General features: G+C 53.9%; 23 protein-coding genes across 23 annotated transcripts in view; 9 read left to right on the forward strand and 14 right to left on the reverse strand.

Annotated features, from left to right (window-relative positions):
- Positions 1-612: 612 nt before the first annotated feature.
- On the reverse strand, positions 613-1,638 carry Z520_12169 (uncharacterized protein; the record flags this gene model as incomplete). Its single annotated transcript, XM_016782656.1, has 1 exon — positions 613-1,638. The coding sequence occupies one exon, from the start codon at positions 1,636-1,638 to the stop codon at positions 613-615; it is 1,026 nt and encodes a 341-aa protein (XP_016626208.1).
- Positions 1,639-1,962: 324 nt separating this feature from the next.
- Z520_12170 (uncharacterized protein) lies at positions 1,963-3,489 on the reverse strand (the record flags this gene model as incomplete). Its single annotated transcript, XM_016782657.1, has 2 exons — positions 1,963-3,051; positions 3,121-3,489. 2 exons carry the CDS (start codon positions 3,487-3,489, stop codon positions 1,963-1,965), a joined length of 1,458 nt encoding a protein of 485 aa, XP_016626209.1.
- Positions 3,490-3,902: 413 nt separating this feature from the next.
- Positions 3,903-4,262, reverse strand: Z520_12171 (uncharacterized protein; the record flags this gene model as incomplete). Its single annotated transcript, XM_016782658.1, has 2 exons — positions 3,903-3,974; positions 4,053-4,262. The coding sequence occupies 2 exons, from the start codon at positions 4,260-4,262 to the stop codon at positions 3,903-3,905; spliced, it is 282 nt and encodes a 93-aa protein (XP_016626210.1).
- Positions 4,263-6,619: 2,357 nt separating this feature from the next.
- On the reverse strand, positions 6,620-7,453 carry Z520_12172 (uncharacterized protein; the record flags this gene model as incomplete). The annotated part of the gene is made up of 1 exon (XM_016782659.1): positions 6,620-7,453. One exon carries the CDS (start codon positions 7,451-7,453, stop codon positions 6,620-6,622), a length of 834 nt encoding a protein of 277 aa, XP_016626211.1.
- A 3,541-nt stretch (positions 7,454-10,994) lies between these two features.
- Z520_12173 (uncharacterized protein) lies at positions 10,995-11,895 on the reverse strand (the record flags this gene model as incomplete). The annotated part of the gene is made up of 2 exons (XM_016782660.1): positions 10,995-11,432; positions 11,521-11,895. 2 exons carry the CDS (start codon positions 11,893-11,895, stop codon positions 10,995-10,997), a joined length of 813 nt encoding a protein of 270 aa, XP_016626212.1.
- A 3,689-nt stretch (positions 11,896-15,584) lies between these two features.
- Z520_12174 (uncharacterized protein) lies at positions 15,585-15,959 on the forward strand (the record flags this gene model as incomplete). The annotated part of the gene is made up of 1 exon (XM_016782661.1): positions 15,585-15,959. One exon carries the CDS (start codon positions 15,585-15,587, stop codon positions 15,957-15,959), a length of 375 nt encoding a protein of 124 aa, XP_016626213.1.
- A 53-nt stretch (positions 15,960-16,012) lies between these two features.
- Positions 16,013-17,023, reverse strand: Z520_12175 (uncharacterized protein; the record flags this gene model as incomplete). Its single annotated transcript, XM_016782662.1, has 1 exon — positions 16,013-17,023. The coding sequence occupies one exon, from the start codon at positions 17,021-17,023 to the stop codon at positions 16,013-16,015; it is 1,011 nt and encodes a 336-aa protein (XP_016626214.1).
- A 3,902-nt stretch (positions 17,024-20,925) lies between these two features.
- Z520_12176 (uncharacterized protein) lies at positions 20,926-22,555 on the forward strand (the record flags this gene model as incomplete). The annotated part of the gene is made up of 3 exons (XM_016782663.1): positions 20,926-21,806; positions 21,875-21,988; positions 22,057-22,555. The coding sequence occupies 3 exons, from the start codon at positions 20,926-20,928 to the stop codon at positions 22,553-22,555; spliced, it is 1,494 nt and encodes a 497-aa protein (XP_016626215.1).
- A 1,876-nt stretch (positions 22,556-24,431) lies between these two features.
- Z520_12177 (uncharacterized protein) lies at positions 24,432-25,098 on the reverse strand (the record flags this gene model as incomplete). The annotated part of the gene is made up of 2 exons (XM_016782664.1): positions 24,432-24,935; positions 25,021-25,098. The coding sequence occupies 2 exons, from the start codon at positions 25,096-25,098 to the stop codon at positions 24,432-24,434; spliced, it is 582 nt and encodes a 193-aa protein (XP_016626216.1).
- A 4,193-nt stretch (positions 25,099-29,291) lies between these two features.
- On the forward strand, positions 29,292-29,593 carry Z520_12178 (uncharacterized protein; the record flags this gene model as incomplete). The annotated part of the gene is made up of 2 exons (XM_016782665.1): positions 29,292-29,391; positions 29,430-29,593. 2 exons carry the CDS (start codon positions 29,292-29,294, stop codon positions 29,591-29,593), a joined length of 264 nt encoding a protein of 87 aa, XP_016626217.1.
- A 434-nt stretch (positions 29,594-30,027) lies between these two features.
- Z520_12179 (uncharacterized protein) lies at positions 30,028-32,045 on the forward strand (the record flags this gene model as incomplete). Its single annotated transcript, XM_016782666.1, has 5 exons — positions 30,028-30,194; positions 30,281-30,561; positions 30,636-30,768; positions 30,839-31,034; positions 31,245-32,045. The coding sequence occupies 5 exons, from the start codon at positions 30,028-30,030 to the stop codon at positions 32,043-32,045; spliced, it is 1,578 nt and encodes a 525-aa protein (XP_016626218.1).
- A 1,420-nt stretch (positions 32,046-33,465) lies between these two features.
- On the reverse strand, positions 33,466-34,668 carry Z520_12180 (uncharacterized protein; the record flags this gene model as incomplete). The annotated part of the gene is made up of 4 exons (XM_016782667.1): positions 33,466-33,915; positions 34,002-34,098; positions 34,194-34,371; positions 34,497-34,668. 4 exons carry the CDS (start codon positions 34,666-34,668, stop codon positions 33,466-33,468), a joined length of 897 nt encoding a protein of 298 aa, XP_016626219.1.
- An 896-nt stretch (positions 34,669-35,564) lies between these two features.
- Z520_12181 (uncharacterized protein) lies at positions 35,565-37,870 on the reverse strand (the record flags this gene model as incomplete). Its single annotated transcript, XM_016782668.1, has 3 exons — positions 35,565-35,956; positions 36,005-37,778; positions 37,829-37,870. The coding sequence occupies 3 exons, from the start codon at positions 37,868-37,870 to the stop codon at positions 35,565-35,567; spliced, it is 2,208 nt and encodes a 735-aa protein (XP_016626220.1).
- A 766-nt stretch (positions 37,871-38,636) lies between these two features.
- On the forward strand, positions 38,637-40,325 carry Z520_12182 (uncharacterized protein; the record flags this gene model as incomplete). The annotated part of the gene is made up of 4 exons (XM_016782669.1): positions 38,637-38,938; positions 38,987-39,484; positions 39,540-39,777; positions 39,831-40,325. The coding sequence occupies 4 exons, from the start codon at positions 38,637-38,639 to the stop codon at positions 40,323-40,325; spliced, it is 1,533 nt and encodes a 510-aa protein (XP_016626221.1).
- A 378-nt stretch (positions 40,326-40,703) lies between these two features.
- Positions 40,704-41,410, reverse strand: Z520_12183 (uncharacterized protein; the record flags this gene model as incomplete). The annotated part of the gene is made up of 2 exons (XM_016782670.1): positions 40,704-40,814; positions 40,937-41,410. 2 exons carry the CDS (start codon positions 41,408-41,410, stop codon positions 40,704-40,706), a joined length of 585 nt encoding a protein of 194 aa, XP_016626222.1.
- A 1,329-nt stretch (positions 41,411-42,739) lies between these two features.
- Z520_12184 (uncharacterized protein) lies at positions 42,740-43,845 on the reverse strand (the record flags this gene model as incomplete). The annotated part of the gene is made up of 2 exons (XM_016782671.1): positions 42,740-43,042; positions 43,090-43,845. 2 exons carry the CDS (start codon positions 43,843-43,845, stop codon positions 42,740-42,742), a joined length of 1,059 nt encoding a protein of 352 aa, XP_016626223.1.
- Positions 43,846-44,300: 455 nt separating this feature from the next.
- On the forward strand, positions 44,301-45,110 carry Z520_12185 (uncharacterized protein; the record flags this gene model as incomplete). Its single annotated transcript, XM_016782672.1, has 2 exons — positions 44,301-44,617; positions 44,663-45,110. The coding sequence occupies 2 exons, from the start codon at positions 44,301-44,303 to the stop codon at positions 45,108-45,110; spliced, it is 765 nt and encodes a 254-aa protein (XP_016626224.1).
- A 1,130-nt stretch (positions 45,111-46,240) lies between these two features.
- On the reverse strand, positions 46,241-46,801 carry Z520_12186 (uncharacterized protein; the record flags this gene model as incomplete). Its single annotated transcript, XM_016782673.1, has 1 exon — positions 46,241-46,801. The coding sequence occupies one exon, from the start codon at positions 46,799-46,801 to the stop codon at positions 46,241-46,243; it is 561 nt and encodes a 186-aa protein (XP_016626225.1).
- Positions 46,802-49,695: 2,894 nt separating this feature from the next.
- Z520_12187 (uncharacterized protein) lies at positions 49,696-50,568 on the forward strand (the record flags this gene model as incomplete). The annotated part of the gene is made up of 1 exon (XM_016782674.1): positions 49,696-50,568. The coding sequence occupies one exon, from the start codon at positions 49,696-49,698 to the stop codon at positions 50,566-50,568; it is 873 nt and encodes a 290-aa protein (XP_016626226.1).
- Positions 50,569-51,632: 1,064 nt separating this feature from the next.
- Z520_12188 (uncharacterized protein) lies at positions 51,633-54,473 on the reverse strand (the record flags this gene model as incomplete). The annotated part of the gene is made up of 1 exon (XM_016782675.1): positions 51,633-54,473. The coding sequence occupies one exon, from the start codon at positions 54,471-54,473 to the stop codon at positions 51,633-51,635; it is 2,841 nt and encodes a 946-aa protein (XP_016626227.1).
- An 868-nt stretch (positions 54,474-55,341) lies between these two features.
- Positions 55,342-56,551, reverse strand: Z520_12189 (uncharacterized protein; the record flags this gene model as incomplete). Its single annotated transcript, XM_016782676.1, has 3 exons — positions 55,342-55,468; positions 55,549-56,335; positions 56,434-56,551. 3 exons carry the CDS (start codon positions 56,549-56,551, stop codon positions 55,342-55,344), a joined length of 1,032 nt encoding a protein of 343 aa, XP_016626228.1.
- Positions 56,552-60,949: 4,398 nt separating this feature from the next.
- Z520_12190 (uncharacterized protein) lies at positions 60,950-62,289 on the forward strand (the record flags this gene model as incomplete). Its single annotated transcript, XM_016782677.1, has 3 exons — positions 60,950-61,188; positions 61,244-62,168; positions 62,233-62,289. The coding sequence occupies 3 exons, from the start codon at positions 60,950-60,952 to the stop codon at positions 62,287-62,289; spliced, it is 1,221 nt and encodes a 406-aa protein (XP_016626229.1).
- Positions 62,290-65,330: 3,041 nt separating this feature from the next.
- Positions 65,331-66,276, forward strand: part of Z520_12191 (uncharacterized protein) — a gene marked incomplete at both ends in the record, with an annotated part of 1,092 nt that continues 146 nt past the window's right edge. Inside the window, one exon of the mRNA XM_016782678.1 lies at positions 65,331-66,276. This exon is cut by the window's right edge and continues 146 nt beyond it. Within this exon, the coding sequence (XP_016626230.1) occupies positions 65,331-66,276 (946 nt within the window).

Raw genomic sequence — 66,276 nt, forward strand, 5'->3', positions numbered from 1 at the left:
CCCAAAAACGTCAAAATATCGACGCCAAAGAAAAAAAGGGGCGCCCAACGGACCGACGGGGGAGATATCGAGTACTTAATCTAATTGAAGTGACATTTTGTAGATAGATTAAAGTGGGTGGTACATGTCCATCATAGCTACCTAGTCGGTGCCTAGGTACCTGGGTACTGCAGTATACTGTAAAGCTAATGGGTGGAAAAATTGGTGGGATGGATCGGGGGGGTTTTTTGGCTAGGGGGTGCTGTAGCTTGATACCTATGGGTAGGCACCTAGCTAGGTCTTATGATTGGGGGTGAGTGGGTAAGTGCGCCTAGAAAGCGGTACTGATCCGTGCCCTTACGCACAGGTTATAGGTGTCTAGGTAAACAACGTGCAACCCAGGTAAAGGAACTGGGTATGGAAAGCGCTGAGAGTGCCGACACCCCCTATTTACACTGCCTTAGGTAGGCTAGGCTCCTTCTAGGGCAGCCGTCAGGGCCCCAGGCTTGAAATTAGGCGCCCCTCGCCCCCTAAGATTCATGAATCATGGGGAACTTTAGGCGTAGTACTGAAAGATTAAGAAAGGGGAGGTATTAACACCTTCCACAAAAGCTACCTAGGCAAGCTAACAAATCAACTCCCAGGCTGGTCGACCCGATACAGCAGCTCGGCCACATTGAACCAGCCTTCGTATTCGATCTCGTCCCTCGTCTCGTCCAGGTCGTAATGATAGTGTCCGCCCTTTGTGGTCTCTCTATCCCCATTCCCACCCGCGGCGACACCTTCGGGAGAGACAGTGAAGCAGTGGGTGTGTTCCATGCGCAGGGCCAACCCCCCGTCGTGGCCCGAGTGCAACACGCTCAGGCACACCAAGGGCGGCTCCTCGGCCGCAAAGGACATGTCAAAGTACCGCAGCCACCTGTCGACGTCGGCCCGCGAGGTGAAGGGCTGGGTCGGGAAATCCGGCATGACGTGCAGCTTGGCCGTGCCCTTGTTGATCAGAAACACCCCGCCCAGCGAGATCAGTTTGTCCCCAAAGGCGGCCTGCAGAGCGTGCTGGATGGTCGCCGTGAAGTTGAGCGGACCGCTGCGCGACCGCGCGGTGACGTGCAGACACTCGCAGGGCACGCCGTCGGAGCAGAACAGATTGCACATGAATGCGAAACCCGTGCTCTCTTGCGGGATCGGGGCGCAGCACACCGTGTCTGCGGCGGTGATCTTCGCATAGTGCGTGCGGTTGCGGACTGAGTCGGCGGCCCCTCCACCCTGGCCGGCGGCGGTCCCATACGCAAAGTTGGGCATGAGCTCCGAGTTTTGGCCCAGCACATAAAAGGGCCCAGCGCCCGCGCCGAGCAAGAAGCCTGTCGAAGGGGACATGTCGACCTGCCGAGCGATGGCGGCCAGGTCATACTTCTTGGTCAAGTTCGGCGATGGAGCGAGGTTCGGTGGCCCGCCCACGTCGACGATGCGAGTAGAGCCGCCAAGTCCCGGTCCCGCCAGGTGATAAGGCGCAGCTGTCAAGTCCGGAGGAGTGGCCATTGAACAGGAGGAGACAGCGAAGTTGGAGGAGAGACCCGAAGCGATGGCCTCAGCGAGAGACGCCAGCGAAGGCGGCGACAGCGCAACCTTCTTTACCTGCCATGGATTGTGCGAAGCCATTCCGGCAGATGTCGTTGCTTGCAGCGGAGAAACCTGTAGTGGACGCAAGCAGCCTACCTGATCAGTTGCAGAGATGTGTATCTTCTTCCAGAGTCAGAGGGAGACAGAGATGCGGCAACGCCTCACTGCTCTGAGCAAGTCTGGCAGTTGACCTCGGATGAAAATGGAACAACAATCTTCCGGCGCGCAATATACAAGGCAAGATGTGAAATACACCCGTCGACGCCATCGACAACAACATCAACACGATCACGGTATTCAGAGCAACTGCCATCACTAGTCACGGCAAATGGCCCCGAAGATACGGCAACAGTAGCCTCCACATCAACGTGATACCTCGACACTGACTGTGGGGTCCATCGAAGGCATTGCCGTAGGGATGGTCAGTGGGCTGTCTGGACAGTACAGAGACCGCAGCTGCTCCAACTCCGAGACGACTCGATGCAGCCCTCGATAGCGGCAGGAGAAGATGGCTCGTTCCAACGACACGTAACAGCCGTTGTGTTTGGACCCTGTCTTGGTGGCCTTGATGATGCACTGGTTCGCACGCCGGGAAAATCTCTGTCCAGATTCATGATAGATTTGGGTAATGTTGACGTCCAAGGCAGGCACCATGACCGAAATCCTTCCTTCGGAAACGCGCACATATTTGGCGCGAGAGGACCTTGGCTCTGAGATCTTTGGACCTGTTGGTCCACGCTGTCCGGGATTGTCCTCTTCTCCTGTACCGCTGCGTCGACGAGCCCAAGTACGAGGGCGCCTAGGCCGGAGTGTCATTGAGAAGGGAGGAAGCGCATCTGCGCGTGCACGCCGAGTCCTTGAAGGAGTCGGGGCACAGGACCTGCTAGCCTCTCGTGCCATTTGGCAAGGAGAAACCGCCGGCGTGCGTGCACGCCCAGGCCCTGGAGTTTGTGGGATGTCTTCTGCTGCCGCCGTGGCTGTGCTTGGAGTTTGTGGGATGTCTTCTGCCGCCGCCGTGGCTGTCCTTGGAGTTTGTAGGATGTTTTCTGCTGCAGCCGTGGCTGTCCTGGCAGTCGTCGTCTCCTGACTGGCTTCTTCAGGAATATCCGACAGATCCACTTCAGCGTCTGACATGTCTTCATGTTTCACCTGTGTGACGGGAACATCGTCCTGCTCTTGGCTTCGCTTGCGAATGACAGGAGCATCAGGGGAAGGACTCGGCATTGACTCGACCGCCAAAGAAAGGGCGGCATCCTCACCAGGGGAAGGACTCGGAATTGGCTCGACCGCCAAAGAAGAGGCATCATCCTCATGGGAAGGAGATCTTTTCAGAACTCCAACTTCCCCTGTGCGACAATTTGGGTCCCTGTGCGGCTTCCACCTGTACCCAGGGAGAGGGAACAACATCCGCGGCCGCCGTTGCTCGAGAGCATTGTGCTTGTCTCGCAAGATCTAGGAAGGCTATCAGCACATATCAATGGGTCAGCACTCACTGCCACCCCCAAATACTGGATTGCATACCGTTCTCTCTGCCTCGACGTCACGGTGAAAACGAGCAAAGGAAGCATCTTCGCACTCTCGACGTTCTCGGACCTCGTAGGGACAAGTTCGACCACGACGCACAAGCACGGCGTCGTCCTCGGCCCGCTGCTGCACCAGCTCTCTGAACTGGCGGGCACCTCTTTCCTCGACAACATTCAGGACCTGGATGCGAAAATCAGTCTCATATTGCGACCCAGGCTCGCCCCCTCGCGGAGGCAGCCGAGGTGGCACTGCAAGGCCACCGCGTGGTATAGGGTTGGTTGAGGACTCGTCGTGTGTAGGCACGAGGCTTTCCAAGAAATCCGTCATCCAGGAATCTGGCAAGCTGCTCTGATATGACATGGACATTGTTTCAACCGAGACTTCAAGGGGAAGATAAAATAACGTGGCAGGAAACGATAGACGGCTGTCCAACCCTCAGAGCAGGACGGTAGATATGATCTGCGATGTGCTAGATCTTGGAAGGATTCGATTAGGTTTATAAGGCAGGTCGCATGGGCTGAAGGCTTCTCAGCGATATAAAGGTTCGGATCTGGGGAGATGGGTTGGGGCCACTGGGGGTTTCTTCAGACAAATATGGCGCGGAATCAATGGAACAGGTGAAGATGACAGCATAACAGCACGGCCGCAGCAAGTGTCGGCCAATTCTTTATCTCTCTTGAGAGTCCATGGTGCTGTCATGCTCTTGGAGGGGCTGTATAGCTCCCTCACTCCAGCCTTGACGCCAGGATCGGTCCCTGACATGGCTTCCCGATCACCTCCTAGTCCCGAAACTCATCTTTCAGATAGTCTGCACAATAGCCGATCTCTTTTCCCCCTCCACTGCGAGCGGCCTGCCACTTCAGTCCAGTTAGAACACATCTCTCCATATCGAATGCCGTTGGTGGCTTACGTTTTCACCCTTTCTAGACCATTTTGAAAATGGTGTCTTTTTCTTGTGCGGCCCGTGGTGACCGTAGATACTGGATGAGGTGCTCGACGCGGAAGTAAACCCAGATTAGCGGCAAGCAGGCTCCGCCGATCAGTCCAACGAAGGGACCCAGAATGATGATCAGAATAGCGGCGACCTTCTCGTAAGCCCAGGAGACTCGGCTCCGCTGGTGCAAGATCTCGTCCTCCATGATGGAGTCGCCTTGGCTAGATTCCGGAGTCATGGGGCCTGTGTAAAAGTCGAGTCACTGAAAGCCCATGTGCTAGATATGTTCACCCCACTGTGTTTGGACTTTGGAGCACTGTGAGGCAGTGAAATGAGGTCGGAGCTGGATCTTGGTCGACGTGGAACTCCGCAACTATTGGGTTCTTACGACGTCCTCGTATTGCACAACCCTTTGGTCGAACTAGTTGATCTCGATGGACCGGAGTGCGCAAAATCTTCCCATATCCCCCGTGCAATCGGCGAGGTCGGGATCTCTTGACGCCTTCAAACTGCAGAAGCTCGTCTTGTACTAATTTATTGGACCATTTTCTCCAGCGCGGGGTTTGATCTGTCAGTGGCGCTTGGCTTGGCCTTCAAGAGGCAGGTGGCTACCATGAGCGTGGACCTTATTGGTACTGCCGCTGGTTTGCTGTGCGAGTTGCTCGTACAGGTAGCCCAACTCGACTTCCGGTCTTGGGAAGACCTGGTCATGGCGGTTTGTTGAGTAGCAAGGGGCCGAGAGGGCCCTTTTGGCGTGACCAGGGTTCTTGGATTGATCGGACAGATTGACCTGCCAACTTTTCTTCGCATGTGCCTCTTCTCTGCTCAACAAGGCCAAGCTTCAGAGCGCCCACGGCATCTTCTGGTGGGCTGGATGCAGTATTTTCTGTCGATTGTGGTAGAGTTTGCCTTTGACGTGCACGGCTCTTTGCCTGATAGGCCGAAAGTCCTAGCAAGCAGCTGGTCCCTGCCCTTTGTCGGGGCTCTATCCTTCGCTATTGAGCGCCACGCCTAGAGGCCAAGTGGAAGACATGAGCTGAGGCTGCAGCAGAGGCTGCAGCAGTGGACAGCGTCTCGCAGAGCCGTGGGTCTTGATGACACTTGAAAATGGTCAACTGAGTCGTAGCTCATGCGTGCTCGCATTTTCTCGCATTTCCCAGGCAGCTGAGAGCTGCCGCCATCCTGGTGTAACCTGAAGCGTCAACTGTTTTTGAACTCCGACATTCCACCCCGGCTGGAACAAGGGTGATTTGGCCAATAGCCTCACTCAGCCTTAGCCAGTCGACATTTCAAGCGCCCCGGCTCCATTGTTCATGGCATGTCGCCCTTCACCAATCAGATATCCGTGCCTATGCCTGGCGGTGGAGTTCCAGCAGCCAAAAATGACAAGTCAGGTGTGAGCATCGCAAGGGTCGAGTGTCTAGCGAATGCCCTTGGGCGAGAATCAATGCCCATTGGATCATCGGGACATTCATTGGCAAGACCGTGCCGCAATTCCTCCACAGCTCCCGCTCAAGGCGGACGGACTGACACTCAGGCCGCTCGACCACTGTCTATGCTATTGTTCAGCAGCCGGACAGAAAATACGCAACAGCGTTTCCCCTTTCGTTTTCCTCATATGGAGAGAGCCAATTGTGTGCCGGTAGACGGCGAACCGAGGAAAGCAACTTAGGATACTGGAGCTAGTATCAGTCATTACGCAATCTCCTAGACCGCAACTTACTCGAAAATAGACCGCAGCCACCAGGTGGCAGACGGAACAAAGAAGTCTATCCAGGGGATAGCAATCCGAGAAAATACGGAGACGACATCTCCTTTGTGCTCGAAGTCGGTAGCGCCAGTGCACCAGAGCAGAGCGAAGCGAAGCAACGGCGACATTGTGTGGGGGAGGGAATGGTCATTCGCACGCTATTGAAGCTGCCTTGCTGTACTCCAACTTGACCGACCTTGTGGCGTGGCTTAGAAACCATCCTGGAACAAAAGCAAAAGGAATATGCTTCGTTGATGCAGAATACAATGTCCCGGAGGCGGCGGAGTCCTCACTCCGTCTTGCAGCCTGATACTGACAGGTGGACATATCTCTACGCATTTGCTTCCTGGCCAATTCTCCAGCAAGCATCCTGGGTCGAACATCCACTTGAAGCAGGAGGCGGTTCCGTAGAGAGACAGAACACGAAGTGTTGAGGTCCCCGCATCAACTCTGGCTAATGACCAGCCTATCCGCTGGATGGATCCTCTGTTGACATCAGCGAAGTGCCATAGACCCGAGAGTCATGCAATCACCAGGAGCAGATGTATGCAGAGGCATCCTGGCCACGGCTGAACCTGCCGTGTTTCGTCCTGTTAACCGCTGGTTCCGTTCGGACAGCTGAAGATCTCTGCCATTCTAAGGATTGGCAGACTGGCAGACAGACAGGAGAACAGCTGCATGCTGTTTAGTAGCTCGCTGTCGATGGGAGAAGTACACAATTTGCGATTAATCCAGGCCTATCAAAGACCCCTTTCCGATGGCCTCTCGGTAGGCTGTGCAAGTCGTGCTTCTGCCCAAGGCTGCTCTGGCGGTCAATTCGGCTGCAACCCCTGCCTCTCCAGCCAAGTGTCCATCCATTCCTCGTTCCAGTTGTGGTCACACGCGTAATCAATCATCTCCCCACAGGGGCGACTAGCTTCTGCCTCCTGGAACCAGATGTGCTTGTTGAACTCTTGGAACGAATGGTAGAACTCGGTTGAATCTTCCGTCTCTTTGTTGAGCCTGTAAAGCTGGAAGATTTCCATTGCTGGGACACCGTCGTCATCCATGCTCATTCGAACATTCATGATTTTCCCCGGTACAATCGTGGTAGGATCACTGTCTGAGGCGCGTTGACCCTTTTGGCGTACCGAAACTCTGCGCCAGATCTCGGACTTGTCTGCTATCTCGCTTCGGTGGAAGAGTACCAGAAAGAACCGGCTCACTTGAATCTCTTGGCCGAGTCTGCCGGTCTGGATTTTCAGGAGGGTTGCAGGGTGGTGCAGGCGATGGAGGTCCATTTGAAAGAGGGTTTTGACCAGAATCTGTAAGCCTGGCAGTTTGGACAAGTGACAGACTGAGTCTCTCACAGCAGAGAGCACACTTGCGAACGGCCAGATACGGCTCCGATCCTTCTGATCGCCAGAGTGGTGCAGCTCCAGGTCTTCGTTGACTCTGTCATCGTTGGCATTTACCACCAGGCAGTGTAGGACCGAGATGAAGAAAGTCAGTTGTGGATGTTCAGAGGAAGGGTAGAAGGCGACAGTGTTAGTAGGAGTCCAACCCTCAATTTGGAGGACTTGAAAGGCCGTAGCCGGTGTAGCTGGTGTGGTTGACCTCGCTTCTGTGCCTGGGCGAGGAATACTTTCGGAGTGCGAGGCTTCCATGGCGTCGGGGGTCATTCAGGCTTAATGGCAGGAGTTTCCGTGGCGGTGACTGCTTTGTTGCAACCGAGCGATGTTAAGGTGAGGCAATTCAGATAGATCTTCCTGTGGTAAACGAAGAGCAGGTTGATGAGGTGGAAAGGCAATGCTGATGACACAGGTCCTTTGGGAGGATGTGGTTTTAGAGAACGGCGAGGTCGATCCGAAAGGCAAGGATGCCAGAGAAGTGGAGAGAGGTAACCGATAGCCAGTAGACGCTGGTGGATGCTCTGTGTAGAGGAGTGATAAGGGATGAGTGATGCAAGATGAGACGTGCAACTTTGAAGATGTGAGACGTGAGTTGCGCATGCCAGGGAACGCAAGTCATTTGTCACCACTGGCCTGATGGGAGCAATCCATACTAGAACAAGCAGGAATCAACCAGGCAAAGCAAGGAGAGCAGAGGAGACAGAGATGAGAGGGAAGACATGGGAAGACAGGGGAAGACAGGGGAAGACAGGGGAAGACAGCCAGATGGTGGGGATGATGGCTTCATTGAACTCAACTGCGGTCGCAGGAAGGTGACTGCGCTGGCTGCGCTGGCCGTCGACCTGGCTGCGACTGCGATGGTCGCTGGGTCACCAACCTCATCACCCTCAACATCTCACCACCTCACCACCTCACCGTCCTCATCTCCTTGACCTCGGCGGCCGCATCTTTACCATGCTGGCTACTTACCCTGCTTACCTACCTTGACACCCGTGTCCATCACCCTTGCAAGTGCTTCCAGGGGTCAACTCAGCCTTGCGGGACCAGCGAGACACAAGGCTCCAGGCTGAAAGGGGTCAGGACTCGGTGTCACACAAGCCATGTCTTCTGGATACCTGTATGTGCTTTGCCCGTAAGATATGGTACAACAGTGACGCAGTGGTAGATGTAGTCTGCACTACAATTAAACGTCTTGGTCGGCTGCTCCCATGTATGAGATGAGGTCTTGGTAGGCAGAGAGCACCTCCAGCACGGGCTCCATGACTCGAAAGCTCCTTAGGTACCTACCTAGGTAGGTACCTAGGTAGTTAGAGGGCTCTGCACCAGCCTAACAACAATTGACACCCCAGCTGTAAACCTTGCGATGACCACTTCTACCTAGTTGGCCCGGTGGCTTCCGTTGGGCCATTAGGCGGCGGCCGAAACTTCATCTTCGGGGCACCTGGGCAGTGAAAGCCAAATCACAACAAATAAAATGGGGCCTGGGGGCTCATGAGAAGCAACGGAGCATGCCCCGGCCCAGTACGATAGGTAGTTAATCAATTGAATATCCATCCAGTAAACTTCGTGATGGCATCTCTGCATCCGGATTTGCATTGACACCTCGCATGCTGCAAGCCTCCGCCTCACTTTGGAGCACCTACAAAGTGAGAATTTCCCCTTCTTTTCTTCGAAGTTCGAGGCGACTGGCGGGGACTGGCATGGAGTGCATGAGACGAAGCAGAGCAAGCACAGTAAGCACAGCAAGCAAGCTGCCTGGTAGCCAGTTAAGTCAGTGAGGCACCTTGGGCAGCTACTATGCCTATGTATTATTATTTGACTTGGACTCCAGGGGGAGCTTTGCCTACCTAGGTACCTAAGGTAGTTTCCTTAGTTTGTTGGCTCGCTGCGGCAAAGCCGGGAAGTCTGAGTTGATCAACCCTGGGGTGGTCAGAGTGTACCTAGCGAGCTAGGTAGGTAAGAGTTACAGTGGGAGAGAACGGAGTCGAGGGGGCGGCTGCCTGCGCATTTCCAGTTGGCGTGGGGCCTATGCCCACCTGCACTTTTCACTCCGAGTCCCTCCCTGCGCTGCTTCCTGCCTGCCGCCTGCGCCAACAAATCCCCACCACCACCACCATCTTTGCTTAACCCAACCACCTAGTACATTACCTCCCGTCCTGCGTACGAACAAAAAGACCCAAATTACCAGGCCAAGTCCATTGCCATCGACGCCTCCTCCTTCTACCCTGCGTATGCCTGGACACGAGACTCTCTCCCCCCTCACCACAACTACCGGACATGGGTCTCAACTTGCCAAAGCACCGTCCTGACACTGAGGTAAGTGGCGCTCAAGCAGGAGGTTGGGCTGAGAGCTTCATTGGCCCTGCTGCGCGGGGGGCTAGCTTGCTCGACTCGAAGCTGGTTATGGTGGGAAAGCTGGACTGGAAGCATACCCAAACGACACAGGTTAAGCCAGTCAGGACGCCATCGTTGAAGAGGAGGATGGTGATGGTGAAGCGGACTTGACAACAGCCACCTTGTCTCGTCAAGGTTTTTCATTCGCAAACCACTAATCGCTTTCAACTTTGCATGACGCGGTTCTCACGCCAGGCAAGGGGGCCAGCAGGCAGAGGAAGCTATGAGCCAGTGAGCAGCATCAAGTGACTTGTCAATTCCCTCCCGCTTCACCCCTTCGACCGGCCTTGACCTCCTATTTTCTGCAAACCGGATTGACTAGTTGGGCGGCAGCGCACCAGCCTCGTATTCATGCAGTCGCGTACATTTGCCAACGGAAAGGGCGGGACAATCAGGCCACTGTCGCCCGCCAAACCACGTCGCGACCATGAGCCATGTATGTGAGTTCTACCGTGCCTCTCCATCTGGGGAATGTGATCCATGCTCACATATGGCATCAGCACCGTATCCTTGATTGACGGCCGCATCAATGTTGAACGAATTGAGACCATCGGTTGCATGAGACGTCCCAAAGGTAACCATATCAGCCGCGTGGGTGTGCGGACATCCGAAAACTACGACAAGGTTGAACGATAAAGGTACATACCTAGGTACCTCCGGAAGTACCAGACACCTACCGAGTCACCGAGCAATCCTGGGAACCTCGATACCCAGAATATCACGATTCCTCCCGGGGGAACGAGGGAAGAACAACTCTGAGTTCCACATCCACGTTGACTTTCGCCTTTGATCGCTCGATCGCTCGATTTGCTCGATTTGCTCGATCTTGGTCGATTGCTAACCAGCCCACCCCTACTCGCGCTACACTGTGATGCAACTCACGACTCGACCCAATGCATAGCTAGGTAGCTAGCGACCTATCCAGAGCCCCCGGAGCTAGTCCAGACGGCTTTCGTCATGACTGGTAGCCACCTGCCATCAGCAATGCCCGGTCTAGCATCCGGCGCTACGACGGACATTCATCATCACGAGAGGACAGGAGAGGAAGGCGGAGTACCTCGTAGAGAGCTGCAATACACCTGGTCAACTGCTTTCCAAGTTGCGTTGCGAAGCTGAGGCAAAAGACTCTTGCCGGCCAAAAGACGAACTTTTCACGAGGCCAAAATCAGCCTGTGGCTCAAGTTACATACATGAAGGACACATTGTACCGGGCAGACAAAGCCAACAACCAACATCAACCGAGAAAGCCCGGTTCTATACCATATGTTGATGGCCTAACATCCCTCAAAATGGTGAAAAGACATATAAAAACCCGAAAGTCAAGCACACCTCCACCAGCTTAAAGTCATTCCATGTCAAAGCTGCCGCCTCCCCGCCCCATTTTCTCATAGATCAATGCCTCCTAAGCCATCTCCATATTACCTTTCATCAGATACATGCATTTCTCCATTTTGGCCAGTAGGAAGGATAAGTCGTCACGGTACGAGACCCAGATCCGAAGCCTATTGTCGACGTCTCGTTCCACCCGTAGAGCATTCAGGAACACGTCGGTTTTGCGATGGAGCCCGATGACTTCGTACACGTCGTCAATGTTTGCGTCTTGGACGTACTCGTCGCCCTTGGCCGCTTCCATGACGCGCTGGTGGAGGTACTCGGAAGCCGTGCCTGTCATGGACGCGGCCAGGGCGCCATGGACGGCGTCCAATTGTCGTGACCACGAATCCAACAACCTACCCGGCGGCAATTCGTCCGGGAGAGTGGCGGGATAAAGCCACAGCAGGAGACTGAGCGAGTCGTAGGTCTCCCACATCTTTTTCAATAGCTTCATCAGACATGCGGGCTTTTCGAGACAAGGTAAAACTGTAGTGTCAGCAGTGGCGCGACTTTCTGGGGGCTTCGGAAAGAAAAGAAGGGTCTGGTAGCATTACCCCATAGGTGTTGGTGATTTCCTCGTCCTGAAGAGGGTTGATTCCTCGATCTGGCCCAGAAAACTCAACCGCCATGAAGAGCAGGCCGCCCCAGTGGGCAAGTCGCACCGACACGGGTCCATTGCCCGCCAGCTCGGCCGGTCGGTCAAAGTGATGGAAACCCGTATCAGCCGTTCCGCCATTGTGCCAGGTTCTAAAGTCGATACTGACGATGGACCGGGCCGGCACGACCACGACGTGGTTCCGTCGCCGGTCAACGGCGTTTCGACCCGACAAAAGCGCCTGATAGAACTGGTCTGAAAGAAACGACACGTGCAGCATGTGGTCGACCCGGCCTTGAAAGTATGCCTCTGGGCTCGTGGCGACAAAGTCCATGGTTGAAGCGGATGTTTGGCCTGTATGGGGTGTAGGAGACTCTGTTGTCACTGTTGAATTTGAGGGGGATTAGGAACGAACGACGACAAGGGGAGCAAGCCAGATGGAAGAAGACGGGAAGGGGCAGATGAGAGGTACCAAGGAGGAGACAGAGAGGTCACTGCGAGGAAGGAAAGGAGATGTCTGGATCGCTTTGCAAGGAAGAAGGAGAGGAGAAGGACGAGGATGGGATGGGATGAGGGTTAGCGAGAGGTAGAAAGAGGCAGAGAAGGAGGAGGAGGAGGAGGAGGAGATGTAAATACATACCCACCAGCGGTAGCGACGATAGGTCGACCAAGCGGCTGCATCCCTGGCGGCTCTGATCATATCAGTCACATTTCATTCAGTCATTCAACTCACTCGATCATTCATGCATTCATGCATTCTTGCATCCGCGTCTGCACCTCCCACCTCCCACCTCCACCTCCTCGTCCTCGTCCATCGGCATTCTCCTTTGAACCGCAGTAAATCTGCAGATTCCCTGCTTCGGCGAAGCTTGGACCCTCACTAGCCGACAACAGTCTTTACTCAAACTGCCCTGTCGACCCGCCATCATCAACACCTGCAGCACTCTCCGGCTCGCCTGGGTTGGATGTGAGCGTCAATTTGATGCCACCACCGCTCTGCATCCCACAATATCCAAACACATGTCAAGATCTGCACACACGGCAGGGGCAGGGAACAAGGCAAAGGAGACCGCTGGGGGCGGGGCGGAAGAAGGGGAGTGGAGGGGGGAAAGAAACCAACTTTTCTCTCGCAATGGATCAGAAGGGCACTCTCACCCCAAGGAGTACGAGTAACACAACATCCAGAGACTAAATTCCAACCCAGAGGCTAAACGGGCCTCGCGGATCCTGACTGGTGCCCGACCGCCACTTGCACGCATGCCACGGCAGGTGTGGGAAAAGGCAGTAGAAAAGCATCCATCGAGAGGGCGTAGGTGGAAAATGAAAAGGGCCGCCTCTGGATCAAGCCTATCGTGTACCTCGTAGTGTGCCAGACTCCTGCGCCAACGTTGTGTAACCACACCGAAAAACCTCCCCTCTTGGCACCACCGGGGTTGACGTCTTTGACGCCCTGGCAGCCTTTCTCTCAGGCTAGTGAGAAGCCCTCTCCTATTCCGGATGGCCAGAATAAAAGCACCGACAGGTCCATTCGGATTCCGGTCAAATCAAGACCGACAACTTGTCTAGCTGGCGTGCAAGCGACTCTGGGCCTCAAGTTTTCCTGGGCCTCGTGACAAGAGCTCTTTCGACGTTATTCAATCCTGTATTGGTAATCACTGCGCCGCACATGCGTGAGCTGGTCCCGGTCTTCTCTGTCTGTTGCTGCCCCCTCATGCGCCCGCCTTACTGTCCCAAGTGGAATAAGAATCTGCCCGTCGTCCTCACAGTCCAGAGAAGCGAAAACAAGCCTTGGGTAGATGGACATCTGTAATTCGGTTACTTTCGAGGAGCAAAGACGTGAATCCATGATTGTTGGGAACCCTGGTCTTATCGGGGAGACATGTTCGCCTGCTTTTACCAGTGTTGAAGAAAAGCAGCAGAAGCGAGGCAATCGACAGGCTGTTGGCAGGAGATAATTTCCGAATGTGTACGCAGCGCGTGAAGACATAGTAGATCTGAGCACCGGATGAGATGATGGTAACGAGGTAGTGCTTGCTCCATGGGATGGGCCTGCACGGCCGAGGAGGAGTGAACCCACAACATGCATACCATCGCCAGGTACATGATTCGGACCTTTTTATTTGATTTCTTTTTTAGCCCGATCGACGTGGGCGTTCACCCTGTCGTTGCCGTCGCCGGCAAGCAGGTGGCTGTGGTGGATCATTTGTCCCCGTGGAAGATGGCGTAGGACGGCGGATGGATGTTTTACAACCCATTTTCCTTTCAAGTTCTTGCATCGAAAGATTTCCTCGTTTGTATCTGCCATCGTATAGTCAGGTCGGTCGAAATAGTCTGCAAACTGGTCCAGTATTAGACTAGTCACCGTTGGCCTACACCCGAGTAGTAGAGACATACTCCTCGCAGGTGTGACACGTCAGGGCCTCCACGACGGGACAATCTCCGAGGATGTTGTCGAGCTTGCCATCTAGATGTTCAACATCGTGTGCAAGGCTGTAGAGCGGTCACGGACCCGTCTCTTTGTGAACCCGACGGTCATCCTCCGCTAGAGAAGCGAGGGTGGATGTAATTCTGAACAGTGAACCCCAGAAGCCGGCGTAGTCACTGTGCCAATAGAGCACTAGGCGAAGCAAAGCGTTGAGGGGGAGGTTTCAGAGGACTTGCCCATAGGACTGACGATGATGCATTGATGCCACGAAAGAAGACGCACGAGGTATGTTGGTATGGGTGCGGTGATGGTGGTCGTGTCGTTGTTGTCTCTCACCTACCAGCGCTCTCTAGATTGCTCTGATTACAAGGGGCAGCTACGCCCTTAACCAGATTCGAACCACCTGCAGCCACCACCCAGTGATTGATACATCGAGAGGAAGCCACGAGGGAAGACCAGAATCTAGAGGAAACTGCAATCGTCAAAATGGCATAGGCCAACAACGCAAAGGACCGGCGACACTGGTGGCGGCGCGAGCACCAGCAGCGACCATTTTGTGAGGCGGATCGAAATCGGGGCTAAACGTCAGTTGGTGCGGAACGTGGATGCGGGTGGTAGTCAGAGGTCCTGGTCCTTGAGCTTCACGGCCCTAGCTTGGAAGACTTGGTTCAGTGTTGCGGTGGCAGACTTTCTCTCAAGACGATGTTGATGCTGGCTGACCAGCTCCTTCGACGAATAGAACTGCTGCCTTCACTTCATTATCTGCACAAAGACATCATTCCCCGAAACTTCCTTCTGAGGACAGGAGGCCACAGTTTCGATCGACAACCGGTTGCTTGAGCAGCAGGATCAGTCGAAGATCTGTACGGACTCTGCAGGCGAGTTTCCGTGGCGGCAGCTGGCACAAAGCCGGTTGGGTACCAAAGAAGCAGAGGAGAAAATGACGGTCGACGTGTAACGACACAGCGAAATGCAGGAGAGAGAGATTCTTGGTCGGACTGAGCGAAGGAGGGAGGTGCCGGTCCGCCTTCCTGTATAACACAACCGGCTTTCTGAGGGAAATCGGCAAGACGCGAGATTGGACCTTCCAGCAGATGTTGTATCACCCGGGCTTATCCATCCAGCACAATTGCAATCGAACACGGGGTTCAACTGCGGCTGTATTGGAAATGAAGCCTTGCTCGTCGCTTCGGAGTCGCAATCCCAACCGGCTAAAACCTGCCGGGCGACGTAGGATTCCAGGCTGAGGCCGTGCATCCACCAATGATAGACATCCACCTTGCAAGAAGCCTTGGCGGTGTTGTCCATCTCAGCCTGATCATTTATCATCATCAGCCGACTCGCATCGCTTCTGAGCTCTCCCAGCATCTTTTCGTCATCGTCTTTCTCCTCTTGAAGAGCACCCATTCCATCTGAATCTTCATTTGTTTGCGGGTTTTCATCAAATCGTGTTGTCGGCTGGTCCGTTGCTTGTTGCTGCTTGTCACTGCTGCTCGCAATCACATATAATCAACGAGAGTCTCCGAATCAATCCCATCACAACTTCGACTCCTCCCAAGGCCACCCACCTATCCCCAGAAGCCACCCCCTCGCACGAAATGGCCATGATGACAGTGTATGAGGTCCAGTACAAGCGCCTGCCCGCCTTCCACGCAGCCATTTATATACACCGAGACGAGAAAGGCGGCTTCATGTACCACACCGTCGGTTCCCACACGGCGGGCTTTCGGTACGAAGCCTGTAAAAGCGAGCGACCCGAGAAGTCCAGGAGCCTGTATAAGATGTGGCCGAGGGGGAAAGTAGCACCGGAGGACTTGCCTCGAGTCGACTTGGTTTGTCAGAATGTGCCCGTACCTCGCATCCGAAGCATTTCCGGCGTGCGAATTGAGCGAGATTGCCGGCACTGGGTGCATCAAGCGCTTGGTGACTTGCGGACCGCAGGAGTTCTCCAGGAGATGAGCCGGACAAAGTGATGGTGGCGGTTTGAATGAGTCCAAGGACCGGGGGATAATGACAGCGAGGGCAATTACCATCCAATCTCATTTTCCAACATCAGCAGCCAGGCGTACTCGCTTGGATATGGGTCTAAGAATTTGCCTACCCAATGGTGCCAATCGTCCTCAAACCACCCACAGGCCATGATTGCTTGAGAATATTCCCAATAACTCGGATACCAACCTGCGAATTCCCAGTCCAGAAGGACAATCTCCAGTCCGGACTTGGGCTTGGCCCTGACCATGATATTCTTGGGTTGCAGGTCGCCGTGCGTAAGAGTCGGAGGGTGATCGCGGAACACCAGGGGAAGACTCTCCTGATAGAAACTGGCTTTCCCCTCGATGGCCTTTATAGCCTGGCATTTCTTAATGATTGCGTTGTTGAGTTCCATCTCCGTGGCGAAAGGCCCGCCGAGGCCTGGCAATTGATCCCCATGGCCACTCCAGAACAGGCCGTCGCGCAGCGGGATATCGTCGAGACTGCAAAATCCGTTTGGTGATTGAACGGCACGCATTCGACGCAAACATTCCCCGAGCTGGTTCGCAATCAGCTTCTTCTCCGAGGCGGTGAGATTGGGCCATAATGCGTGTAGCGTCTGACCATTCACTCGTTCCATGACGATGAAGTTCTTGCCCCGATCGTGATAGATGGCGTAAACGCGGGGGACTGGCATTCGGGCCCGGCTTTGCACAAACATCATCATTCGCCCTTCTTCAAGGTCAATGCCCTTGCCATACTTGACCACAAAATGAGGGCCCACCGTAACGACCTTTGCGGTGAGGCGCTCTGACAAGACCCCTCGAGATCGTTCAATGTCTTTTGTCGTGGGCAGCCTCGCCGGCAACTCGGTCGCGGAGGCATAGTATGGGATCGATATGGAAAATGGCTGGGCCTGTGTCACCTCAGGCTTGAGTGTGCGTGGGCAACTGGGGCGTCGGAAAAGATGCGAGGACTGCCGGCAGAATTGGAGAAGCAGTGTCGCAGGGAGCAGCACCAGCATCACAATCCGAGAGGCCAGACTTCTCGCTTCCATCATGGCCATCGTGAATCTGCTCGAAACACAGCAACACGGCCCAAAGGCTCATCGACTCCATGTTGATCCGGAGAAGCTCGTACAGGGCCACGAGTCCATGTGACAAGAGGTTGATGCAGGTCCCAATTTCTCGCCGAGTCGCCAATTAGTTGGTGGGGGCCGATCTGGGCAGCCCACGCAACCTTGGAAGTGACACAGTCACCCAGGCCGGTACCGCAGTCTCATCCTCCCGCAGTCTCATCCTTCCGCAGTCTTTCTCCCTTCCCACTCCTCATCGGCCCCCGACGACGTGCCAACCCCGTAATGATCGATGCGCGCCTGCCGTTCGTCTCCAAAGTCCTTATGCAGCTGATGCCTTGACCCATACTCTAACCCGCTACGAGAGAACAGACCGCTCAATGAAAGAATGGCGTCGAACTTGGAGACGTCGAAAAGTCGGTGCGCTGGAGCTGGAAGAGACGAGGCAGCAGCAATGTCTTGCAACAGCTTGCAAGGGCGCTGAAACAATCCATGACCTCTCAACGTCCCCAAATACGTACGAATGAATAGATGGCTCAATGCCCTCACCCCGAACTGTCGATAACAGTCATGGCTAGGCCTACTCAAGAGCAAGATTTGACAAACGGGAATCAACAGAAGAAAGAAAAAGAGAAAAGACATGGAGATCCGGGTTACATCTTACCATAATGTGTCGGCCGCAGCCGCCTTGTCCGGATGCGAAGCACGAGCATATCATGGACGAGTCTGGCAGGACCAAAGGAGACCAGGCTGCCGGTCCTTTTGACAGGAAAGGCGCTTCTGCAAAGGCAGTGGTTGTCTCGCAGATACGATGCCCTCGATACGGTAAGCCAGGCAGATTCGGTCTGTTATGAGCCTACGTTTCCTCGGTATGGTGAAGGGAGATCAAACACATGAGCGGGCACACAAGAGGAGGTGCCGGCCGGACAAAGCGTCCGGTGAGAGATGAGCAGCTTGGTCTTCTTGATTGCATAGCTGTGGCTTTTCAGGTCTTTTTCTCCATTGCTGTCAGCCCAAAATGCGAGATTGCCCTGTTCTCATTGAGTCGACGGCAGGCCGCACCTGTGGCTGGACTGGTCAGGTAAGTGATGAGCACACGAAACATGATTCATTCTGCACTGGACGATGGAATTCTATTGCTAGATTGCGCTGCATCACTTTATGGCATCGAGATTACTCGGTCCCTCGATCAATGTCCAGTTCGTTCTACGAATGATGGCTTAGATGAGCAAGCGAGGATACGCCGCTCAAACCCACCAGCTCAAAAAGTCAAGTCGATATTGTACCATAGCATTGCTGGCAGAATAAATATATCTGAGTGATATCATTTGCATAATATAACTCGATTTGTTGCAGAAGAATCGCAAAGTTCCGCGTCGGGTTGGATGTGGTCACGTTAGCCAGGCACCAGTGGGAGATCAGGCCGGGCAGACAATGAGCCAGCGAGATCGGAGAACAGGCGTGAGATAAGCGAGACGAGCCGAAATAAGCGCATTGGAGGTCATTGCCCATTGTTACCTACGATCACTCCATTCCTGGGTTACCGCGGGTTTGGTAGCGATTTTTGATATAGAGATCACGTGAGCGCAGAATCAACCAAGAGCCAGGAGATCTTATCATCATGTTGGGGAAAAAGAAGGCATCATCAAGAGGCAGAATGGGGTCATCGACACTGGCATATTACAAGGGCTGCGACAACAGGAAGGACATGGTCAGCTGTCACCCTCCCGGCATTTGAGTTGCACTGAGTACCTAAGTAGTACGAGCGATTGGGGGTGGCCCAGCCTGGCTCTTCTCGCCCGGATTTTGTTTGCTTGCGAAGGGCATTCATTGAAGGGATGAGGGAAGAAGAGAGCCAGTGGCGGACAGCTGTCACTCGGCCTGCAGGCCATCACGAAGAGAGCAATCAGCTGAACGAGTAATAATTCGAGTGTCCCAGCTACTCGTAGGCGGTGCTGCAAGCCAAATGTCGGGTAATTCTCTGTGAGTCGATCCGAAGTTGGGCTACCGTAGTACATGGCCCCTCGGAAGGGCAGGCAGAGGGGGAGAGAGGCTAGGGAGCGGGCTAACTGATTGCTAGGCGGTGATGGCCGGGGGTTTGCATGCATAGCGAGGGCTTCCAGGCGTGTTTGCCCTCCGTGCCCCCTGGGTGGCCCCTAGAATGTCACAATGTCCAGGTACCTACCTAGGTAGGAAGGCCTGGAGCAAGGTAGAACACCATGCACTATGCATGATGCATGGATCTTTCCTTCTTCTTCCTTTCTCTCACCAGCATTTTGGCCATCCGCTCTCTACTTTAGGTTCAGGCCACCCTCCAAGCTGAACGCCACAGCTTCTCCTTCCACCCAAGAGCCCTGAATTATTACAATCTCTGACTGTGAGAATCCCATAAGGTTATCGCTGTCAAGTGGCGGTCAGCGTGTGGGCTTCTGGCCCATTGACCCGTCGACAGCCAGGCTGCGCTAAACATCTCCGCGGCACGCCGGTCGTTGACCCTGCTTCCCCAGTGACGCTCGAGGAATATCATCATTGGCTTCTCACCACCATCTTCGGATGCCATTGATTCGTGCTGGCCACCTGTCAACCACCTCAGTCTTCGAAAACTCTACGCTCTGGACGCTGTACCTTTTGGACGGCCCAGACAATCAAGCATGGCTCTCGACTCGATAGGCGGTAGCTGGGCGGTAATATGTCCTTCCAACCAGCAATTCCCTGAACAGATGATGGTTGACAGACACAGTTCACGCAGACTATGGGAATGAGGCTGTCGGGTCTGATCGACTGTTGATCTCGCCCATTGCAACCCGCCTCGCCGCACACGCGGCTCGCTAAATTTGATCCCCTGGTGTAACCTACCTCGTACTCCCCTCCAGCCTGCCATCCGCAACATGCGTGAGCCAACCTCGATTCAAGTTCATCCCATGACAAAAGCCCCCAGACGAGCTGAATGAACCCCATGTGGGCGACATGGGCGCCCAGATCATCCTGGCCCTGGACCTTCGCAACAAGTGAGGCGCACGGACTTCCCACGTTCGACGCTGAAATGGGCCAGATCCCATGTGACTGAGAATGTGATTGTTTTACATCTCGGATTCCACGACCCCACACCTATCATCATTACGCCAGCCAGAGCAAGGAGCACGCTGTGTGCTTGTTTGCTTTCAGAGTTTTCGAACATGTCACATACGCTAACAAGCGCGGGATGGCCCTTGAGAGGGGCCACAAAAAGAAAAGCAGGATCTCGTCCCTGCGTGGAAAGGGAAAGAGTTAAGATCCTTGTTGAGAGATGGGGCTTGTCTGTGCCTATTGTGGTCTTCATTGCAGCCCGGTGAGGAGAAGTCGGCCATCCTGGACAAGTGGTGATGTCAAGGCTGTGCAATGAATGCAGCATTCCGACTCCTGGCAGAAAGGATACCGGGGTGGGGTGTGTGTGTGTGCGTGTGTCTAAGTGTGTAAGTGTGTGCGTGTGTGAAAGCATACGAGATCAAGAGCAGATGCAGCAGCGTCGTCGGTCCCCAAAGACAACAAACGATCAAAGGACCAGGGGCCCCAGCTGCTACTACTTCTACTCACTCACTCACTCACTTGGGCTGTCGGATACTTCTCCCACTGCCAGCCTCCAATTCTTGAACCCTCTCTCAATCCTGTCCATCAATCACCGCCTACTTGCCTCCCTATCTAACCCCCAACCTGCCCACTTGCCTCCTTCCATCTCCAGTCTCCTTTACAATATCAAAGCGCGTTCCTGCTCTTCTAACTGTCTGTCTCGTTCCAGACTGTGGATGAAACCACTTCGTCTGGACCGTCAAAAGTGCGTGATGGATCTCCTTCAATGCCTCTCTCACAGGAGACGGTATCCTATTCGATCGTCCCACTGATCTCTCTAGGGCACCATGGAGACTGATGCACAATCCAGAGACCTGAGCCAGTGCATCCTCGTCATTCTACTGATGTGGATCTTCGCCGACGGCAATGTCTTCGACTTGTCGCACTGGCCGGCTGCCGGAATGACCACTCCTTGGGACGTAAACCGGATCCATACGTTCATAACTACACACTTCATCGGCCGAAACCTGCGCTGGGATGACGTTTCGCAGCAAACTTCTCACCTTCGCCGACTTCTTGAGAATCCCGAGTATGAGAACCGCGATAGCATGACATGGACTTATCGTTTCAATTGGCTGATGAACGCGGCCATTGTCTACGTGGGTGCAATCTCAGGAACCGTCACCAGGGATTTTCTGAAGCCTCGGGCCTTGCCAGTGGAAGCAATGTCCCGATGGCTTTCTCGGCAGTTCGATGCTCCATTTACGGTCCAGGACCTCGAGTACCACCTCATCCACTGGGTCATCATCTTCTCTGGCTGTGCCGGAGAGGCGCAGCACAACCTGAATTACTCGGCTGTCAGGGTGGATTGGACTATGGCCAAGTATCTAATGGTCCCCTTGACTCCCTTGGCGCCAAACATCTCAGGGCAATTCTGTGGCCCATACAGGCGTTTCCACGAAGACGTGGAACAGTGGTATCCGCCTCGTGTGTGGAGGAACCGCATAACCCCCATGTCGCCATACGACACCAAAACAGGCCTCTTATTCAATTTCGATGCAGATACCTACGACTACCGTGTCTCCCGAGAAGTACTGGTGAGGCAATTTGTACCTCTGAGAAACGAGCGACGGGATATGCCGGTAATTGTGTGGTTCGCGGGAGGAGGATGGATGCTGGGGGACATATCAGGAGACAATAACATTCTCAGCCATATTTCGGCTCGTGAGTTTGTTCCCCCTCCATCAGGCATTCATGCGCTGACATCTCTATTGACTGTGGATGTCGGATTTTCAGTGGTGCTTATCGGCGCCAGCAGTTTCCTATTCCGCATGACGACGCTTTGGAGATAGCGAACTCGGTTCGAAACAGAGTGGGAAGAAAAGACGTGGTTCTTGCCGGCGTATCATCGTGAGCCTGATTTGCCCCCTCGGACTTTTTTGAAGTCGACTTCTTTTGCTGATTGATGCACCAACCAGGGGTGGGAACCTGGCCGCTGCCACAGCGTTGGCGTGGTCGGCGCAAGGACACCCTCCTGCGGGGCTGCTCCTCGTCGCTCCCAGCTTAGACAACACATGGGAGTGCGAGGAACGGTGGCGCGAAAACTGGGACGCCCCCTGGCTGACTCCCGAGGCCATGCGATTCTTCCAGAACCGCTGCTTCCAGGGGCCTGGGGACCGGTCCAGGGACAACTGGCGGGCCAGTCCGCTTTACGCCGACCAGCGGACCATCGAATCGACACGGGCCTTCCCGACAAAGGTCGTGGCCATGGCCGGCGACATCCTGTGTCGCGAAAGCATCGACTTTGTGACGCGCTTGGAGGCCGCGAACTGTGGACCCACCCTGAGCGTCTTCCCCTACGGCCACACCGGGTTGTTGATGCAGGGCATCGTGGGCACGGCTTTGCTTGAGGAGATGATGGACTGGATCAAGCAGCGAGCAAACAATGACATGGACATGGACATGGACACGAACTGAAGGCCCTCGGAGGCAGGATATGCAAATTGAAATGTGACGGGTTGAGAACGGTTGGGGGAGGCCAGGAACTGGTGTCTTGAGACCGGTAGGATGGAGGCTGTGTTTAAGAGAGCAAGCTGTCTCATGCCGGAGACTAAGGTCAGGACAGTGATTTGGAAAGCTTTTGTTTTTTGTTTTGTTTTTTAATTTGCTGTTTGTCTCTCCCCACGATAATGACCGACCTATGTAGGGACTTTGCTTTCCAGCCTGGAGAAGAAGACACTACCAGATGGGTCTTTTCGTTGTTGAAGGCCGCTTTCATTCTCCGCTATAATAAGTATACGTAGCAAAAAGCACACATGGATGGACACGGAAACGAAATATTGAGACAGTCACCGTTTCTGGAGACCCTCGCCATTTACTGAGTACCTTTCCCTTCTCTCCAACGCCCTATCGCGTTCGGGTTAATAGGCGACGCAAGGGGAGGAGGTTTCATGGGGATGTACCTCGTATGTATGCCGGAGACGGGGTGTTGTGTACTTGTACACCAATTTTACCTACCTAGGCGGGTCGACAGATACCTAGGTAGGTACCTAATCGACACTCAACAATTTCCCAGCACGAAAAGGCCTTCCTTCCTTCCTTCCTTCCAGGTTTTGCAGGTCCGCAGGGTCCAGCTGGGGATAGAACTGCCGGGGAGGGTGGGGGGGAGGGGGATAGCCTTGATTCTTATGCTGAGTTGGATTTTGTAGGTAGATAGGTACCTAGGTAGGTAGGTGGCGGTGTAGCCTCGGGGGGCTGGCTGGCTGGCGACGGACTTTCAAGTTTCCAGAGGGTCGAATTACCAAGGTACCGAGGACGCAAGATACGAGTTTGTCATGTACGAGGTACCTAACCTACCTAGGCACTTGAAGGAGAAGGATATTTGAAGGTATCTTCCCCCTCGCGATCGACTCAAACGCCCCCTTTGAAGTGGTCGCCTCGCCTCGTCCGCTATTGAGCACTCTTTGTGTCAGACTGCTATTTACACTTCAAAGGTTGCTCGGCACCAAGAGACACAATCGCAGTGGGTATATCGAGTGTTTGTAACGCAGATGGTCTTGATTTCATTTGGCTTTGGTCAGCTAAGCTACATGGAATACTGACACGGATACTGCAGTTGTAATAGTACATGGAGAAAACTATGAAATTTTGGGTCCTTGTACGAGAGAGCGTTTACAATGGGTATTCCGTGCCTATCCTGCCATGTCAAGTCCTACTCCCCGTGTCTCTTCCGTCGTCATCCAACCTGTTCCATCATTCCTAACACTAGGCGATATGACAGGAAAGGAAAGGAGAAAAAGAGAGACTGAAAGGAAAAAGGGTAAGAAAAGCGCCGAAAGCTCCTGGCGCTCCCAGACTATGAAGAAATAACCCGAAATCATGACCAAGCCAAGTGAAAGCCTCGCTGGAGGTGTTGTGGCTGGTCGGTGGTGTGATGTCCATGTTGATGTTCCTGCCCGTGTCTCCTGTGAGCCCATGTTCATTGAGCCGGTTGTGTGAGAATGTGGGCGTCGTCAATGTCGTAACAGTCATACAAGAGGCTTAGCCACCCCCTTCCCTAGCCAGAGAGGAAAAGGAAGGTGGGAAAAAGGAGGAAGAGCAGTAGCAAGCTGCAACCTTCAGCCGTGATGCCTCGATCGTGTTTGGTGCTTTTCTGAATGTTTTTAGTTGTTTCGTTGCTTTTGCTGTTCAAGTGTCATCTCATCTCGTCCCTGCCATCGTCGGGAAGGGTGTGGCTTTTGTGCCATGGTCGTAGTGATACATCATTCGCGTTTCAGTGACAGTGCGAGGAGACGCCTGTTGACTCTCGAGTCAAAAATGGTTCCCTTGCCCAATCCATGTCTCCCGTCCTAGTCTAGTCGTCGTACCAGACCTTGCTCCTGGGCTTCTTGATGCGGTGGACGTACCACTTGGCTCGCACCCACTGGTATACGTTGATCGAGGGCACCTGGATGATCTCGACCTGCTTGGGCTGCTGCACGACGAAGCGGCGAAGCAAGAACTCAAACGGCGTCTGCACCCCCCAGCCATGATGCGGGGAAAAGTGGAAGTACCCGGCGCCCATGTTCTTGGCCAGATCGAGCCCGGTGTCGTACGCCACCGTCTGCCCGTGATAGTCGGTCATGGTGCCGACCAGGGCCACCAGGCGCCGGCGGCTGTTCTGGTACCGCATCACCGAGTGGAAGGTCGCCGAGGACGAGGTGCTGAAGACAAAGATCATGGCATCGAACTCGGGATAGTCCACGGGGTCGTTGCCCGTTTCGATGATGTCGAGTTCGATCAGCTCCGACTCGACTTTGACCCATTTGCCGTAGTGCACCATGTTTTTGTGCTCTTCGAGATATTGCCCGAAGAGATACTGCGATGCCACAACGAACAACACGTCAGTGTGATGATCGCCTCGAACCCGAACTGGATCCCCACCAACCAAGGCGCAGGCTTACCTGATGGATGAGTGTTGTCTTGCCCGCCCCCGGGTCGCCAAACACGCCGACGGTGAACTTCTTTGATTTGCCCGCCATTCTCTCTGTTGGTCCTTGCGGTGATGATAGGATTGAAAGTTTTCGGGGCTCGGACGGAGATCACGTATGGGGGAAATTGCACGAATCTATCTGAGAAAAGAGAAAGAGAAAAAGGAGAGACTGAGGGATGGACATTCGGCCCTCTAAGTAAGGGAAATCACAGCCCACCGATTGCAAACATTCATTCAACCTCCAAGTTCAGGGTGTGCCATGATTGGATCAGTCGGCGGTGTAAGTTTCAATGGAAGGCAGGGAGGTGCATGTAGCAAGATAGATCCCAGGCGTCCAGGATGGAGAGGTAGCTTCCCACCTTTGCATGCATCTAACAAGGGCCTGATGGCGTCCGACCCTGAGACACGCGACAGCTGCCACAAGATGCAGAGACGAGGGGTCGACTACCTCGTACCCTGTTGATCATGCCAGAGATGGCGCCATGGAGGAGGGGTCTACCTCTGCTCAGATCGTACGGTTCACCTCCTTCCGCAAGGGAGATCGGCACCAAAATCTGGGAAAATAGTGGGGTTGGCCTTGTCTTGTGTTTTTGGGGTATAATCTTATAAGCATCTTGCTTTTTCTCCTCAAAGTGCTGGGAAAAGAGTGCACAGTCCGGCTGGTAAAAGCAAGAGGTCGGCCACGGGAAACGTGGGTTCAGAGACGCATGCTCAAACAAGAGCCACCGAAGCCGGGAGATGGGTCCGGAAGGCTTTAGCGGTAGACAGGATTATGCCAGGGAGCCCATCTGGCAGGCTGTGTGCACAGATACTGCAAATCGTTTGGTGACTGGATCTCAACTTCATGTCGGCCCTTCATTGTTCTGCATACGGAGGGCTGAGTCAAAGGGCTCATTGGGGCGCCGCGCCGTCACCCTTGAGGAGCAGGCAGGATATTTTCGAGACATGATCCGGTAGCTTGACAACTGTAGCGGCGAATAGCAGGCAATTGGAGGGAGGAAGGTCATGGGTATGAAAGAGGCGTGCATTTTGGCAGCTCACTTGGAGTGAAAAATCCCCTATTCGTAGGTACGCAGGTCAGGCTGGTCCAATGAGATGGAATAGCAACATAGGGGGGCAGCAAGGGGAAGCCGCATCTGCTCACTAGTAGCCCGGGGAAGCAAACGAAGAACAATTGAGTTGTGACGGGGGGCTGAGTGAAGTCAAGGAGGGAGAGAAAAAAGAGAAAAAGAGAGCGAAGGAGACGGCGAGGACGGATAAGGCGCAGTTTGCGGCCCGCGCCAGCCTTACGACTCCTGCCACGTACACCATTCACATCGATACCAACCTGTGTAAGATAGGTAGCCTCCCCAGCCCATCCCATCCAAGTTCAGCTCCTGGACAGGTTACAAGGCACGCATACATCCATGTAAGTTGTACCCTCGTTACGGCTCTGGAGACAGATGGCCATGGACCAGAACAAGAGAAAAGTGGTTGACAGGTGGTGGTGTCGTCGGTCATGCGAGGGGTTTGCCCTTGGACTCTCTTGGCCATGGAGACGACGGGCTACTACTACTACTACTACTACTACTACTACTACTACTACTACTACTACAACAAGGCCGGCGGGTGGTGCCATGCATAGCTTACGAGCTAGGAAAGACTTGCTGAAGCCTGAAAGCATGGAGTGGTCCATCCCTAGAACAGCAAGCCACCGGATGATCCATCGGGTCATATCCGAAGTTTGACATGTTCGCACTGGCAGCTGGAAGCTGGAAGCTGTTCAACCATCGCCGAAATTTCCACTGTGTCGTGTCGAAGTGTCAGTGTCAGCCAGTGTCGTCTCCATCCCTGGACCATACAGCAAATGTGCAAACAACCTGGCGCTCTCCATGTCTCTCCACGACCCTTTGGAAGATGCCAATGAGCCTTGTCTGAAGCCCCCGTGCATGCCAATGTGTGTCCAGGTGCTCAAGGATCACAGCTCTCTCCTGCCACGTCCTCTTCGGATACCGTCTTTCCCGTCTCAAAGAGAGACTTGATGTGCCCCAAGCGTCTCCTGACGCAGAAGTCCGACTCCGAACTGACAGTCTTTGGCGTGCCAGTAACTGAAGCAAGAACTTCCCGCGCCGAGGCAGGAAGCCTTTTGAACAAAATCGGCGTCTGCCACATCCATGCAGAATGCGATCCAATACACTGTCCACGAACCTGCTTTTCTGGAGCTTTAACTGCCATGGCGAATGCTGATCTCTTCACATCGTGACTTAGCGATTTCCACGCGGGACGAACCCTGAGGGCGATCTATCCCAGGGACCTTAGAGTTGAGGACAGGGCCCTTGAGTTGGGAGCAGGACCCTGACGGGTACATCCAAACAGGCACTAGAGGCTCCAGTGGAGTCAACGCTATTCCAAGGCGAAAGTGAGAATAGGGCGATGTTCAGAGTCATGGCTATTTCGGTCAAAATGCATCCCGCCTCTGAAAAGGTCATCCACCCTACCTGACAGTCTGCGGGATTTATCGACCCCTTCGACGACACGGCAAGACAGGGAGATCGGTCCCGAATGCACCTCTGGCAATTCCCTGCCACTGTTTTCAGGTAAGTGGGAGGGTGAAGTGCAGGTGGCGTCCACAAAGGTGAGCTGGTCGAGTGAAAACACGATGGCAGTGCTTGCCTGCCTGGTTCAATCAGTTCCCCAATATTGTGGCTCTATTATTGCATACGGCCCCCGAAAGTCGACGAGTGACAGCACCACCAAGCAAATAGAGATACCATACACAGCCTCGCAAAATGTCGCCAGAGCAGACGCCAGAGCAGACACGCGTGGATGAGTCGGCTTCATGTGGTTCCCAATATATGGATGCGTGGGGCATGTGCCACTTCCTGTCCTGGAGCCAATTTGGCCAGCGCTGGGCAAGATACCCAAGGGCACAAGGCTCTATCGTATCTCCAGCCGCTCGGGCCCTCGCTCTGGAGGGCGCCAAAAGCACTTCCTCACAGGCACAAACCTCTCCTCCTTCACCTTCCAGCGTGGCCGTCTTTACCAATCCGACTTTGGTAAGCCATGCTTGCACCTTTTGGGGATCGATTTGTGACGGGAACGAGTTCATCACGAAACATCATTCGCTTGCAACTCAGCATTTCCAACTTTGATCGTTTTGCCTGTGCCAGCTCGGCGGAGTCCAACGCGCTTGCTCTGAGTCCGGCCGACTTTTCAATGACCAGCGAGTTCTCGTTATCGACGGCGGTAAGATCGGACGGTTTGCTGATACCGCTGTCTTTCCATGTGGCCAGTTTTGCCCCCAATTCCTCGTGGATATAGCCAACGCAGTGGATTCGTGGTCGGACGCGGTTTCCTCAATGACTGACTTGAGTGGCGCGTTGATGCGTTTGAGCATTTCCAGTGTTGTACGGAATCCTTCCAGCTTTGAACCCCCCATGAGGTCGCCACAGAGAAGGCTAACATCTACACGCTGGCAAGAGCTATTTGCACAGTCAAAGTCTGTGCCGTGCGTGTCTAACAAGAAAAGTAGTCGAGTGGTAATGGAATGAGCCATCGTGTCCATCCGCCGGAAGGACGAATCGAGCACAAGATTACCGCTCGACTTATCCAGTGGCTTTGTATAAAATCAGCGTTTAGCGGTGTAGAATAAGACGAGCTCTGAGATAGTCCCAAAACATTCTATAAGTCTGGTTGTGAGAGATGTTCTGATGTGCCTGCTTGTCCATGAGAACCTGTTAAGACCGGGAGCTGCTCGTCCTCAGACTCATTAGCGGTGCTCTTGAGCACTAAACCCGTTAGCCTTTCGCAAACCCCTATTAGTAGGCTATCACAACTACATATGTACCTAGGTACCTTGTGTAGTTACGAAAAGCGTCTATTTCTTCCCCAGCAAAGGCGCCGAAATCACCCGAAACAGCTGGGTAGATGCAGTTTCAGCTTTCTCCTGCCATCAGACTGCCCCCAGCAGCTCAGTCTTCATAACGGCACACACAAACACTTGTAGGTACCACAGCTGTCGTTTTAGCATCGATGATTTATCTCCTTACCTCCGAAAGTTCTCCAGTATTTCCACTGTGAAGCAGCCTCCGATCATGTGAATGTGGGAGCATTGCTATGGAGCTTGTGACGTTGACCTCCCCGACACTGCAAGATTGCTTCGCCTTGGGCCTGGGCGGCACTTCTGCCCAAATTATATATATACACACGGGAGACGTTGAGAATTTGCTATCCTGATCTGGGACTCGCGGGACTGCAGACATCATGATGCGCTGGCTCGCAGCCGAGCGGATCAAGGCACATATCGGACCCCTCCATGCACGTCTGCGGACCTATTCGACCTTGTTTCTCTTTGCCTGCATTGGTAAGTGCGACTGGCCTTGATCCTTGACTTCGATATAGGTCCTACCGCGGCCTCTGTGAGCTTCACTCCCTACGACACCATAGAGCAAGGACAGAAGTGGGCTGCGGCATTCTCATCTGTGGTCGAAATCACCTCGGAGAAGGGACTTGCGACTTACCTAGTGATCAACACCGTCAAACACATGCAGGAAAAGGATTCATAGGCACTTGCTCCATTCGTTCGCTTGTGAGAATGTCAAGCCCTTGACAATACCAGAAAGCTGATCCTTTCCGTTCTTTCGTTCTACGAATGCATGTGCACAACCAGCCTCCTATTCTTTGTTTGACGGATCACAATCATTGGCTTACGTTTGATATCTTGCATTACAAATGCATATCCATTTCAACGAGTTCTTGGACCAATTGCTATTGGAGACACGTTGCACAGGACGGTCAACTGCGGGCCAACAACATCCTACGGATCTCCAACACATTCTCCACCATGGGAGTGAGTGGTTGGCCTCAATCGACCCATTACTGTCAGGTCAGCAACAAAGCGAGGTACGTACTCTGCCCTAGGATATTAATGTGACAGAGATACTCTATGGACCGCTCCCTTCTCTCCACTTTCTACGACTCCTGGTCCACGAGTACAAAGATGGGTGTTTTCGAAGCCATATGGTTCGGGACGAAATCGTCGCTCTTCCTTCCGCTTGCTTGCTCAGCTTTGTGGATTTGCTATAATGTCGGGCTTGTCGTCTATCGCCTCTATTTCAGCCCTATCGCTCACTTTCCGGGTCCCAAGATCGCGGCGGTGACCTACTGGTAAGAGAGCTGTCGCTTTACATTTCCAATCTGTCTATTTCACAGAGACCAATCCCCCAAGGGTCTTGTCATGACATCCTTCCTAGGTACGAGTTCTACTACGACGTTATTCTAGGCGGGCAGTACACTTTCCGCATCCTTGACCTCCACAAGCAATATGGCCCAGTCGTCCGGATCAACCCGCGAGAACTACACTTCTATCCTCCTCAATTCTACGAAGAGATTTATGCGGGCCCCACCCGGCGACGGGATCGTTGGGAACGCTACACCCAGGGCTTTGGCATGCCTGGTGCTGGGGCAAGCACGAACCCGCACGACCTGCACAAGGCAAGACGAGCAGCCCTGAGTCCCTACTTCAGCATGCAAAGTGAGTTCCTCTTTCCAAACGACCTTGGAGTTCAGCCTTTGTCGGTATGGGTATAGACTGACGGAGACCTGCAGGCGTTCGGAAACTGCAAAGCGTCATCGAGGAGAAGGCGGATCTCTTGATGGCGAGATTCAGAGAGTTTGGCAACATGAGAAAAGAAGACGTAAGGAAACCCTTGAACTTGGAAGTTGCCTTTGCCGCGTATGCGTACGGTAGGTCTCGGGCCTTGGTCCCCCTCCTTATTTCCTGCTCGCAGACGAGGCTGGCACTGATCCAGGTCAGATGTCATTACCGAGTACGCCTTTGCTCGAAGCGAACATCACCTCGAAGCTGAGGACTTTGACCCCTGGATGTTGAAAGCGGCCTCTTCCACAAGCTCACTCGGCCAAATTGCAAAGCAAATGTACTGGCTCTTTTGGTTGGTCCTGAATATTCCGGATTGGATGGCTGAACAACTCGACCCAAATGGTAAGGTTGGCTTCCTTGAACCTGAGGAATCAACGACCCCATTGGTAGTAATACATCCCAACTGACTGAGTGCAGCCGTCCGTTATTTCCAGTTCAAGCGGGTGAGTGGTGGAATGCCATGTTCCTTGCTTGTTTATTTCCCCCTCGGTGTTTGTCTGGCTGTTGAGCCACCACTTTTCCATCAACTGACAAGGATTTTGCTCCGCCTTGGGTAGGGCATCAAAAACCAAATCGAAAACATTCGCAACGGTATCGACACCGCCCACAAGACGGTCTCGCACCCAACGATCTTCCACGAAATACTCGACAGCTCTCTCCCCGCCGCCGAAAAGCGCACTTCCCGCCTCGCAGACGAAGGAGCCACGGTTGTGAGCGCGGGGGCGGTGACCACGGGCTGGACCCTGCCAGTGATCATGTTCTATCTACTGTCCAACCCGACGGTCCTGCAGAAGCTGAAAGAAGAGCTCTACGAAGCAATACCCGATCCAACAAAGCCCACACCACTGCCCGAACTCGAACGCCTGCCTTACCTGACGGGCGTTATCCAAGAAGGGCTGCGACTGAGCTACGGGATCTGCACGCGACTCGAACGGATCGCGCAGGACGAGGCCCTCGTGTTCGACGACGGCGCGAGAACCTGGACGATCCCGCCCGGCACACCGTGCTCGATGACCAGTTACATGGTCCATCGGAACCCGAACATTTTCCCCGCGCCCCACGAATACCGGCCCGAACGGTGGATCGAGAACCCGCGGCTGGACAAGTACCTCGTCAGCTTCTCCAAGGGCAAGATGCAGTGTCTGGGCATCAACCTCGCGTACGCAGAGCTCTACCTCATGGTGGCAAAGCTGTTCCGCGTCTACGGCAGCACGGAGGTGAAGTTTGATGGTGACATGGGCTGTTTGGAGCTGTTTGAGACGACTTTTGACAAGGACATCGACATGCGGGAGGACAGGTTCATCCCCTTGCCGAGCAGGGATACAAAAGGCGTGAGGGTCCTGGTTGAGCTCTACTAGATATAAGAGCACCGAAACCTAGCCCCTTGCGTCAGGGTACTTTTTGGGACGTCAGCGTTCGGTTCCGTCTGTACGAGTTTTGATAGAATCCACCCCGAAAGGAAAACCGTTGTTCAAAATCCAGACCCCAAACGATCCTTCCCTCCTTTCTCCAACCCAGTCCAGAGCCCCCTTTCCTCGCTTCTCATACCTCGTCTCTTGTCCTGGTATGCTCGACGTCCTCTCGAGGAACGTAGCCAGCGAAGCCCCCTCCAGATTCAGGATGTGCCTGCGCAGAGCATTTGAGCCGTGAGGTGTTGGCCCCCAGAGCCTGCTCGCCTGCTCAAAAGCCCCATCCAATCGACAGTGGCTCGGTGTGGTGCAGAACAAGAAAACAGCCTTTCGCAGTCTTTGGATGGTGGAGGGGATCGATCTCTTGCTCGAGCGCGTGAAGGAGAGCCGGATCTCCAAATGATTAGAAGTAGTCTTTTCGAAAAGTCAATTCCACACGCAGGCCCGCGCCCCCTAAAACCGGTGCCTTCGCAGGTCTCACGTCGCCCGGCCTGGTCAAAGTCGGCCTCAAAACTGCGCGTCGCGCGCTCTGCGCTCTTGTTCGTCGAACAACTTGGGGGGCAAGCAAAAAGGTTGGTATCGTCTAACTTGACGTGCTTTGGGAAAACCTGGTCTTCACCTCTTCTCCTGTGCCCTCTCCAAGAAGTCCAGCACTCACGAACGATTGACAGGATCTGTCACCGCAACCACCACTACCCCGGCGAATGTCATCCTCGGGATTGGTGAGCCTGTTGTACGTCCGTCCGGTCAGCTTTGGCGTTGGCGTGCACCCAAGTCACGGCGGAGTCACCCGTTGAGCGTAAACCTCAAGGTTTGGGATGAGGCCGGGCGGTCGCTGTGGTTTGGGTCCGTTGTCACTCACACGGTGTGCAAGAGCGGTTTCTCGTTAGAGCGGCGTTCATTTAGGGAGGCCTGTGTGATGTGGGCGTCTGTCTGTCGGACGGGGAAATGTAAGCAGGTCACGCTAGAATTGAAGCGAGCGAACTCCCTGAAAGACAGCTCGTACCGACCTCAGCACATCCCTCCGGCGAGGCGGGTAGAAGACAAGGCAAGGGTGTGAGAGTGTAGAAAGCAGGAATTTTTTTCAGCGTTGAGAGGAGGTCCAAAGAAGCGGCGCGCATATCGAAAGGAATCGATGAATCGACAAGTGAATAGAAGGGCAAATGAACCAACCGCAGCACTATCTTTCCCTTGCCCTTGCCACCAGCTCAGGATAATATTGACTGCAAAAGAACTGTCAACGATCCAAGCAGAGGCGCAGGCTGCGCCACACAACACTCCTTCCACTGTGGCGAGGTCTCGAGGCCATCCAGGCCGAAATCTTGACCTCCGACAGCCTAAGGTGGAACCAACTCTCAACGGTCCTCCTTCACTTATTCGGGACGACGTACACCTGACCATATTCTTGCCGATATCCATAATCTGGTTGATACGAAGGAGGTCTCTGATATCCCGCTGCTCCCTGGTAGTGCATCCCATATCCCTCCTGCGGGGGCATCTGCTGACTTGCCGGTGCGTACCGTCCTCGTTTGGTGGATCTTTTGCTGCGCAGGACACAGCAACCGATGAATAGAAGGAGGACTAATCCGCAGAAGCCGGCAATGGCCCCGATGAGTATTGCCTTGTGTGCGGAGATCCAAGATACGGTATCATCAACGCCTGCGCCATCGTTGCCCGGGGAGGAGGTCGAGGTCGAGGTCGAGGTCGAGGTCGAGGTCGAGTCCGAAGTTGGGGTAGCAGTGCTTCCGTACCAGTAACTGGAGAAGTATCTGGGTAGATTCTCAATCGTCGCGTTTCCGCCATAGTACGTGAGCATCATCTGTAAATCTGTCGTTAGCTCAGATAGATATCGTCAAGGGCCTCCTTCAACACGAAATCGTCTTTTGATGAGACGGGAGCCCTTACCGTGTCCGTTGTGCCGATGGTATCTGTGCAGCTGAGATACGTGTAGCCCGCTGGACCACCGAAAGTCGCCGTCGCGCAAAGGGAATAGTCTTCATCACTGTGCACACAGTCCAAGTCAGCAACTAATCACCGTGGAAGATGTTCGTGACGTTTCCCAGTAGTACAGGAGCAAGCCGGGATCATGGCACTTACCAAACAGTATTGAGATAGTTCCCTTGACAGGCCATATCACAGCCATTATTCACCATGGAATAAGGCACACAGGAGGTCACCCAGGCGCAATCTGTCGTTGCTGCGTCCGCACAACAGCCGACGGCATGGAGTTCAGGAGACCAAAGGCAGGCTTGGTAGTCGCAGACCAGAGGGGTGTCTAGACAAGCAAACGCGGGAGAGTGATTAGGAGTGTACTGTCCGAATTCTCGACGACGAGCGGCCACGTAATAGAGCTGAGGCATTGCAGTAGGCGGTCAACATTGATGTAATGCATCCACTTACTGAGATCACCATTGACCCATCCACACGTGTTATCCTCGACTGTGTCCGTATCGGACCTTTTGATCAAGTCGCGCTGGTGGGTTAGGATGGGAGCTGAAGTGATGGGACTGACGGGGATAGCTTTCGCCGTCGCCCGCTGACTGGCAGTGACTGAAGCGGTGATTCCGGTCATAGCGGTCCAAGTATCAACTTGCTGTCTATGTGCAGAATCCGAAGACGCAAACAGAACTCAGAACAGAACCTGACAACCAACTTCCACAAAACAGGTGATCTCGGGGGAGACAGAGAGAGGTACAGAGTACTTATTATGGGCGGATGGGCGACAGGCGGCACTGGGCTGCCCTCATAGAAAAGCCATGGTCCGTTCAAAAAGCCCAAAAGAGCAAGAGCACTTGAGTCCGGAAAAAGGACATGCTAGCAAAAGATCAAAAGATCACTCGACCACTGTGTCGGGTCTGCGCCTCGAAAGCAAAAGGTCGCCGGTGCCCGCGACAAACAGTGCCCAAGCTCAACGTGATTGAGCATGTCGCTAAATGGGCAATCTTGGTCCTCTTGGCATTGGGATATGGTCAAAGTTAGAGAGAGCAAATTGCCCTGGTGTATGCCTTGCGCTGGCGAACTTTGCCGTAGCGAGCCTCTTGAATACGAGATGGCAGCATCTTCTGATGGAAATCCCAAGGAAGACGTTGGCGTAGAGCTGAGCGAAGGTTTTGACCAGCCTTGAATACGCCAATCACGGGCCACAAATAGCGAGGCTGGATGGGGGCGAGGCGGCCTGGACGCATCGAGACCCGAGACATTCACGGACAGACCAGGCACAGCGGGATGGACTCACGGCCAGGGAAATGAGCAAGAAGAGGGAGTCAGAGAAGAGAAGAAAAGATAAAGAGGTATGCCGCGTGATTTCTATATCAGAGAGCATCTTTTGTGCGCCCGCTATCAAATAGGCCCAACACAACCAACACGACACGAGTCGACTTGGATAAGGCTGCATTGTCGTGATCCTTCATCCTAACGAGCCGTAAAGACGTCTTCTAATCCCAGAATCTCGCATTTCCCAGCGATCCCCTAGACCTCCTGGATATAGTTGGCGGGAACACTTCTGGTCTCGCCATTCTTCTCCACATCCGCCCACCCATCTCCGGTGCCCATACTGATCAGGATAAATTTCTCCCCCTCCGCCATGTCGAACTCGGCGTCACTCTGCGCAGTGTAAGGATAGAGAGCTTCGACATATTTGACCTTCTTCGCTCCTCGTTTGGGCGCCACTGCTGGACCTTGCTTCTTTTTGCTCCCGCCAGCCAGGTTGGACGATGCCAGGGAGGCACTCGAGTTGGAATATAATGATGGTGGGCGCTCTTGCGCGGGCGTACTCGCCGCAGTGGGCAGTTCTTCCAGGTAAGCTGTGGGCACCAGGCCTTCTTTGCCCAAGCCAGCGTGGACTTTGGTCCAGCCACCGTCTGCTGCTGTTCAGTATGGAAGAGTACAGTTACATGCAGTTTACGTACCGTCAGGTTCCACTATCTTCACTTCCGCGCCCTCTGGAAGAGATATTTCGCCCTCGTCTCTGGCTTCATAGGGGTACAGCATCTTACCTCTGGGTTGACCGCTCCCGTTGGCAGCCAAGTCAGGGCCAGGCGCGCTGACATATGCTGCTGGAGGTGGCGCAACAACCCTGTTTCGTCTCGCCGCAGTGACCGTCGTGGATCCGGAGTTGGAAGTGATAGTCGTTAGTGGAGAGGTGGTGGCTGAATCGTCCATTGCTGACAGCCTCGGAACACCGCCAGACAACGACCTGGTGGCACTAGCCGCGTAGCCAGATGACAGACTGCTCATCGTATCGTGTCTCACCAAGGGAGGAGGAGACGTAGCACCGTTCGAGGCAGGCGGCGGGGCTTCCACTGCCATCAGGGCTGCCGCTTGTCGTTCCGCTTTCAACTTCTTCTTCTCTTCCTTCGTCTGTTCTCCAGGACAGTCCGCAGGCACTTTCATCTGGCACTTGCTGTGACAAGTAAAGCCGCAATCAGTACATATGAAGCCTTTGGCACTCAGGCCCCAGATGCGATCACCACATAGATCACAATTGGTAGGGATTTTGAAGGTCTCGGATTTGAAGTTGTGGCTCTTGCCATACATGCTAAGATCGCCCGCGACTGAGGTGATTATCGACGTCTCCACTTCTGCCGTCAGTCGTTTTCGCTCAACGGCATGCAGCTCCTCCTGCAAGGCGAATTGCGACCGCACTGAATCTACTTCGTCCCGCTTGTCCTTGCGTTCTCGCCGCGCCTGTTTAACATTTTCCAGCTCTCGCCTTTTTTGAGCCGATTCTGCCTTGAGTTGGTTGATGAGCGGCTTGCTCTTCAGCAGGATGTTGCGCAGGAAAACTTTGGAGGCTTCATCGGTCATCATGTGATCCTGATCCAACCACACTGGAGACGGTTCAAAGACCATGTCAGGAGGCTCCTGCCATTGCACAGCATTGTGCCGCACAAACATATTGCTGTCGAGGCTTGGGTTGTTTCGGGGAATCTCGTTTGAGAGACGGGTCATGAGCTCGGTGCTTCTCTTGAGCGTATTGGTCTCGAGGGCCGCGGCGACTAGCCATATCGAGTTCAGTTTCGAGACACGAGTCTCGTTCAGGTCCTGCAAGGAATCGAGCAGTTCCGGGACGTATTCGTGGTAGTAGCATTCCTTCATCTTATTCGCGACACTGATGCCAATCAGGTACGTGTTCTTGACATTGTTCATTTCCATCAATTGTTGGTTGTACGTGCTTTGTGCCTTGCTTTTGTCCATGGACGATTCAGCCTTTTTTCTTCGGTTCTCGACCTCTTGACACACAGCATCGTATCTCTGTTTCAACTTTTTTAGATCGCCATAAGATGAATCTCTCTCTTTGACAAGTTTGGCATTATATTCTGCATGGCTCTTTCTCAACTCCTCAAGTTTCGTAGCGGTATACTCCAGCGGGGTTGCGACTTGACTTATGAGATCTTTGGAGAATTTCGCATGTTCATTCGCTCGTGCCTCAAGCGTAGACAAATGAGTCGTCCATGTTGTGAGAGAGGCGGATTCTAAAGAACCCGGAGTCAGGGCGGGGTTGTCGCCGACGCTCAGGTTGCTGGACTTTCTCGATTTCTTGTCATAGTATTTCTTTGCCAGAGCGGTCAACTTCTGGCTGTATTCCTTCTCTATAGCGGAACGTTCTTGGTAGAATTCTTGGATTTCGGTGAGCCATGTAATGCCCAGGTTGACCCAATTGTCGACCGGCTTGTAGCCGTCCTAGATCAACATCAGCGTAATGTCCAACCAAAGGAGCACAGGGGCCAGACCTTGAGCTCATTGCCGAAGTTGACTGTCGCAACCTGAGCCATTGTGATCGCAGACGAGCAGGCAATCCAGACGGCAACAGCATCATTCCATATCGTCAATCAAGCGTAGATGAAGAGGGTTTGTGGTTCTCCGATTTCTTTTGATCTTAGTGCCGACTGCGGCGCAGCTGGGGATGTTTGCGTACTCGTCTCATGGACAGCCGTGACAGCTCACGCCCAGCGATTGGCGAGGGGCAGTCGATCAATCACCAACGGCCTGAGGCACTGGTGGCACTGGTGGCACGGGTTGTTTGGCGTGACATTGAGCGGCAACGAGTGCGGGTGACTGCCCCCCAAAAGTCCCTGGCTCCAGGTACAACGCACCCATGGCAACCCAAACGTAGGTACAGGCACTAACTGACCCCAGGCACCCAGGCTCAACCCCGCGCCTGCCACCGACCACCTGCCACCACGCGTGCGCCACAACGCTTGTCCAAACGCGCCACAGTTTTAGTGGGATCTGGTCCCTTGGTCACCAATTTTCCATTCCACCACCGCAGCCTGAATCTTTTGAAGAATCATAACATTCTTCCCAGCTGCCTGACCTTTATTCATAATTTCTTACCTTGGCGGTGCAATCTTGCAGACACCGGATACATGCAGCGGTATCTCCGCTTGCATTTTTAGCCAGCGACTTCTTTGTTCACTTCAACCTGACTTCTTCACCTTCACCCTCTGTCGACCTCGCCTTTTCCAGTCTGAAGCAGCCATTGATACACCGAAGCACTCACATCATTAGGAGATCGCGCGTCCTCCTCACCTTGCCACCATGTCTGGAGCACCATCAGGAAGCGGCTCTTTAGAAGACCGCATCTCCAAACCAGAGTCTACCTCATGGGCAGATGAAGTAGCCTCTCCCGCAACCGAGAATCCACCACCAATTGCAAATGTGGAAGCGAAAGAGCCGGAGCCAGCACCACAGGATAACGGACAAGTCGATGGAGCTACAGAACCGTTCGGGGGATCGCAGCTGGAAGAGCCTGATTTCGAGGTGGAGGTCAAATTGGCGGACATGCAGGCAGATCCTAACAACCCCCTCTTCTCGGCCACTTCCTTTGAGCAACTAGGGCTGTAAGTCGCCCTCTTCAAGGTGTCTCTCTGCTCGACTGACCTCATCAGCAACGAAAATATCCTCAAAGGCGTTGTGAGCATGAACTTCCGAAAACCGTCAAAAGTCCAAGAGAAGACTCTTCCCCTCCTCCTTATGAACCCTCCTCAAAATTTGATCGGTCAATCTCAATCTGGGACTGGCAAGACCGCGGCTTTCGTGTTGAACATTCTACACCGTCTCGATCTTAGCAACGAACAGATGCGCAAGACTCCACAGGCACTGGTTTTGGCTCCCAGCAGAGAGCTTGCTCGTCAGATCGAGGGTGTGGTCAAAGTCATGGGGTCTTTCGTGGATGGTCTGATTGTGGCCGCTGCCATTCCTCAAGATGCTGCAAGCCGCTCGCGAAAAATCGAAGCGTCAGTGATCGTCGGAACCCCTGGCACGGTCCAGGACATGATTCGCAAGCGATCCATGGATGTCAAATCAATCAAAGTGCTGGTTCTCGATGAGGCTGACAATATGCTCGATCAACAAGGTCTCGGTGATCAGTGCATTCGTGTCAAGTCGTGAGTAGTGTCATTATTCAGCTTTTGCGTGCCCGATCGATTGACCAGCTTCTAGGATGCTACCCAAAAACCTTCAAGTCGTCTTGTTCTCCGCCACTTTCCCAGACAACGTCGTCCTATATGCCGAAACCTTTGCTCCAGGTGCCAATCAGTTAACTCTTCAGCACAAGGATTTGACGGTCGAGGGTATCAAACAGATCTACCTGGACTGCGACAGTGATGAAGCCAAGTACGAAGTCTTGGTCAGATTCTACGGTCTCATGACGATTGGCTCATCCATCATCTTTGTCAAGGTAAGCCGATGAATTCGATGCAATTTGTCTCAGCCGGCTAACGCAAGACCTAGACTCGAGAAACTGCACACAACATTGAACGACGAATGACTGCCGAAGGCCACAAGGTAGTGTCATTAACCGGAGGCATCGAAGGGGCGCAGCGCGATGTCATCATAGATGCATTCCGCATGGGTCATGCGAAGGTTCTTATCACAACCAACGTCCTCGCTCGTGGTATCGACGTCCAGTCCGTGTCGATGGTTGTCAACTACGATGTCCCGGACAGATTTGTCGGAGGTGGTCGATACGTTGCAGATCCTCAAACATATCTTCATCGTATCGGTCGAACCGGTCGATTTGGACGTGTGGGTGTGGCTGTGACATTCGTCAGCAGTCGACGCGACTGGGAGATGTTGATGGAAATCCAGAAATACTTCAATACGCACATGACCAAGGTCTCGACGGATGATTGGGACGAACTCGAGGAGCAGGTCTCGAGGATTATCAAGAGTTCGAGAGCGGGTTCAAATTTTATGGAGGGGGCGAATATGTCCATGCAATCGTGAAAGGGGACGCCATGATGTTGAGGGATTCTCCTAGCAAGAATGATTCTAGAGAGGAAACGCTCGCGCCGGACGATTTATGAACGACTCGATGGCGGAGATATGAATGCAGCGCAGGAATCTGCTTCGAGATGTGCCTTTGCTGATGTGGGAGAAAGGATTGTGAGGAAATTCAGAATGAGCATATGCCGTTTGCTCAGAGCAATGGAAGGGAAATAGAAATAGTACTTTTAGTCGACGCTAAGATACCCACAAACGAAACTTCAGTAGGGCAGAAAAGGATGAACAAGCGGATAGAGCAAATGAGCCTTCCGAAGACGTACAATTCATTTGCCTTGATCAGCTCTTCCTTTGGAGATGGACTTTTAGATATCCACAGGGTCACCAGTCGCAGGATGATGCCAACAGTGCCGCTACTTTCTCGAGGCCCTCTCGGTCTTGATCATCGAAGCCGTTGAGCTGCGTGCAGTCAATGTCGATTACGCCGACGACCTGGGCCGATGTCAACTGACCGTAGCGTCACCAGAGAAAGAGACAGGAGGATGGGAAGACACGAGACCAAGGGGGCGAAGGCAAACGGTAAAATGGATGGGGTCAGAGAGAGGAAAACTCACCTTCCCAGCACTTCGGATCGGGACGACAATCTCGCTCTTGGTCTCGCCGTCGCAGGCAATATGGCCGGGAAAGGCCTCGACGTCTTTCACCACAAGGCTCTTTCCCGTCCCATCGTCGCCCGTCGCCGCGGTCCCGCATACGCCTTTCCCCAAGGTGATGGTCTGGCATGCGACCTTGCCCATGAAGGGGCCGAGGATCAGCTGTCTCGTCGGCGCCGCTGGATCGAGGACGTAGAATCCCGCCCAATTGACGCCCGCGGCCTCCCGGGACACCGCCGGTGGCAGGGCGTGGTACATGTGCCAGAGCAGCGAGGCCGCGTTGGCCAGATTGCACACCCAGTTGCGCTGGGCCTCGAGCAGGGCCTCGAGCGACGCCACGACCTGCGCGTACGCCGCCGGCTTGGTGGCCATGTCCGGAAAGTGCGAGTACGAGGCGTGAGGCTGCTGGTGCTGCTGGTGCTCTTGCTGGGCCATGGTTCAAATCCACCCCCTTCTCTAACCCAATGGTCCGGTCGATATTAAAAAAGTGGTATTATCGTCGTATAAAAACAATGGCTGTTGTTGTTGTTGTTGTTGTTGATTTGTTTCACTTCCTGCGCTCTCCTTTGATGAACTCTTTTGTTTTCCCTTTCTCCTTGCTCTCTCGCCTCGTTGCCTCTTGAAAAGTGACGTGTCTATGTAGGTAGGTATGCAAGAGCTCGTCCTCGAGGCCGTTCCAAGTCTACCACCTGCAGTGTGACCGACAGGGTTGCCAAGGGAATGTAATAATACTAGTAGGTAAAGACGGCCCCGGCTCATGGTGGTCACGGACTAGCCCATTTTAGGATTTCGGTCGAAAAGCCCTCAGGGCAAGGCTGGTATTAATTATCGCTGTCCCAATGTTCCCGATAGTATATACCTAGGTAGGTAGGTACCTACCCTCGCCACCTGGGTTGTTCAGAGACAGTCCCCCGGACCTAGTAGAATTCACCATGTTCCTCCTCGCATTGAGTCCAAGAATAATCAACCAGAGCCCATTTTCAAGGCAACCCAGATATTTCGCAGCATTGGGGTGGGGATGTTGAGCCGATAGACGTTTCGCATACGCGACGGTCAAACAACACTGTCGTCGTTTGTCCAGATATTCTTCCAAAACTTCTCTCTTTATCGATGCAGTAAACTGTTCCTGTCTTCCCAACGCGTAGGTACCCCGGGTCTTTCACACGATACTGAAAGGAATTTCTGGGTTGTTGAGAGAATGAGGCATGTATAAAGGTTTGAGGGGCATCACGCAAAGAGGAAATGGAAAGCTCCTTGGAATCAAACTTGAACATGAACTTGAACATGAACTTGAACCTGAACTTGAACCTGAACTTGAACTTGAAGGACATGACCAAGGGTAGAGGTTGGCGCGCACGCTTGGTAAGGGCACCTCGGCAGCCTTGGTCCTTCGGTGCAAACGTGAGCGGAATACCAAGGGCCCAATACATGATAATACAAGTATTTATGGTTTTCTTGGGCCTCAAGATTGATATTGTGTCGCTATTTGGACAGGTACTTCATGTGGATGATGCATCAAAGATAAGCCCCTTTTACTTGTGCGCCCTATCGTGAACCAGCAGTTGAGAAGAAGCACCGGATGCTTAGAAGCTTCGGTTCATTCCGAAAGCGCCTCTCAGCCTACATTTTGTCAGGCTGCCAGAACGCTGGCCGGCTTCAGCACAAGTCAGAATGTGGAAAGCTGAACCCCAACCCTTTCGCCACCGCTTAATTGCATTCTGAAGAACTTTCTCTGTAAGAAGAATCATCGAGATCCTCGCGCTGCTAGACACGTTCTTCGTCCTCAACGTAAGCCTTCTCGTCACTGTCTTCAAGTTGCTCCTCAGGTGTCGGTGCTCGACGACGCTTCTTCAGCGGTGGGCTTGGTTCCGGCTTTTTTGATTTGGTGATCTTCGCAACGGCTTCCCCTCTTTCAAGGAACTGGTACAGCTCCTCGCAAGACACGAAGATGTCTCTGTCTATGTCATTGAACTGTCGGCACGTTTCCTGGTCTGCAAAGTCTTCCAGGCAAAGATGTAAACCGGCATTTTGGTCAATATTTGGCGTACCATCATCGTGTCGGAATATCTACCCCATGTCAGCTTCCGTGAAGTAGTAGACTCAGCTAAACTTACCTGGTTCGCTACTACAGCTTCGGCAACCCAAGCTTTGTCATCGTCTGGACCCCGTAATCTAGCCCGCCAGATAGAGAAAGTAGCCCGTTTGCTCCTGCGGTAGTCGAGATCCACTCCAATGAGAACACCGATCTTGAGATCGGAACCGAGAATATATTCGTCTGCGAGGGTTCTCAGATCCTTTCTATTCTGTGAATAAGCCACCTCAATAACGACATTCGGATCTGGCGACTTAGAATGCTGGAAGGCCCCGTCTGGACAGTGGGTCCCATATTCTGGGTCCCGAGATGTTATTGTTACAGATCCCACATCTAGAATATCCTTTGCAAATTCCGCAGCCGACCCAGACCCGTGCGAGAATGTACGTAGATGCTCGGTGATACGTGAAGAAAGGCTGCGTGAGAAATGCTCATGCTCTATCTCAGGCACACGTAAGACGAGCCTCTCGATCGAAGGAAAATAATCAAACCTGTGCTTCGACATCAGCGTGACAACACCGTTGACCTGGTGAACGGATCTGGCATACCGTAGCTTATCATCGTGCAGCAGGTCTGAACTCACCGCAGTCCACACTGTCTTGTCGACCTTGTATATTGCCTGGCCCCGATAACTAGACTTGTGTTCTGCGATTTGTCGAAGAATGTAGCTTTTGTCACACGCCGTCTTCTCGTCTGTAGGAGGAGGGGTGAGAGGAGGACCGTGGAAGCTCGAAGGAGGAGTGATCTCGTCACTACCGCCGTGCGCCGGTACGCTCATCGCTAACCACGGTCGATCTGGCCGACGACGACGACGACGCTGTCGGTAAAGGTTGTTGGTACTCAAGTCACAGGCTCGGCAAGCAACAACGCGACTTCCACCACTTTGAAAGCCAAGACTGCCCGGTTAATTTTCGGCTGTCACCCCGGACGCAATGACGTCATTTCGTTCGTGTCTGCGTGCACGTTCTCACGTGACAGAAATCGGGCACTAGCCTAACGACGTTGAAGTTTTCCCCATCAAATGTGCGCGACTAGGTGAAACACTCCGAAACAAGCATTTAGCGTAATAATAGTACAAGGCTTACAGGCGAGGCTGACGGTCGGAGATGGAGATGGAGGTAGTTACAGGCCAACGGCGTTTCCGGGCCAACTCCACCTTGTTCTCGACACTTCAAAAACTGCTACCAACAATGCCTCATCAATTCTACCGCAGGCCGTTCCGCAGTAACCAAAATGCCATCATCTTCTGGTCCTCTTACGCACGCCACTGCTGCCTACGATCTTGAGGAAGTCCAATTCTTACTCGAATCGGACTCTGTGGATGTAACCCAGACTGAGGTCGCCGCCGACCGGGTCAATGCTATGAGCACGGCAATTGAAAAGAACTATCTGTTGATTGTGGATCTTTTCCTAGCGAAGGGTATCAAACCAACAGGATGGGATATCATCAGTGCCATCAAACGGCGATCGTACGCGTTGCTGGAACTTCTACTGTCGGACGGGTACGATATCAATACATATGTACGGGATGACTGGCCTCCTCCTCTGGCGTAAGACGGCTCTCTGTGGGGTTTTCCAGATCCTAACACACATAGCGACGCATTATTCGATCCGCTCCTCGTTAAATGGCTCATCGACCACGGTGCCAATCCAAATGCTCGATGCAGCTATGATATTACACCATTATCGATTGCAGTCCGGGAAGGGTCAAGACATGTTATTGAGATGTTATTGGAGCTCGGCGCTTCCATCAAATACGGTCAGCCACTGCATTACGCTGTCAGGGCTAATCGGGAGAATGACATCATTGAACTCCTTCTGAGAAAGGGTGCTTCGCCAAATAAGATCATGTTTGAGGATCACCTGGTGTCGTTCCTTCAGTTCCAATGCCTCGGCCTTGGGACACCGCTGCATGAAGCCGCCTCCCAGAAGAACGACGCCTTGATACAACTTCTTCTGAGACACGGAGCGGATTCAAAGATTAGAAATACTCTTGGGGAGTTACCCCACGTCACACGGCTTCCCTTCGATGCTGCTCTCTGAATCACCAAAGACACTATTACAATGGCGCGAAACAGCCATCTGGCGGGTCTGCCATGGACAGATATGGCTACTAGACATGAATGATGCTGGCGTTGGTTCTACAAAGGATGGAACCGATCGAGAGGGCCGCAAGAGATCGTGTGCTAATGCCTTCGCCCACGAGATTCAGAAAACTTGAACCCACGACTGCGTTTCTCACTTTGGCATGAGGCTTAAGGGCTCCCTGACCGCGGACCTTAGTGATGACCAGCCCGTGAGTCAAAACCGGTGTGACGGAGATCAACGATGGTGCATAAGCCTTGGGGCGTGGACCGGTGGTGCATGGTGCATGGTACCTAATGCAGTGTCTTCACACACCAGAAGCATTCGGGGAGAGGGAGGTTGGACATCCAGCCTCAGTGCACCTTCCGTGAGGGTCCAAGGCGCAAGCGGGCGTGCCTTAGGATGGTGTCGCTCTCCTGCCCACAGAGATGTGAATCACACCGCAATTTGTTCCAGGTGATGGGCCCATGCTCGACCAGCATCAGTAAATGCAGGTCTAAGTACATTCCAAACGGCAAGACGATATTTACCCCTCCTGAAACGCACCAAACCCCGAACCAACGGCCGACAGTATTGACTAGCCGACTACAAGCACTCAGTCTCGTTCTACAGCATTACGCCTACGCAGCGCATCAAATCCAGCCGTGGCTACCTCCCTAGTTATGTCGCTCAAAGCTGCCCAGGAAAGGAATCTGAAACGAAAGAGCGAAGAAGAACTAAGGCAGCCAAAAGGGGAGGAGGAGGAGGAGGACCGTGAAGGACAATTTCAGATCGAGGCGATGCTGAGAGAGCTGCGAATTCAACGATCATCCGGCCAGAAGGATTATGTTGTAAAGTCGGTCCGTCGGAGGAGAGGCCCATTTTGTTGTCACTGCCAACAGGAATGTGCAATTAGAGGGAACAAAGACGGAGGCGAATGCACGAACTGCGGTCACGATCGGTGCATCGAATGTTTGGCCGGCAAGCCGACAAAAAAAGGAAAGGGAAAGGGAAAGGGAACGGAACGTCAAGCTAATAATTCCCAACTCTCCTCGCCCGCGGTTTCAGAGAATCTAAGCTGAGCGATGACGACTAGAGAAGTCAAATAGTTAGGATGTGCTTGGTTTCCATTCGCTACTCTCCTGCCCTTGCCTTGGAAGCTGCCGCAAGTCGCATTTAGGCTTCCTCGAGCTTCCGCAGCGGAGGAATCCTCGCATCCAGGCCAGCCGGCTTTCAAAAGGAGACGTATCAACGGTGGCGTAGAGTTCTTGGTGTTGAGAAATGAGGTGTTGAAATGGCGCCCCAGCATTGTCGGGATTTTTGTTGGAAACGGTGTAGTAACCTGCACCAATGCGCTGTGCGAATGCCTCGCCCTCCTCATCATAGACCTTCCTCGGTTCAATGTCAGTTTTCGTCCCGACCAGGACGATGAGGATTCCTCGACGGCTAATCCAGGCCAGAAAGTTTTGCAGCCCCCGGGCGTATGTGAAGGAGACTTTCGACCGAGTGCTGAAGACGAATATTATAGCATCGAAGTTTTCAAACTTGCCAGGGTGAAGCTGAGAACTGCAATCAGTGATGATGAGTTCCAACCGCCCTGAATCGGTGACAATCTCTTTTCGATATGTGGCCTTAACTGTGGCCACATGCCGATCGGGGAAATGGCCCATAACATACTGCGCGCGTATACAGGGGTTACCACGAGTCCCAGCAGCATCGACGGGATTTTACCTGAAGGCACGGGGCTGTTTTCCCTACGGCGGCGTACCCTACCACTGCCACGTTAAGCTTCTGTATCGGCATCGCAGGAGTCACGGGCGGTGAAGAAGTGAGGCGTGAGGAAGGGCGAAAATGGGTTGGGAAGAGCCGGTCTGCTGCGAGGCAACCATATTGAGGACTTTCCGCATTTTTATGCACCTCACCCTGTGTCCGTGTCGCTAAGTTGCTACATGCTTGCCTCAAGAACAGATGCCAGGCTTGATTATTGAAGGTGGTCTCGCGATTCGCGCTCCCCGGTAGAGCGTGTGCGTCGTCGACTTCGGTATTCATCCCTGGTCTAGATCCGTGTGGCGTTGGAAATCGGTAGCTGGGAAAGGGCCGTCCACTTGAAGGGTTACCATGAAAGGGCTCTCGCTTATTTGGTCGACTAACGTCTAGATTAACTATGATTTGAGACTAGTCAAGGAGTGGAGCTTGCTACGACAGGGAGAGCTGCCGAGTACTTCATACACTCTACAGGTCCACACGAGGCCATATAAGTCCACACGAGTCCAGGTAAGTCCACATGAGGCCACACGAGTCTAGATAAGTCCACAGGAGTCCACACTAGTCTACACGAGTCCATACTAGTCCACCCCAGTCCACCCCAGTCCACCCCAGTCCGTTCGAGTCCGTATCAATCTTTTTGAGTCTTTTTCGAGTTCATTTGGCCTATGGACCTATGGACTTGGGTATTTACTGGTTAGCTAAAGTCGTTGGCGAAGGGCGCTAGATCTCTAGCACCCTATAACGTATCGATTGGCTCCGAGAGTGACAGAGATATACTGCTAGGTGTATAATAATAATGTGATGGGTATCGGTATCTAAACTAGGCGATTGCTATGACGACTAGAATTCCCCTGGAATCTCTCCAACGACAAGCTGCAATCCCGAGGTCCGATATGACCTGTCAGCCCATTAATAGGAATAGCCACTTGTCGAGTTCGATGTGCAGACGTGAAGAGAGTTGTTCCAGACAAAGTAACCGCTCAAGCTGCCTCCACGGGATGAACATGGGTTGTACCGGAGTTTTTGAGAAGCGGAAGTCGAGAGTCACTCCTTTTGGCTCTACGACGCACAGATATCGAGTTGACTGATAGTACTCCTCGTGGTCTTTTGATGAGATCAGTACTGGCTTTCTCCAGAACGTCAGCAAAATGTACGAGATATACATCTTTCCCAAAGCTTCCATTGTGTTGGTGGATTGGGAATGTTGTTGATGTTGTAGGAGGCACTGAACCTCCTGTTCTAATAGATTCTGAAGGGCATCATAAGCTTTTGCAGCGGAATTGTCAGCTGTGTAGCTATCTCCCTGCTCCAAAAGATGGTATTGAAGCCCCAAAGAGAGTTGGACGAGTTGATCCGTGATTGGCAGGTACCATTCGGCCAGCTTTTTCAAAGCCTGTGCAGCCGCCAGGTCGATAGTCGTGTCGAATTCCAGGCAGGCAACCTCCCTGACAGCGTTCAATTCTCCAAAAGGCGGTTGAAGATAAAGTATGTTACCCTGTGCGTCCACTTCAGTGTGCACGGGGTCATGGTTGATTGGTGTCGATGTGATGATGGGAATTGAGAGGGAGGTCAGCTCTCTGGTGATACGGCAGGCGGAGGGTCAAAACCTGGAGAGCCAACCATCGACTTGATCGAATAGTATGCCTTTGAGGGCCGAGATTCCCCCTCCATGTTTGTATGAACAGCCCGAGGAGGAATTGTTCCCGGGTGAATGGCCAAGATGTCTCTCACCAGCCGCCACTGTTCTTCATATAATGAAACGCAGGTCCAAGGCTGCGATCCAACAGGGCGGAACGTGTAGTTATATAGCTCTCTGCCTAAGTCAAGGCCGAACACGCCTTACCTTGAGCCTTGCGTCTAACAAGCATGTCTCCAAGCTACGTCTGCAGCCATGATGAGACGGGGATTACCATTTATGGGAGCTGGCTTGCCGCGGCCGCCTTGCACTTGCACAGAAATTCCTCCCAGGAAGGTGCAATCTGACTGAGTGATTGGCTGTAATTCTTACACAAAACCGGTGAGGATTCAATGGACACACACTTGGTTGCCCCGCGTGTGAGTTAGCGCTGGCAGCCATTTCGAATACCTTCATATGCGTTTAATATCCCCGAGAAATATATTCCACCCCTAATTCTTCTTTTGAGTTCACCTTTCGGAAATCGACGTCACGTGCCCATCAACTGGTTTCCCCGCCTACCATGTACGAGGGCGCGCGCCAAAAGTACCTAGGTACCTAGCGAGGAGGTATGCGATGGAGAGTCTTCAGTGTAGGTGCCTCTCGGCGCAACCTGCGGGGTGGAAAAGTCGGTCACATCTGGCTCCGAACCGGAATCGGGCCAACCTTGCGAATGCCCCGCTGATGACTACCTACCTAGGTAGGTAACCTACTCGCTAGGTGTATAGTCAGGCGTCCTGAGTCGACTATAACAGGCTAGTGACTATAGTCTCGACGTGGCTCGCGAAGGAAACAGGCGCTGAAGAGCTTATCACTGCACCCGCAACTCAAGCGTCGATCCCTGTCTGCCACCAATCATACACAAAATGCTGTCCTTGCGGGCCGGATGCCCGGTGTGTGCGACGGGGTATTGGACAGGAGCAGGACAGCCCACGGCCCCGGGCCCGGACCCCTCTTAAAGAGCTCCTCCGGCCTGATCGAAACCCCTCAACCACACCTACACCTCCATTGTGTACCAAAGCGGGCCTGAAAACAAAGAGATAAAGAGGCAGCTCTATCCAGCCCTGCCGCTGTCGCTATCCTTCGTTCCTGGAAAACAGAGAGAGAGAACACCAATCAAACATGTCCTGTCCCGACTGCTTTCGCGGCGCTGTGCACGACCACTCGGAGCCCACGGGCAAGATCGAGACCGTCCATGGGATCACGACCTACGTGGCCGGCGGCAGTGACCCATCACGCTCCAAATCCGCCATCATTTACTTGCCTGACGCCTTCTCCTTGAAGTTGGTCAACAACAAGATCCTGGCCGACAAGTATGCCTCAGTCACGGGATGCAAGGTCTTGATCCCGGACGTCGTCTACAGCGGGGGAATGCCCGTGTCCGTGTTGGACAAGATGGAGTCGGTGATGGGCACTTCGTTGAGCATCACAAACTTCTTGCCCAAGGCGTACACGGTCCTGACGCTCCTCCCCTTGGCCATCCCGTTCATGCTCTGGGGCCACCCCAAGAACCCGTACCCCAACATCCTCAAATACGCGCGCGACGTGCGCGCCGAGCTTCCCCCCGGTGGGAAACTGGGCGTCGCGGGATTCTGCTGGGGCGCCTGGCCCGCCACAAAGCTGTGCACGGAACCCGCCGTCGCGGGCGGCAGTGAGCGTCTCATCGACGCGCAATTCAACGGGCACCCGTCGTACATCATCAAGGAACCACACATGGTCGTGGACGCCGTCAAGGCGTTCAAGACTCCCTATTCCTCCGCGATCGCCGAGAAGGATTTCCAGTTCAACGCCGAGGTCGCGACAAAAACCGAGGCTCAGCTCCGCGAAGCTCTGGGGGGGAGTAAAGGGGACGGTGAGGGCGGGTATAACTACGAGTTCCGCATCTACAAGGGCGCCACGCACGGGTTCTGCGTCAAGGCCCGCGAGGAGGATATGCAGAATTACCACGACGCGGCGAAGCAGGCGACGGATTGGTTCAATAAGTATCTCAACTGAACGTGACTGAGATTTTTCAAAAGTGTGTTGAACAAAAGGGCAGAAGTGGGTGCGGTGAGAGAGGGAGAGACGGACGTGATTCCGGCCCACCGACGAGTGGAACGTCTCTCATGCAGAAGAGGCCCGGGGGATTTGTGCATAGGGTGAACTGTGTCCACAAGAGTCCATCTCGGCGACCAAAGAGGCCCCTCGAATGGAAGAAGCGGACCGAAAGGGGGGAGTTTCTACCTACAGAAACGAGCCTGAGATCGACCACGACACCGGCACTGCAATCGTGATAATTACCGGGGGTGTTGGTTTTCTCATTTATTTGGAATTCCCTCTCCTTCTGCTTGTTTACGCGCTCAAACCACCATGACACACGCTCGCAGGATAAAATGGATGATGGATATTTGAAGAACGCAGCTCGATCAACCCGCACAACACAAAACACAAATAAATATTTTCCAATGTCATGCCTTGTTTTTCTCTCTCTCCCCTGTTCCCTGACCCTTTTTTCTACCCCTGTCCTTTATCTCTGTAATACTTTCGAATCATATCGACACGGGAGCCTCCGTCCCCCATATTATCTTCTTCGTGGTCCCTCGGCCGGCCTTGGGCAGGAACATACATACTACGAGGCTGAAGAGGACGAGTCAACGACAGCGGACGGAATGGGCTACATAATGACACATAGGCATTACCTCGTAGGTGAATACAAACAACCCTGGAAGACGGCGGTCGTTCTCGCGGCTGAGCAGGGAGGTTCAATCAATCAATCAATCAATCGATCGGTGTAAAACCCAGAAGTGGCAGAGGCCGCCGCCCATGCTAGATCCATTGTTTATCCCCAGCCAAAGCCGGCAGACTCATTTTGTTTCTTGCTAGATGACATGTGTTCCTAGATCCATGTATTGGTGTTCTTCTTCCTCGTCATGGTGAATCCAATGCAACATGACCCCTGTCGCCGCACGCGCCGTAGTCTCGTAAAGGCATAATATACACAAACACTCCGTCAAAAGATGTACACCACTCAGCGCCTACCGAATTAGAAATCCTCCTCATGCAAAACTCCAATATATGCTTCATATTCGGGCAGTCTCGCCGGCAATCTGGCCATACCATTTCTCATGACACTTCCAGTCCACCGACCGAACACGGTCGAGGGTATCCACCAGCCGGTTCACCTCCTCCAGGAACTCGGGCATGCCTGCGCGTGCTAGAACTTCGCCCGCACCTGTCGTAGTCCGCACTCTCTCGGCCGTGCTAGCAGCCGAAAGTCGAGCGAAGACATGTTCACGCAGTGTCTTGAGAAGGAAACTCGCAATCTGCTCGCTGAATACGTCCGCGTTGGTTGTCTCGGGGAGCTCGTTCATTGTTTGGTTAAGGCTTGCATCCTGCTGCGCTTGCACAGCTACATCGAGGTTTCTCGTTGCAGCTACGGCGCTAGGCAGAACTCGCCCAACGAAGTTGGCCAGACCTTCTTTGGTCGATTCCGGCATCATGTGGGATGATTCGATCAGGGAGACGACCCTGCTGGCGTCGATTTTCAAGAGATCCAAACCCATCAGCCGTTCTGCATCTTTTGCCCACAGAGACTCCCTGTTGCGCCTGAGTCGGATCTTGGTGGTCAGCAGAATTGCCGAAATGGCCACGAAGTGGAAAACGCGAGCTCTGAGTTTGAGCAGGCGAATATAGTCAAGCTGCAGTGTCTCGGGAATGTCGCGATGGCTCAGATGTGAGTTGCGCAACACCAGGTCGGTCAGACCTCTGGCATACACCACAGACGCGCTCACGGTCTGAGACGCAACGTTCGACTTCGCCTGTGCCCACCAGTCCCTAGTCCTCGCCAGTGTGTGGACACCTTGCTCAAGATCCCTTCCGAACGATGCAATTTCGTGCTCGTGACCGTGTTCCAGCACCGCCTGGCTGGCTAGTCTGAATTGGAAGTTGATGTGATCCAAACTCATCAAATCGATAATATTGATGAGCTCGAAAAGACGGTCGACCGTGTCACTGGTCGAGTTGGCGCCAAAGGCACTCACGATCTCGTCTCGGCCTGGAGAACAGATCTGCGCAATCAAGCCGGCGATGGTCTTAAAAAAGGAGTCGTACGAGAACATGCCGTTCCGACACTGTTGACTGATCAAAGCTGGGTCCAGAAAGCCGTCAATCGTGGCGTAAAGAGGATGTCGTGGACTGATGAGTAACATCAACTTCTCTCGAATGAGGCCTGCCATGGAATGAGTCCACCTTGCCGTAGCCTCTCTGTCTCCGTCCCGTAGGTCAGCACGCATGCTTTTCCGTAAGGAGTCCATCAAGCCTTGACGCGCATCCGTCCAAGGTTGTTGTTGTACCTCAAAACTCCCATTGATCAGTATCTCGTGCGCAATCTCCCGATTGGACGGCAGCAGGGTCATCATTTGCGAGAGACTGTCGGGAAAAGCTGTAACTCTCGCCCCCTGATCCGACCGACCGGTCCGCGGTGTGGCAGGAGGCGTCATCAGAGTTCCCTCTGCCGCATTCGACGCTTCGGCAGCAGGTGTAGAGGCTCGTGGGACTTGTTCCGTTCCCTTCGGTCGCTTCTCTGCCGCTCTTTGCTTGCGAGCCCTTCTGACTGCTGTACGAACTCTCGACAGCGCCTCCTCAGGCCCCGCAAGCCGCTTCAGCCGAGCAAGTAGTTTAACCTGCTCTTGTCGGACCGCGTCAAGATAGTCCTCGGCAACGTGGCCGTGATGATCGTCTTTGGTGGCCTGCAGGATCAGATCCAAGTTGACAAATGAATTGACCATGATGTCCACGAGAACACCCAGATCCCCACTTTTCCACGCGTCGAATGTCGAGGTGAAGTCGTTCAAGGCAAAGGCAAATGCCTCGACCCGAGCCTGCGACAACGTCGGCTGCGGCTGCGGCTGCGGCGTCATCATGGCACCGATACAAGATTCAAAAGTTTCGATCAGCGAGCGGGATTTTGTCATGAGCTCTTGCTCCTGAGGTTGACTTCCACCATGACTGAAAGCTTGTATCGGATGTGTGAGGATCAGATATGCACTCAGGAAAACCCGGACGACGCTCGTGTCTTCTTGGCCATTGTCAAGGACGCCTACGTGTCTGAGCATCGCCGTCGTCGCAGCGGTGGTCCGTTGGTCGGAAATAAATTGGGTCAGTTCTTCGAAGGAGAGCGCCTTGGCTCGCTGCAGGTCGAGTCCCAGAGCCGAGAAGTCGGAGAGGACCTTGCGCGTGTGGTAACGCCGCCAGGATCGCTGAATGACTTTTGCAGCATAGACACGGTTCAGGCGCTTCAACACTGTCGGGGCGACTTTCTTCTCCTCCACCGCCGCCAGTGAAGTTGTCCTAGACCGCCGTGCGCCTTGCTGGTACATGGACCTCCGTCTGTCGGCCTCGGCGTACTTCTCAGCCATCTCTTCCTTGAGCCTGGCCAATTCAGCGGCCTTCTTCTCCTTGGTCTCCTCGGCAATCTTTTTGGCCCGCTTTACTTCTTCCTCGCAGCGGGCTGCGATCTCCGCGAGCAATTTTTCCCGGGCTGCCTGCGCCGCCAAAGCCTTCTCCTCGTTGTATGACGCCCTTTGCGCCGCTTTGGCAGCAGCAGCCCGGAGCCGGACCTGTTCAGCATGGGCAGCGCGATCCGCGAGGCGAGCCTTTCGACTCTCAATAATGGAAGCGCGTCGCAGATGTTGTGCGATATGCGTGCTGCGGGGACCGCCATGACTCGACAACGCGGAGGAATGAGAGTGGATTGACGACAGCGAGCTTCGACGAGACGAGTTGGCAGAGGATTTTCGACGCACCGAGGGTTTGCGGTGGAAACGGGCAGCTACATGGGGCGGAGGTTCGGTATACGACGGTGGTTCATCGGTGCCAAAGTTCATCTCGACATCTTCGGAGGTTGGAGTCGTCGGCTCCATGCTGGGCACGCGACGACCGCTGGTATTGTCCGAGACGAGGTTCAATGAAGAGACCAGCAACGACCCTGAATCGAAATGGTACAAATTGTCAAGGTTGAACAAAAGGCTCAAGGCGTGGTGTAACTCGGGCTGACTCTCAGAGCAGCCGGGAACGTCGTGCGAACAACGCACAACAAAGAAAATCTATACAAGAAGGGAAATGTTCGCAGAAGAGCAGAAGAGCAGAAGAGAGCGTCGGAAGAAGATGACTCAAGACTCAAGGAAATGCTCAAGAGGCGACAAGGTGGGAGGCTGGGAGAGAATGGAGGGGGAACATGGGAAAGTTTGTGCCAGTGTGCCATTTGGGAATGACGAAGCCATGGTTTGTAGTTTGCCGCAGCTGTGGCTAGCAGTGGTACCTACCAGGTACTTAGGTACCTGGTAGGTAGGCTGTACGGAGTACGAGGCGAGGTACCTTGTAGGTACTCGGTAGTAGGCTGCGGGTGGTGCTGGAACCTGCCAGCATCGTCGGCCAGTCGGCATTCTGTGCGGCACGGAGCCACTAGTGGCGCTATGCCTAGAATCCAGGCGCCTGGCTGGCAGTGGCTGCCCATTGTTAGCCCATTGGCCCCTAAGTTCCCCCAGCCTCGCCTCAACAGCACCCCGGAGCTCGGCAAACGACCGCTAAGAGAGAGTTTGAGGAATTGTCCATTGTGCCTTCTCCACCCCTCTGACACCAGTCAAATGTCTACCTCGTCCAGCTGCTATCTTGAAATCGAGCGCACCTTCTCAGATCCAGAGGTAGATTCCTCCTGCTCCCGTCTGAATTCTCGATTTAATTAGATTGTACCCGACTCCGCACGAACCGAGACACTCTCAATCCCTCTCTTTACTCCCTGTTCTTCATCGAATCCAGTATGCCTCGGGCATCGACGAAGTCAAACTCTTCCAGTGTCTCTCTCCACACTTGCTCGATTAGCTGTTTGCCATGCGGGGTGTACAAGACTGGGGCGAATCTAGAGAGAACAATGCCTGCGTCAACAGTCTTTTCCCATGCACATGGGCACGAAAGAGACGGGAAGAGTCATGCACTTACGGCCGGATTTGCCAGTCTGCGAGGTAACACCCATGGGACTCTTTGCCCTTCGAGATTACGGCGTCAAGATACGTCGACGCGCCACGTGCTGTACTTCTGCCTGTCGCCGCACCCAAGAGCCAGGTAACCACCGCTCCGATCCCAGTGACTTGACGCGCAAGCTGGGTTCCTTTGACATAGCCAGGGTCCACCAGGTTCACAACCACGTCGTTGGCCGAGACCTTGTCCTGAAGCTGGTATAGGAACATATGCGCGAGGAGCTTGGAGACGGAATAATTGGTCATGGGATTGAACTTGTCGGGCTCGTCGAGAGCCTTGAAAACTCCTTGCTCACTTGGTGGAATCTTCGCAACAAGAGCCAGCCCAGAGCTTACAATCGAGAGACGACCTGGGACGTTGGGCGGAGATTTCTGTTTCAGAACCGGTAGGAGGAGGATGGCAAGGAGTATCGTCGAAAGGTAATTGACCTGCATCATTGCTTCGTGTCCCGTACTCGCGTTCACTTCGAGGTGAGGGTTGCCCACCCCGGCGTTGAGAATGACCAAGTCCAAACGGGTCAGTTCGCTTCCCGCCCGTTTGGCAAAAGCTTCAACGGACTGGTACGAAGACATATCCAAGGGCCAGACCTTGATGATTGCTTTCGGATACTGTTTGGACAGCCTGGCAGCTGCCCCTTGGCCCTTTTGAACGGTCCGGACGGCGAGGACCAGGTCAGAGAGGTTGAAAGACAGCAGTTGGCAGGCGGCCTCGAATCCAAGACCAATATTGGATCCTGTGACGATCGCGACTGATGTGCTCTCAAAGGTCATATCAGCACACGGGTCTTCACACGGATATAAAGGCTCACAGTCCAGATCGCCGGGTGTGTGATCGTGGAGGACATACCTTTGCCGGAGAGATTGGTCCCGTCCGGAAATTGTGGAGGTTTGGTGCAGAATTGAGACTTGAAGAAGATCCTCATGTAGCTCTCCGTCAAGGGAGGAAGGTCCTTGGAAGAGGCCATCGTGCCCAGTACCAGGCTGTCTCGTCGGAGTCCGCAAAACGGTGAACATGGTGCATGGACTACCAGGACCATTCGATGACATTATATAGGGGTTCCCGTCACGGTCCCCTTTCCTGCTCCCACAAGTTCCCTGTCGGAAGGAGTTTCACGGCAATAAAGCGCAAGCGGAGGTAAGTGACCGGACTCCGTTCTGGATGTACGCTAATAGCATGAGCGCAGAGATTTCGTGAGAGGGAATGCTCTCTCGGGAGTATTGACGGACGACAAAGGCTCTCTCGTCTTTGGTAACTAGACTTTGAGAGAAGGCGCCATACCCAGACCGGCAAACAATCTCAAGCGGAGTAGACCGGAGTAGAAAGGGCGCTGCCGGAGCTCGAGATTTTGGAACGGCGCCGAAGCTGTCCGTGCAAAAGCCTGTGTGGTCTGGCTTTGAGCAATGTCTGCTTTGCATCGAGGTTCTCGCTGTCCCCGCTGGCCATGCTGTCGCCTTCGTTGCTTACTCTAGCCGGTAATGGCAAACAATCCAACAGGCTGAGCCAACCAAAGAGCCAGCAGCAACCCTCTGCTCTTGACAAGAACTATCGTCCCATTGTGGACCCCCGGCCTTCGCCATCGATCGATTTGGTCAGCTTCGAGGACTCTGTCATTCCGAGTGATTGCAGGAACCTCCTTACTGATCCAGCAATACTACGCCAGGACAATCGGAACGTCAAGTTTCTCACTTGGTCGGAACAGACACTGTCTCCGGAGACTTTCCGGTTGAACCTACCATACGTGGGCCTTGTACCTTTCTCTTGACCGGCAGGTGGGAGGCCACGATCGGGTTCCCGAACCAGAAAGAGGCCACTGTGGTGCCAGGACAGAACTTCAGCGTGAGTGGACGTGTGGCATCCGACCGTGCCAGACTCTCAGCCCGTGGTGATAGTGTTGTACTATCAGCCTGGTTGGGGGTTTTAGTGTGCTGAGCACGTCTCCATAGGCTCCTTGAAAGGGCAGGTCAGGACCTCCCTTCGCCAACCGCCCATCTGAGATGGCCCTGGGCGGAAATGGCAAAAGGCTTTCAACGAGCAGAGAACAGCCTTCTCCTGGATTGTGTCACGCTGCTCCAGATCTTGTCGCTCTGGAAGTCTTTGCGACGTGGCCATTTCGCCGTCTCGTCTAGTATTGGGCGTGTGATTTGGACGGCGGCGTTGTTGACGAGGATGTGGATCTCTGCTCCAAGGTGCGAGATCGAGTCAGGAGATTGAAACACCGCTTAGCGAGGTGCAACAGCGACGCGTGATCCAGAAGCTCCAGGATCCCAAGGCGGCGGTGATCCAACTGCTCTTCATCCCGGAGGAAGTCTGTAGGTGGTTGGGGTGGACAAGCAATACACGAGTCGAATGTGATGAACGGGTCGTCGGCTGTTGACATCTCGTACGCTCCTTGCTTCGAAGATGCTAGCCGATCGACTCATGTCAATGAACTCCTGGGGACTCCGAAGCAGAAGGAGAATCTTACCGACTTCATCTCGGCGTCCTCCGTTCTGTCACTGAACCTTGGTCGAATCGACTGCAGATCCCATGAACCCTGGAGCTTGAAAGAGTTCATCAAGGAACAGCCAGCACGTCAAACCCCAACGACTCTCGGCGAAACTCATGGCCTCTGCGTCCCTGGTCACGATTGAGCACTGACTCGTGCTGGTACAGTGCAGGAAATCCACCCCAGTCCCAAGGAGATCACTGATGCTCACGTCCGGGTGGCCTTTCCCCCAAGGACGACAAGTGCCAGCAGTGGGCCTCAGATTCGCCTCCTTCCCTTTACACGGTGGGGAATTGCTTTCATCCATACTTGTGTGGACAACCAAAGGAGCATTTGACCAGGATCCTTGGACCTCTTTGCATGTCGGGCTTTGCTTCAGAGGAGAGTGAGCCGCTTCAGTCGCTCTTGTCTTACCTGGATGCGGCAGTAGACCTAGGGATGCGACTATTTGGGACAGTAAGGCCGAAAAGTCCACCGATCGTTGACGGCATAACTCTTTCTATCTACTAGCGCGATGGGAGGACTTTTCTGATTGCACACGAACCCCTCTCTCGACGTCCTGGGACCTGACTCTTGAGTGCGGAAGCTCTGCCCCTGGTTTCACCATCTCTTTGCTGCCCACCTTTTCCTGCTGTCACTGGAGGGCTTGACAGGTGACGGCGGATTCAACTAGGTACACCTCCAGGATGTTCCCAGAGTCTTAGACTTGAGAAGAGGAGCAGCGTCTGCCACACCTTGCCAGAGACTTGCCAGAAGCATCCGGGTGTGCATTGCTTTCTCGACGCTGGCTCGCGCATGTTTCCTGGTCACCACACGACTCTTGAGGGTTTGCAAAGGTGATGATAGCATGGCCCATCTTAGTAGCGCAATCCGTGATTGTGTCGACTGGCCCTTCACATGGACATCCCGCAGCAACCGGCAAAAACTACCGTACACCAAAGGTCGACACAATGCGGGACGACGCCCACCGCGACCTGGGAAGTGCCGGAAGGTTGAGAGGAGATATCCACACTGACCGCCGATTCTGGACTGCCCCCCTGACACCATGGATTCAGTTATGCATTCATCTTCTCTGCCCAAGCTTTGAGACTGACCCTGGCAGCGATGCAGTTGAGCTGGGTCTGTTAGCGTCCTTGGTCGCTATCCTATCGTTGCGGAGTCTCAGGCTGTGCCAGAGACTGACATCTGTGGTCTCCTTGCCACAAAAGTTAAAAATTGCCATTTCCCATCGCCTACGGTGGGGACTTTGAACTATTTCGGCCTCACGCTATCTCGCAAGAATGAGCTAAGGCCTTGCTGCGAGCGAAATCCCGATCTTGGTGGGGATCGAAGATGGCTGCGACTTCGAACCTTGCTCGGGGATCGGCCATTTCGATGAGAAGCACCCTGGCCAGCAAGGGCGTCTTTGGTCGCCAGAAGAGCAACGCTTGCAAGTATCGGACTTGCTCAGGTCGCTTCCAGAGATCTCCACAAGACAGAGGCGCTCCCGGGGAAGGACTGAAAAAAGCTCGATCAAGTCGCCACACCTCTTTCAGCTCACTCCAACTCGGGCTGTTCCAGGGAAACAACAAGCGAGATCTCCACACTACTGCTGCAGCCTGCAATGCCTCCTCTCCAGCATGTGACCTGTCACATTGAAGTCAGTCGCAGGAAGAGACCTTGCAACGTCTCTCGTCTATTGGTCGTGGCGTTCTGCCAGCTGCTGCATTTTGAGTTTTCTAGGTCTTTGCGAGTCTGGGATTGTTTGAAAGAAATCAGCCCCCAGGTTTCGTTGATTGCCCACGCTCAGGACGCTCGACCACATGGAAAATTAGCCAACGGCCCGCCAGGCTTGATCACAGCGATCGTGGGGGACCTTGCAAGTGCCTGTGCTACCGGGGAGCTTGAGTTGCATCCGCGCGTCAATGGGCGACCGTCGACCACAACGCAAGCTTCATCCCAGGATTTAGCGTCGTGGCCGCTTCGTATCTTGAGCGAAAAAGTCCCGCTTGGCCTTGTTGAAATTTCGTATCTCATGTCCAGGGGGGAGGCAGCCCGTGTCAACTGGACGGGGTGGTGGCTTTTATGAAACCCCCTCCTTTTTCCCTTGCTGTCAATGCACCAACTCAACACGAGAAAGTCGGTGGTTGGATCTGCCTCTCATAGCCCGCCAAAGGGACCCGCGCCAAGTGTCTTCGAAGCGGACGTATCGACGAATGAAACGGGCGATAGGGACGCCACCAACGTTCGAGATCCAACTTGCAGCCGGTTCGCCCGTCTCTCTCGCGCAGGCTACCACGATCCGAGATTTGCAGGGCTTTCCTGGAAGCTGCCGACCTCTTCGTGAAAGGGGATAGCGGAGACCTTTGACGACCTGCAAGCGCACTAGGGAATCCCAGCCCATCCTATGAAGGGCGAGTCTGCACACCACCAATGCTCATTCTTTCCAAAGTAGGGAATTCCAATGCCTACACCTGCAGACCTGCGGGAGGGGATTGACTATGGAGTGCCCTCAATCGATGTTTTTGAGATTCGCCGTCGGTCTCGTATTTGCTGCTTTACAGTCAACTGGTGTTCATGGCATGGCTAAAGGGCTAAAGCGAGTTCCTGGTCTGCCACCTCGATGGCCTGAACACCCTGGACGTTCCGCATCTTTCATCGACATATGCAAGCTGCATCCGGATCGGGTTGAGATGCCTTTGAACTTGCAGCTCAGTCTGCATGTCGGTATCAAGCTTCATAGAAGCGTGCGCTCAGCCTAACCTCTGTCTCTCCAGACAGAGGCCATGTTGACACAATTATAAACCTGTCTCCTCCATCCTTCGCCGATTCCCTCTCTATGCTTCTTCGTACTGAGGCTGCCGCCACCGATTGCATCGGTTCCCTTCCATATCACCAATGGCAAAATCTTGTGCTTTAAATCTAGCACCCATCCAGCTCTTGAAAGACCTTGAGGCGCAAAAGGCCAACAAGAAAAGAGAGCTCGAGGTCACCGACGCTGACGACCAACAGGAGAGGAACAGAAGAAACAAGAAGCAAGTACACTGGGATTTGCCTCCGATGCCGCCGTCTCCTTCTCCTTATTCTTCCTCCTCCAATGTCCATTCGGACTTGGCCCCGTCTTCAACTCGGCACAAGTAGGTTCTCGTTTTGTCCTTCGACACATTTGTCACTGACAAAGACGAACGATAGGCTCGTGGAGCCTGATGTCCCAGATGCGCACCATGGTAAACCTCCCTGCAAACGGCGAGAGTTACCACGCTCTGGGTCTGCAGAGGTGGCCTTCACCCAGGCGGCATTTCACTATTCGGGCTCTCCTTGCTATTGTAGTCCTGCCACCGCCTCATGGATACCCAAATTACCATTGTTCGAAATGCCATGGCTCTTGTCGGGCTCTCCACAGGTTCCAGCGTTGGCCGAGCTAATCGATCGCTCGGAAGTCACCCAACCGGCCTCTCATGGTAACGGGTGGATCAATTCACTTAAACTGCCTCCAATCCGCTGGCAAGGCCCAGAAAATCCTCAAGGCGCGACTGCCACCGGAAACAAGTCGATCGAGCACAATGACACCGAATTTCGCGCTGAGGATGTCGCTTCAGGACGGCCTGAGCCGGATGCCAATACCTCAGTTCCCGTGCGGGACTCTGGGACAGCGGACGCGCTGCCCATCAGCCATCTGCTTAACCAAGGTTCGGAGCACAGTACTCCGCCATACACCTCCTACGTGAGGGACAACATGGTGCCACAAGACTCCGCGCCAATTGCAGTCAGGCCCGTACCGGTCTCCGACATGTCCTTCTGCCGCCAGGTTGACCAAGGTGCGGCATACAGCTATGCTCCCCCTTCACCTGCCTACCCTGTTGGGGGATACACTCCACCAAACTCGGCGGTCGGGCCATCTCCCGTCATGCCTACCCCCGGCCTCGCCCCTACTGTCACCAGCCGTCCAGTTGAACAAAGCACGACCTACGGCTATCCTCCTCCTCCGCCGCCTCGTGCAGAGAAATCTATCTCGATAGAGGTACCACCATGCCACCAAGCCACCGTTGCTGCTATTGTTGCATGGCCTACGCTGCCTAACGACCAGTCTTACATATGTCCAGTCCAAGAAGCACCGGTATGTATTTGATCCTCGTCTCGTTCATGACCGCCCTGGACGACTGACGCTCTGCGTGATCCAGCATCCCTTCAATTGGCAGTATGGCACCAGCTGGGCGCCATGGCCCGTTTCCCTCTGATCGCCTCAGACTGCCACCAGATCTGCCTGTCATTAGTACGACTGAGCATATCGACCAGGAGCAAAAAAAGCATCCACGCATGTGCCACACTCATGCGACGCGAGATGGGTGTGGTAAGGGCCTGCGTGGAAACCAAGTATTTGCCCCAAAATTGTCCATCATCTCGTTTGGCGGTCTGACCAGCGTCACTCGTTGAGAAAGAGTCGATGTAATATGGATTATGTTTGCCCCATTTCTTGTCTCTTTTGTGGTCTATTCTGTTTTTGCCAGGGAGGTGGAAGTAATACTTGGGAAAATTGTCAAAAAAAGAAGGAAAGAAAAAGGAAAAAGTTCATGGCTTGGGAATCATTTACATCTCGGGTTTTTTCTTTTTTTTTCCCCTTTTCTTTTTTTTTGTATTTCCTCACCACAAAACGACACCAGCATCGGCAACAGCTGGCGACGGCATAGTAGCAAAGTACCTAGGTATCCCACGCGAATGAGATCACGAACATTCACTTGAGTCCCTTGAATGAATGAATATCACGTCCATTGGACCGAATCATTCAACTGATTTAATTCTGCGTTTCTCTCCCCTCGGCGGCGTGCGTTGAGGAAGACCACCCATCGCCGCTGTAACAACGAGGCATCGAGGACAAGATCTACCGTCCTCCACGCCCACCCTCCCATCTGTCCATCATCGCCCGCAACAAAGTATCGAGGGCAAGGTCTACCGTCCTTAGGAATCCACCAGCGTACTCACCGTTTGTCCATACATGCATCATTCGGATCTTCTCTGGTGGTCTGGTCTCCACTGACTGCCTAGGGACAAGTAAGAGCACGATTTCCCCGCCCTCAGTCCCGGGCCTGGGATGGTGTGGTCTGGAATGTCCGCAGAGATCGCAGGCCATTACTCTGTTTGGACTGTGGTCCTGCGCAATTCTGCGTCCAACTCGAGCCGACGATCACGGTTGAGATGCTGGGGTACGGGCCCCTGGACAGGAGTTCTAACACCACCTGTCTAGATATCCACTCATGGTCATTGCTGTTTGCGAAGTGCGGTCCCGCCTGCAAGCTCGGACCTCCAGCAGGCCCTGGACTCAGAGGCGAAAGCAAGAATCAAAAGCCATGGTTGAAAGCCATAGGTGGACGCGGGATCAGAGACAGCGGCAGAGACAGCGGCAGAGGTAGAGGCAGAGGCAGAGGGAGGACCGGTGACCAACCACCCATGTCCTCTTTGTTACGTGCGCTCCTTGTCACCTGGCCAAGCAGCTCTCCACAGAGTGCCACCTTCGTATAGAAGGGCCGAAAGGACCTACTCGTCATGACTCATGCACTATTCAACCCGCTTCCCTTTTCCACCGCATTTTGGACATGGGTTCATGCAAAGACCACCCGTGCCCCGGTCCTAGTGGTTCAATTCCTTGGAAAGAGGACAGAGCGAAAGGGACAACAAGTATCTGGATGGTTGATCCCCCGCACAAGAAGCTGGAGCGTCATCAGGCTGAGCCGTTGTTGTGTGTGAGAGCAGGGGAGGGAGTCTGAGGCTGGTGCATTCGGATCTCGTATCAAAGGCACTAAAAGGAGGATTAAAAATGTCATGGCTTTCTGGATCAGGCCCCGCAAGCAAAGTGCGGCACCGCGAGAAGGAAGACGAAGATGGAGCACCTGGAAATGAAATAAATGCATGCATGCATGAGTTGAGCTGGGGGAGGTGGAGGCATCCTCTTTAGCCCGTCCAAAGCTGGGGCGGGCACCTCACTTTGACATCAAACCTTGGTGTGTCGGCTTTTGCAGCCGAATCAGATGCGGGCGCGTTTAATGTTCCGCCCTTCGGGACGACGGAAGGGGAAGAGCAGAGACTCAGAGAGAGTTTTGGACTCTTGATCGAGTGTGGATGCGGATCATGACCTGTTGTTGCTAGCTTTTGTTGATAGAGTTTCGTGTCGACGTGCTCGAAAGGTCACAAAAGCTTCGTCTACCTTGGCCTCAGCTGCAGCATCAAGAGTGGTGACGAGTACCGACGTGCATGTATCATGCATCATGCATCATGCACTTTGAATTGTGACGACTAGGATGATTGTGGGCATACCTGAGCTGACCAGCAACCCCCAGCGCTTGTAGCTGGTTGGTTACACAGGGGATGGCCATGCCATGCCGTACTCCGAGAGTCTTGGGGGCGCCCGCACTGCTTGCACTAGATCTGCCCCCTCTTTTTTGGCCCAGCAGCTTCCAGTGATCACCAGGTGGACAGACGGAGAAATGGGCCAGGGAGAAGGAGAGACAAAACTCGTCTTGCTCGCTTAGTGGCGTGGGTGGTTGATCTGAAATCTCAGTTCCAGCTAGTGAGTTGCGGTCGGTGTCTGTGCTCATTCCCTGTCGTAGTGGTGGAGAAGGAAGAGGAGGAGGCAGAAGGGGGATGAAGCGAGCGAGTTTCTGTGACAGGCTGACAGGAGCCAGAATTGCTATTAGGTAGGTAGTGGTGGATAAGCACTGTTAATACGGTGGCGTTAATACGGTGGTTAACACGGTCGTGTTAATACGGTGGTGATGGTGGTGATGGTGGTGGTGGTGGTGGTGATGGTGGTGGTGGTGATGGTGGTGGTGGTGATGGTGGTGGTGGTGGTGGTGATGCTGGATCGATCGCAGTGAGTGACACATCGACACTCGACGCCCATGCAGTGATCGGCTGAATGAATCTGGCCGGTGCCAAGTCGCCAGTGCCTTTCGGGTTTAGCAACCATTGACAGAGAAGAGACTCGCAGGGCAATGGAATGTTAGCAGACTCCGAAACTCCGGGGGCAAATCGCGGGGGCAACTCTACTAGGTATACCGAGTACACAAGCCCCATGGCGAACAAAGGGGATTTCCAGTTCATATGGACATGAGCATTTATACCTAGGTACTATATAATGATCGAGATGATGCTGACGGTCAAAGGTGTTCACTGTCTGCAGCAGGTGCCAGCTAGACTCTGGCATTGATCAACGTTGGCAGCAGTAACGGCCCAAAACCCACCATCCACAGCTAGGTACTGACTTGTCCCGTCTCCAGCCCCCATCATGGCAGATCATGGTCTGGTTTTGGTGACAGGCGGGTCCGGTTTCCTGGCAGCCCACTGTATCCTCGCCTGCCTTGAGCGTGGCTACCGTGTCCGAACCACCGTCCGATCGTCCAAGCGAATAGAAGATGTGCGAAGCATGCTCAAGGCGAGCAGCAGCAGCAGCAGCAGCAGTGGCAACGAATCAACACTCAACCTCGACGACAGGCTCACCTTCTCCGTGGCAGACCTGACCAAGGACGACGGGTGGGCAGAAGCTGTTGAAGGGTGCTCTTACGTCTTGCACGTCGCCTCCCCCTTTCCTGCCGGCGCCCCCAAGCATGAGGACGACCTGATCGTGCCCGCCCGCGAAGGCACGCTGCGAGTCCTGCGTGCCGCGCGAGATGCCCGGAGCGTCAAGCGTGTCGTCGTCACCTCGTCCTTTGCGGCTATCGGCTACGGCCACACCGACAAGGACCACCCGCCCAATGTGCCCTACACCGAGGACGTGTGGACGAACGTCAACGGACCCGGGATGGGCGCGTACCAGAAGAGCAAGACGCTGGCGGAGCGCGCGGCCTGGGACTTTGTCAAGGGCCCCGAGGGTGGCGGACTAGAGCTCGCCGTGGTCAACCCCGTGGGCATCTTCGGGCCCGTCATGGGCAGCGACTTCGCGACTTCGATCCTGGTGGTGCAGCGCCTGCTCAACGGCTCCTTACCGGGCTGTCCCCAGGTGCAGTTCAGCATCGTCGACGTGCGCGACGTCGCCGACCTGCACCTCCGCGCCATGACCCACCCAAAGGCCAAGGGCGAGCGCTTCCTCGCCGTCTCCCCGCCGGGAATGACCATCCAGCAGATCTCGCTGGCCCTGCGCGAGAGGATGGGCACCGCGGCCAAGCTCGCGCCCACCCGACAACTGCCCAACTTTCTCCTGAGGCTGGTCGCCCTCTTCGACCCCAGTGTCGCTC

Source organism: Fonsecaea multimorphosa (assembly GCF_000836435.1).
Source record: "Fonsecaea multimorphosa CBS 102226 unplaced genomic scaffold supercont1.49, whole genome shotgun sequence".
NCBI classification, from domain to species: Eukaryota; Fungi; Ascomycota; class Eurotiomycetes; order Chaetothyriales; family Herpotrichiellaceae; genus Fonsecaea; species Fonsecaea multimorphosa.